The sequence below is a fragment of the Arachis stenosperma genome, chromosome 8 (genome assembly GCF_014773155.1).
Source record: "Arachis stenosperma cultivar V10309 chromosome 8, arast.V10309.gnm1.PFL2, whole genome shotgun sequence".
NCBI lineage: Eukaryota > Viridiplantae > Streptophyta > Magnoliopsida > Fabales > Fabaceae > Arachis > Arachis stenosperma.
Genome location: NC_080384.1, coordinates 35,896,250 through 35,968,338, shown reverse-complemented (window position 1 = coordinate 35,968,338; position 72,089 = coordinate 35,896,250). Strand labels below are relative to the sequence as shown.

Sequence of the window (72,089 nt, the reverse complement as noted above, 5' to 3'; positions counted from 1 at the left end):
TAAACTAAGAAATGAACCAAAATTACTTAAGAAATAAAAAATGTGGTCAATACTTATTAGCAGCATAAAGTGAACCTCAATTAACACACAAATGAACCAAAATCAGTTCAAATTTGAACAAACAGTCAAAAAGACTCAATCATCAACAAAAACACATCGAATTCATTTGTGGATCCAAATGAACCTCAATTAAATTAAGAAATAAACTGAAATTACTTAAGGAATAAAAAATTTGGTCAATACTTATCACAGCATCAAATGAACCTCAATTAACATACAAATGAATCGAAATCAGTTCATATTTGAACAAGCAGACAAAAAGACTCAATCATCAACAAAAATACATCGAATTTATTTCTGAATTCAAATGAACCTTAATTAAATTAAAAAATAAACTGAAATTATTTAAGAAATAAAAAATTTAGTCAATACTTATCTGCAGCATCAAGTGAACCTCAATTAATTGACAAATGAATCGAAATTAGTTCAGATTTAAACAAGCAGTCAAAAAGACTCAATCATCAACAAAAACACATCAAATTTATTTATGGATCCAAATGAACCTCAAATAAACTAAGAAATGAACAGAAGTTATTTAATGATGATACCAGAAAAAATCAGAACCAATAAAGATGTTAGCAAAATATTGGTATTGTTGGTGATGACGATAACGAAAGAGAAAGATAACAAAAAAGAAAGAACCTGCATGCGCAAATTTAAAAAAAGAAGAAGAAGCAACGGCAGTAAAACGTGCACGTGTGAATTTAAAATACTTAGTTAAACTTAGTTAAGATTATAACTTAGATGTAGAACTTTATTCTTTATAAAATACCATTTTTGCATCCATTTTAAAAATAAAAAGTGTCATATATGATCTAAATTTTTTAAATCAATTTTTTTATCATTCCAATATGCACATTATATGAAGATCTTCAAAATAATTAAATCTAATATTATTCAAAAGCAAAGTATTCAAGTGATTCCTATCTCTTTTAGGGTAAAAGAGCGATTTTCCTTTTTTGAAAGCTTGAATAGCATTCATTGAAGAAGGAATTAAAAAGTTGTCCTATAAACTACATAAGAGTAGTCCTCCTAACAATTAAAAAAAATGAAAGAAACAATTGAAAATAGTCAAAATATCAAGGTTCTGAAAATCAATTCGAACTAGTCAATCGGATTGAAAATCGATAAAAATTGTAGTTCAATCAAAAATTATAACTGCCAAATTTAAAAATTGTGATTGCATTGTTGAATCGGCCAAAAATTAGTCAGTCGAACTGAATTAAAATTGGGTTGGTTTTCACAGTTTAAAAGAAAATGATGCCATTTTGTTCATTACTTCATTAATTAAAAAAAAAGAGAGAAAAGAACAAATCGATCCCTGATTTTTTGGTCCGCGAATATTTAAGTCCCTGAGAATTTAAAAATACATTTAAGTTACTGACCTCTTTAAAATCTGGACACATCGATTCCTGAGTTTAATTTGTCGAATTTTAAAAACTCTCTCACTTGTGCATCCATACCAACCAGGTTAGTACAATGGGAGTCACGTTTGAATTTTCTGTTGATTCTAACAGACCCAAGTAAACATTAGGGATCGATATGTCCAGATTTTGAAAAGGTCAGAGACTTAAATGTATTTTCAAATTTTCAAAAACTTAAATGTTTTTAAATCGTCGCCGTTCTTCAACCAATCTAGCCACCACCGCCGGCCACGCTTCTCCAGCGTCGTTGCAATGCCACTGTCCAGCCTCTGTTCTGTCGCGCAGTACAGCCTCTATTCAGACGTCGTTCCACCGCTGCTCAACCTCATTTTCACCGCTACTCAAGCATTTGTTCAGCCATCTCTATCGAGTTATAAAACTTCACCTCCCTCTCCCTCCTCTGTTAATTTTCAGTTATTGTTTTAGTTATTAGGTTACTATTCCAGACTTCGAGTTTTTGTTTTGTTGTTGATTTGCTGTATTAACTTATTTTAATTATTAACTTGTGTTGTTATGTTTTAGTTTTGATTATTAATTTGTTTTGATATGTTCTTGATCTTATTAACTTGTTAACTTGATAACTTATTAGCCAGTCTTATAAATCTTAATTGGTGGATTGTTACTTTGAACGTAAATAAGATAGGGTTTAGAGTTTCCACTGACTTGTAACTGATTGTGTCTAAGGTATTGGCTGTTCTATCAAACAAGGATTAATACAGGTTATGTGAATGGTTGCCTCATATGTCAAATATGATCAACATGGATTACATGCTTTGTTTCAGTTCCTGGTGAATTGAAACCTTTGAATTTGTCACCAACTTACTGAATACATGATTTTATAGTCATGTATTGACTTGCTTTATGAAGCCTTTTTATTTTCATTTTGCAATACTCATGTGAATCGTGTATTAATGAGAATTAGAGAGTGAAGGTGCTTTAGAAGAGAGAGCATGAATCAAAAACGTAGAAGAATTGTATTGAAAATATGAATCAAGCTTAAATTCAACAATAACCTGACATGCCTTATATAAGAGAGATTAAATCACAAGACCCATGCAAAACTTAAACAAACTCTCCGAAACTAATCACTAACTAATTACAACTGGACCAACAAACCTATACATGCATAAGACTCTAACAAACTAAACCAAAGGCACTTTAACAAACTTACACGTTGATCAAGTTATTGCTTCATCTTGACTTTCTTTCAATTAGTTCAGTATCACACTTGTCCTCATGACACCCCCTCAAACACAGGGGAATTTTGAAAATTACCTTAAGTTTGGACTTAAATTTTTCAAAAGGATTAGCCTTCAACGGCTTAGTAAATATGTCAGCCACTTGATCAACAACACTTATATGCACCACCTTTTGTTGATTTCAGTTAACTTTTCCCTTAACAAAGTGTAAATTTATCTCAAAATGCTTGGTGTGACTTGAAATGCTTGATCAAATCTGTGAAAATATGAAAGAGTAATGTGACCATGTTTGCCACAAACTTGGCATTGAAGGCGTGAGTCTTGATTTGAATTTCATCCACCTCCGAAAAATCTTGATCCGCAACCTCTTCTTGGTTGTGAAATTCCACAAAAATTTTCTCTTCTCATGTACCAGAAGCAAGCCTTCTACCTCAATTAGTGAAATTACACTAGATCTTGTCATGATTGATGATATGTACATGGCATACTCTTCACTAACGCCATCGGTAATAACAGTGATATGCTCATCTAATGAAAGAAGATGTCCAATACCAGCGAGTGCATCAACTACCTTACGGATTCTTTAAAGATATTCTGTAGTAGTTAAACCATGCATCTTGATGTTCTTGAGCTGGGCCTTTAGTTGTTGAATCCTTATCTTCGAAATCTGGAAAAAATATTCATTGATTTTGTTCCAAACTTAAGCAAAGTGGAAATCAACATTCTCTTCTTGAATGAGGAATCTAAAAAGGTGAGTAACCATGTCATCAATTGATAATCCTTGAGTTTCCATGATTTATATTGCTCATATTCTGTACCAGCTTGTTTTAATTTTTATTTAATTTTTAATTTATATTTGAATAAGAACATTGTGATTAATATATATAATATTTAATTTAAATAATATTTAAAATTTATATTAAATTATAATTATATTTTAATATATTTATTTATATTTTATTTATTATTTTATTATAAAATAATTATTTTAATTAAATTATGATTGAATTAATTGAATTAATAAATCAATAAAACAATAATTAAAATAGTTTATGAGCGATTCGGTCTTCCGAACCTTGCAAAATACTCATTTACATTTCCTTCCCAAAAAAAGGGGGACTTTGGTCGACAATTATTATCCCATTAATGAATCCCTGCAATCCGTGCACGTGCACCGTCACTTTCGAAATAATTTTGTATGCCTTGAAACTTGAAAGAGAGACTGATTCTGACAGATCCTAAATCCTACACTCTTGTGGATTGTATACCATGAAATAGAAATAATGGTGACATTTTTTTGGATTTTTTATTTTAATAAATAAAATAAATGTAATATTTATGAAAATAAATATTTTTTAGAGAATTTATCGATTTAAATTTTTTTATCATATCTTATTTATAGTATAAATAAGATGATTTTTTACGTATTTTGTTTACAGTGTAAACGATATATGGCAAATCAGGCTGACACTATATATATATATATATATATATATATATATATATGAGACAAATATTTAGCGAGAAAATTTAGGGGGTCAGCAACTTTTGTGTTTTGTGGCCAGCACTTAATCATAAAAAAAAAATGAGTGATCTCCCACCATTGGATGTAATCTCACACCATTAAAAACTCTATTGATGGCTAATTGATGGTTACAAAACACAAAAATTGCTGGTCCCTAACACTCCTCATATTCAGCATCTATAAAAGGATGTGTAATCCTTGGTATTCTTCACACACATTTCATATCATTTCTCTGTCTCCTCTTTGTCTAAAAAACAAAACTGAATGGCCAGTAACAATCCATTCATAGTTGTGCTTCTTTATCCAAATTGTCGTATGAGAAATGGTGACAATGGGGTGATATTTGAGTGCCAGGATCCGATATTTTTTCGCACTCAGTGTGTGGAGACGTTGTCGGATTTGAAGAGTTTGATATTAAACAAGCTTGATGGGACAAAAGGGAGGAAAATCGGAAGGGTGGCGTATAGGTTGTTGGCACCCATGAAAAATGAAGTCTTCCGGTTTTGACTACTCCGACTTCACGGGAACGAGAATGTGTGACTGATGTTCGACATTCATGGGAGGATCATGTGTGAACAGATAATGGAGCTGTCCGCCGAGGTGGGTCATAGTGGTAGTGAGGGTTTGTGTGGCACAAGAAACCTATGTGTAGGACGACCGACCTCTCGCACCACCGCCCATTCATGTCGCGATTCCGGAGCATGAGGCAGATGAGGGTGAGGAGGAGTTGGACGAGGATTACGTGGCGGAAAGTAGAGACAGTGAGTCTTCCGATGGGGACGATGAGGATGAGTTTGTGCCGGAGACACCTGCAGAGGCTGTGCCGCGCCATGTGCTGCCTCTACCTCACCCGATTTCGGCGCTATCGGCTGTGCCAAGTCACTATCACAGTCTAGATCTGGACGCCAACGAAGGTGCACTAGATTGTTGGACTTGTCGGTCATCAGATACCCTCTGATCAATAACATGATATAACACCTGGCATACTGTCGGATGGTCTCAGAATCGTCTGTCTGGGGCATCTGGCGGACACGTTCCCGTAGCCATACAAGCTTCAACGTGAATGATTTCTTCCTTTCCGCCGCCTGCTATGCTGCCACGGGAGGCCTAGCACCGAGGAGCTGCTCCACCAACTCCCACGTCTCCGTATGGTTCCACCTACCAAAGTCACGGAGGCACCCCCGACGGGATTACCGTGTGCGCGTAGGCCTAGGTGGTACGCTACGTCCTGCAGGATAATAGTGACCTCACCCCACGGGAGATGATGTGCGTCTTTGGACGCCATCGCTCCACCAGTACTAAAATCAGGGAATTGTCAAAAGTAAAATTTCTGAGGGGCACGATGTCGCCGAATCCGGCCTCAGCCAGATACGGGACGATGGCGTCCGGTGGAGGTAAAGTATGGCTAACTCGTCGGGGCAGTAGGAGGCGAGGCCTTTGAATAACGACAAACGAAAATAATATTTAAATTATATAAAATCAATTATAACTTATAAATTATTTTTTAACATTTTAAAAAATTAATTTTACTTTTCATAATATTTATTTCTCAAAAGTTTCAAGATTAATTATTTTTATTATTACTTTTATTACAAATTAAATAATATAATGCAACAAAATAAAGTCTTAAATTTTTAATAAAATAAAAATATCAAAATTTATTAATGTAAATAGTGTTATACTATAATAACATTAAATTTATAAATACTAACAACATAACACAAGAATAACAGGGTTTCAAATTAATCATATTTATGTCATACCAACCTAGCACAAGCGGATAAAGTTTTAAATTAAGCCGACAGACCTAACTCCTAGCACATATACCAACGTTCCAGATCTTCATGACTACCCTAACAATGACAACATCATTAAATTTAACAACCATAACGAAACTAATTTCGAAGTCGGTCGTCCCAGCGTAATGTGTCATCTCGTTCAGCCTGTTTATGTCCCCGTCATTCCCCACTTGGCGCATCATCACCGCTTGGGTCAAAGGTATAGTCATAAAGGGTTAAAAGAGGGGAGAAAGATGTTGACAAAGTAAAACTAGGACCCGGAAATCAGCTATAAACGACTTCTATATATATGTGCATACGAGTCATATTTCGTTTAAACGAGATATAGATGTGTCATGCTGACGTGTCATATCTCGTTTACAGTGTAAACGAGATATGCGCAATGTCATTTCGTTTACACTGTAAATGAGATATGACAAAAGAATTTAAATCAGTAAATTTTTTAAAAAATATTTATTTTCGTAAATATTATATTTATTTTGTTTATTAAAATAAAAAATCCTATTTTTTTAAGTTATTTTAATGAAAACGAAAAGTAAATTCGTATAGATTTTTCTGTACTTTACTAAAACTGATTTTGAAAGGGCCATTAGGAATACAACCAAACAACATTAATACTCCAATTTTTCTTCATAATAAGGCAGTAAAGTGATTATTTGAAGGCAGAGTTACTGCTTGTTAGGCTGCCTGGCCAACTAGGTGTACGAAGCATGATTAGAGAATGGTACCTGTCATTACCTAAATATTGTTTAGTACTTTGTCCGTTTAAGGCAACGTGCATGGTGCTAAGGACAGATTATATATATATATATATATATATATATATATATATATATATATATAAAATAAATCTCTTATTTATCAATATGTCTAATTTCTAAAATATTTTCTAATTTAAATCCTGAAGCACATCTTGAATATATTAGGTACAAGATAAATATATATTTATCTCAATGCAATGATGATATGAAAAGAATTTTAATACTTTGATTTTAGATACACGGAATTTTGACTGACTCGTTTGACATATTAAGCACATCTCATATGTTTCTTGGGTTCTCTTAGAAGTAATTGCATCGTAGATATGAAAAAGTATAAAGTGATGAGTTATAACTTAAATAACATAGTTTTTTTATATTTATTTAAAAAATTATAGGTTTGAATTTTTTTATTTTTGGTAAAAATAATTAATAAATTATAATTCAAATGACATAATTTTTTTATACTCACTTGAAGATTGTGAGTTCGAGTCAATCTCTAATTTTTTTTAATTTTGAATTTAAGACAAATAAATATTTTTATTAAACTATTCATTTCTTTTTTAAAATAACTTTTTTTAAATATATTGAAAATTAATTTTTATGGACCAATTATACTATCAGCCAATTTGAACAACTTAAAAAAAAATAAGATTTTAAATTAAAAAAAAAAGATTATGAAAAATTAGGATTAGCGTTACAAAATTAAGATTACTACAACATCACCCTCCACTGAATATCATCGCGTAACCGCTTCGTCAATGTGAAAACTTTCTCATTGCGTCGTCGATCCCTCAAGCCCAACCGCTCGTCGTGTTGTCGAAGTGACCTTTATCGCAATCGTCTGTGCGTCACACCGAGCCAACCTGCATGGAATCCTCATTGTCATGAGTCACGCATTCGGATCCTTGACGTCGAGCTTTGCTTAGCATGAGTCCCCGCTGTCTGAGATCGTCGTAGAGTGTGTTGGGCCGCGTTGTCGTCCTCTCAACGTCGATTTCTCATCGTCGCGACATGCATCTCTCCATGCAACGTATCCTCGGCACAATCGGTTGCTCCTCGTGAAGTGCGTATTGCTACGCCGCCGATCTTCCTGCCAGCATCCCGTCGACGCTCCAGGTCGTCGCACGAACCAGTCGCTATTACAAAGATTTCATAGACAAAGTAACGCCGCTTGTGTGTATTTCTATTTTTTTTCTTTGACTATTTTTTCGGATATTTCTTTTATAGGTTTTTAAATGTTTCTTTTCGAACAAATGAATGATTCTGTTTTATATGGGTTATTAATTTTTGGGTAAAATATAATTTTTGTTCCAAAAATTTAGCAAAAGTTTAAAAAATATCTCTAAGTTTTATTTTATTCTTTTGTCCTAATTTTTTTTATTTGTATCAAATATATTCTCGATGGCTAAATTTTAAAAAAATTTAAGACCAATTTAACAACAATACATGAAAATTATGCTTGATTTGCTTGTGTTAAGGGTTGTTTTATGAAATTATTGTTGAATCGGTCTTAAATTTTTTGAAAAATTAATCGTCAGTGGTATATTAAATTGTGTTAAGGCTTTGACATGGAAATTTAAAGATTCTGAAATGTAAATTGGACATTGAAATTAAAGGATACTTGAATGATAAATTTGCTATGAAAATAAAGTTTACAGGAAGGTAAACTAAAAGAGTAAAACATGGAAGGAACTCTACAGAAAAGTAACTCAGTCGCAGACTCAGGAATTTACAGGGAATGTGGGTGTGCTCGAGTGTTTTCTGAGTTGAAATTCCAACTTTTATTCCCTAAAATTTTCTAATATTCATAGTCTACTTCTGTAACTGATAATTAATTACAAGATACAATCTTGTATACACACTCCCTGGTAACCGTTCCCACTCTTTTGGTTAATAAACGCCCATTCATATATTCCTCACGTGGTAAAAGCTTTCAACTCCTCCACTATCGTAACTACTCAATTCGCTTATTCGAATATCTTATTCGATTACTTGTTTGATTACTTATCTCGAATATCTGTCCAACTTGACCTGTCCGATTTGCTAGAGCATTTCAAAATCGAACCCGTGTCGAGTACCTCCAACTAATACCTGCACGTGCATCTTTTCGAAAATTACTTCTAATTAACTCACCGTAATCGAAAATATTTTTTCGATTAACAAATTGCCCCATTAAATTAATGTGTTTGCCTTCGATAATATTATTAGAAGATGAAAACACTTAATCCAAATTCAAATTTTAATCTTTAAATCAGTAATAATTACCATTTAACTTCCCATTAATACTGATCCACTCGACACGTTTCTCGAGATTTATACTTTCTCTTTCTACCACTTCACCTTCTTCGTAAAGTTACCTCTTTTTGCATTCTTTCTGTAATAACGGCTACAGTATTTTCTTTAAATTCAACATTTTCGCCCTTATTCAATTTTTTCGAACCATTGCTCTCTGAATTCCTCTTGTACCAATCTCTCTTACGTAACCCTTAACCTTTCAAAACTTCCTTTTTCTCTTGCAATGGCTGCTTCAGCATCTCATACCGCCGTTCAAGACAAAGGAAAAGGTCCCTCAGTAGAACCACCAACTTTACCAGCTCTCCATGTATTAAATCAAGTCAATGATAAAGTCATTGACAACCCAGAACTACAAACTGATGATACTAGAATCCTAATCCCTTTCAGAGTGGGTGGAGATGTCCATTGTTTCATTGGACCTATTAAAACCATGGAAAGAGCAAATAAGAAGTTACCCTTCTTCCCAGTGCTCACAAGGAAGATTTATTGATCAATCAAACCCTCGATATTTCTTTTTTCCATGTCAAAGCCTTTTGATTCGGTCGAAGACACTTTGTTACTTTCTTTAAATTTCAATGCAAACTTTCCGATTTTAGCACATTTTCTTTTCGAAAACTTTAATTTTTCATTTCTTTAATTGTTTTATAAATTTTAATTTATCTTTCATCTTAAAACTCGTCTAATCGAAGACACTTTGATACACTTTTAAAAAATTAGTACCTACAAAGGAGAGTAGGTTTCGCTCTCAGACCATTAGATATCGAATAACTATCGATTTACTAAAAATCGACAAAACAAAATCAATAAACATAAATTGCTGCAAATAATAATTCATTAGAAGGTGATTAATTAAAAACTTAAAACGTCGTCAAAGCTCCACTAGCATTAGTAGGACCCACACTTGGTTGCACTGCCACAAACAGCAACCCTTACTTTCTCACATTCATTAAAATGGGACGGACACGCATCTATTCTGAATGCTTGCCATGCTATTTCAGCAGACGAAGAACATTTCTTCCTTCAGCATCATAGAATTGTCCAAACTTTTGTTACCTTCATCTTCCATTTTTACCGTTCAGGCTACGTAACTTTTTTTCATGCTTCACAATTTGAGATTGATTTTTCATGCTTTATATATACAATCTTGCTTGGTAATCGATAAAAGGTAGTCAAATAAATTTTTAGAACGAACTATCAATTCGGTCTATATCTAATTGTCATTTCTCAGAATAACAACGTAATTTTCAAGATAAAAACGATTTAATTCGGTTCATTTCTTCTATTTCTGTGTCTCTATAGTGTTTTTCCGTCACTCTCAACGAAAAATACTGACGTATCAAGTGAGGTGCCTAATTGTTTCTAAATTTAAATGGATTAGGAGTTTATTTGTCCTAATTTTTGAAACAATATTTTTTCAAATTAGTTTTTTATTCATTATATTAATATTTTTTAATAAAGTGTTGAATATATGATGTAATAAGTACAAACTAATTAATAAATTATTAAAATTTAAAAATATTATTTATTATGAAACTAAATAAATAATTATCAAATATAATTTTTAAATATATAAATAATAAACATTAAAATATAACTAATACATTAATAATAATAACCTTATGATATGCTATTAGTATTATGATCTAGATAATTTTTATAATAAAATAAAAACTAATGAACACATTATTTGATATATAGTAAAATTTTTCTGAGTAATAACAAATTTAATTTTTTATCTCTTTAAACTAAATTAATAATTTTATTTGATATCATTGTATAATACACTATGAGTAGGCTACTAATACTAAATGAAATAATATATATATATATATATATATATATATATATATATATATATATATATATATATATATATATATTATATGATGGAGACTATTTATAAATTTAATAAACTCAAAGCATCAATAATATTATTAATCTATTGATAAATTGTCATAAGATTGTAAATTGATGAAGATTTTTCAATATAAGAATAATGTGGGTTAATTAAATAATATGTAAATTTAATTAATCTACATTATTCTTACATTGATAAATCTTTATCGATCTGTAACCTTTATGACAATATGTATTATTAATAAATTAATAATATTATTGATGTTTTGAGTTTATAAATAATTTTTATAATATATATATATATAATATTTTATTTTATTTAGTATTAGTAACCTATTTATAGTGTATTTTAATATAAAGATATCAAATATAATTATTAAATTAATTTAAAAAGATAAAAAATTAAATTTGTTATTATTCAAAATTTATTTACTATATATCAAATAATGTATTTACTAGTTTTTACTTTATTATAAAAATTATTTAGATCATAATATTAATAATATATTATAGAGTTATTATTATTAATGTGTTAACCATATTTTAATGCTTATTATTTATATATTTAAAAATTATTTATTTAGTTTTATAAAAAAATAATATTTTAAATAATTTATTAATTAATTTTTACTTATTATATTATATATTCATAAATTTATTAAAAAATATTAATATAATAATAAAAATAATTTAAAAAAAGATTTTTAAAAAAATAAAGATAAATAAATTTTTAATTAATATAAATTAAAAAATACTTATTTTTATTTTTAAACTTAATACGTTAACATTTTCTATTTAAAATTAATAAAAAAATATCTACAAAAATTACATTATGTCACAAAAATAAAAAATCAAAATTAAAATAAATTATTTCTATTTTAAAAAATCAGGTTGTCAACTTGTCATTCTAAAAATAAACACACGTAGTTAAATTTAAATTTTTTTAATTTTAAATTTTTATTTTAAAAAATAAAATATAATCTTTTATTTTTAAATAATTTTTTTATATTTTTTAATTTTATTTATAAAATAAATAATAAAAAATATATTTTATTTTTTAAAATAAAATTTAAAATTTAAAAAATTCAAATTTTATATGCTAATAGTTCACTTAAATTTTTATTGAGCTGCATCCCAAATTTCACTGCAATTAAAAAATCATGATACCCTAATTCACATTTTACTTTCTGCCATTTCACCTTTCCCTTCTTCACCACAACCGCGCGCCGTTCACTTTCTCCCTCTTTTCACCACAGCCACGTGGCTCATCCTCCTTCACACGCCGTCTCCGTCGTCGACAACGCATCTCAGCGCCGCCGCCGCCCCCCGAGAGCACGCCGTCCCGTCAACAGCGCATCTCAGCGCCGCTGCCGTTTCCGACGCACGTCAACGTCGCCGCGCCGACTCCTCCTCTTAAAAAACCCGCGACCTCACGCCGCCACCTCTATCCTTCTATCGAGCCGCGTTTCCTCCGCCTCTGCTTCCAAGTCGCGTCGTCGTGTCTCCTCCTCTTCGGTCGCGCACCGCTGCTCTTCATTTACCTCAGTGGTCTCTAAAAAGGTTAGTAGATGTTTATGGTTTACGGTTCAATGAATGTATCTTCTCTGTTCCATGGTCCTGATACTGGGTATAGTGGTTCATATAAGTTGTTTTTTTATTTTATTAAATTACTAGATGTTTCTTATAAGGAATTGTTTTTGGTGAAGAAAGTAGAAAGTGATTCTTAGAGTTTCAATATGGAATATCCCAAAATTGTGGCTCTCATTGCTGCCGTACGTAGGCTTTTTTTTTTCTGCCGTGTGCACCCAAAACTTTTCAAAATTCAGTTAGGTGCCCAAATAATTAAGTAAATGAACGAGGATGTGGCAGATGTTTACAGTGGCTTTGTTTGGATTTTTTTGTCTTGGGCTTAGCGCGAAAACCGTATCGGAACCCGCAACACCAACCCGCCTGAACCCAAACCCAAACCCGATACTAATCATCTCTCTCGATGTGTTGAACTTGAATCCCACATGACCAAAAAAAAAAAAAGGAACTTGAATCCCAGCACCGAGAACAAGCTCCATGGCTTCCATTATATGCCCTTAGTTAACTCCACTTCCGTTTGATCGTGAGTTCTAGATTCAAGTCTTGAATGAGGATGCTCTTGTTCATAAATTGGTTCTTGTTTGCCATTATTGCTCCATCGTAAAATATTATTAAAAATTGAAAGGTTTTTTTAGTTAGCATAAGGAGCTTCATGCCAAACCATTTGCATTTCATCATCGCCATACCTCATCTTGGTCACACATTTTCTCCAAGACATACACAAGTTATTAGTTCCTAGAACTAGATGTTAGTCTCGTTCATCAATATCAATAGCTTAGGTGCATTGACCACTTGAATAGATGGGAAGGTGTTACGATTTGTTGTCTAAGCGAAAAAGTGTGAATAAAAAATCAATTTTATATGAGGTCGAACATGACAGTGGCATCATCGACATCAACATCGAGCTCGAAGAGATGGAGTTGTGTGAAGAAGGAGGGTCAAGCAAAAAAACTAAGGTCGGAAGCATAGCGGCATCATGAACATAAAGTTTGATGGCCTGTAGTCTGTAGAGATGAAACGTACAAGGAAGAAGAAAGGCCTGGTAGAAGAAAGGTTTAACATAACTGAAGAGAAGGCAAAGATAATTTGTTGGTTAAATAAAACGATGTTGTAAAACAACTATAATTATCACCCTTTAAATTAATTAAAGGCTGAGATGGCTGAGATTTTGCACTGGAGGGTGTCAATTTTTATTGGCACGGGAGAGGACCCGCTCCCGCTAGCTTGGGCTCTCCATGGGCTTTGTTTGGATTTTGAATAGGTAGTTGAGCCATTGTTGGGTATGAATACATAATTTCAAAACAATCCTAAATTTTTCTACAATTCAAAAAGTATTCAGGTCCTTCAAGGACCAGAAAATACTTTCCCCACCATAGAAGCCTCATTCTTGTTCATGTTGGTAGAGGTTTTTTATGTGGTTTGTGAGTTTTGATAAAAAAAAGGTTAGTTATAAGTTAGTTTAATTTTGTTCAAATGAAGTTGGATTTGAATGTAGTCATTTAAAATTGTAGCATTAAGAGAGTTGGATCTTTTTGGTAACTCTATGATGGTTCTCTAGTTGGATTAATGGATGCTTCTTTCAGTATATATTGGATTTTTTTAGTAATACTATTGGTCATTTTCTATGAATATGTGAATTTTTTTTAATTAAATTGGATGTTTCTCTTGAAGTAAGTAGATCCTTCTATACGAATAAGAGGATTTTTTTTATAAGTGGATGTTTCTGTTTTGCTATAAGTGTATCTTTTGGTAACTCTCAGTTGATTCTCAAGATCGACTACTAAATGCTTTTGGGTCCTGGATGTTTCTTTTAGTGATACACTGTGTCTTTGGTTTCCGCCTTTCGATTTTTTTCTTAAATATAATGTGGTCTCTTACCATTATCGGATGTTTACAGATTATAACCGCACTTGTGTTGTGTTGCTGTAACTCCTAACAATATGGGCAAAAAGGTACTACATTTACTATGGTATGCTTGTATTCCATCATGATTGTGGTTGCTTCTTACTATCACTTCCAATGTTTACAGAAATTGTTAGAGTCAAGGTGCTCACCCTGTTATATTAATGATATGATGCGCCATCTAGAAAAGACCCATTCCGATGCGAAGTTAGCGGAAATAGAAGCTATAGGCTTCGGATTCTTGAGGCACATCCCAAAGTGGCCTGTGAAGCAGGACATCATGGTGGCGTTGGCAAGGTCCTACAACCTTGATAGAAATACATTGCAGCTGGATGCTGCCAACATTTCAATTAACGCCGATTTAATTGGGCGTGTTTTCGGACTCCCTTCTGGTGGTTAGTACCGATTTGCATATGTTATACAACATTACTTTACATTTTATATTAAGTAGACTTCTTTGGGCCAATTCGTTCAATTTCCATATTTCTATCTTATCGAAACTATATATATTTCGTCTATCAATTTTCATGTTTCTGAGCTGACAAATCTGCATGATGTAGGCGACGACTTCCCCTCTTTTAACGACAAGAATGCAGCTCATGTGGCAGTGAAAAATCAGTTCCATAGAAGAACACAGACCGAACTTCGCAAGTTCATATACGAATGCTCAATGGAAAGTGAAGCGGACAGGATGGAGTTTAGAAGACATTTCATATTAGTTGTCCTGAAAATGTTCTTGTGCCCCACAACCCAACCAGCAATCTCGGCATGGCACATTCCCCCAATTCTGGATGTTTCCAATCCAAGAAGATTCATTTGGCCAATGAAAATTTTCAACTGGTTGAAACAAGCAATAAAAAAGTACCAACTTAAAAAGAACAAGACATGCGAAGGTTGCATGTTCGCCTTGTTGGTATGTTATGTTATATATCAATTATTTAACTGTACCCAACTTTTACGTTGCAACCATAATTTGTGTTTGTCTCTCTCCAGGTATTGTACTTCCAACGGCTGAAACATGGCCAGTTAGAGCATTGTCAAGAACCGGAGCCATGGATTTCTGCATGGACTGCTGAGGAGCTCGAGAAGAAGGCAATAAATGTTCTTGACGAGGTAGTTACTTAAATGGGTGTTTCTTTTTATTGTACTTGGAACTTTCTTACTAAATTACTAGGATGCTTCTTCTTGTTTGGTGGATGTTTCTTTGATATTAGGCGGTGCACTGTGCGTTCTGTGAGAGAATGCGTTTAGGAATTTCCTTGACCTAATCCTAATTATTCAAAACCTAACTAATTCTAATTATTCAAATTCTGATTTTTTAAAAATTTTAAAATTAATTATTAAATAGTGGTTTAAGTTGGCTGGTTTAGGAGTTGGCCCCCTATAATTTTCCTTATATATATATATATATATATATATATCATGCATTATTTATTTTTTCATGCATTAGTTCTGTATGTACTATGAAGTTTGATAAAGACCATAAATAAATTTAAGTTTTTTGCATGCCATTTGTCTTTGGTTTCGGACCATATCATTGCTATAGAACTTTCTGTTTTTTTTTTTTTTTTTTTTTTTTCCGGTTTTTTGTCTGAGGGTTTTGCATGTAAACTGTCACTGGTCTGTGAAGTTCCCTATTGCAAGTTAAATAAGTGTCATTATGGTAGTGTTTGGCTTGTGTGTTTAGAGTGATTAAAATACAAATAGAGAGATAGAGTCATAAAAAATATGAAAAATGATACATCCGCATTTTTTCTTGTCTATGCTATTATAAGTTTATAAATTATAACTGAATATGATACAAAATACAATTTCGTTTTTGTTTTTGTCCTTTGTTACCTTACTTTGTATTTCTGCTCTGTATGTAGTTTCAAACACGGCCTAAGAGAGAGAGACTAAGCTTCTTTCAGATAAGGAAAAGGTCTCTAGGTGATTCAGATGATGATTATCCAGTGAGTTCTGGAATGGAAGAGTCTGATAGTAATGACAATATTCCTTTGTCATCACGCATAGCTCTGAATTCAAGTTTTGCAACATCCATCGGTAAAAATGATAGCTCTGTTCAAAAGGTTCTTCCTGAACCTCAGAAACGAAATATGCTCGATTGTGACCATGACGATGATATTCCCGTGAGTACTAAGATGCGTAGTTCCCAAAACTATGTGCAGCAGGCCAAGAAATTAAAGACGTCGGAAAATGCTTCAAAACATAACTTACTCCCTTCTTTGAAAGAGGAAGAGACTTCTATAACACATTTGAAAGGAAAAGAGATATTGTCGGGTCAGTATTCAGAGGAATGCCAAAAGAAGAGAGAAGCTGTAAATCAGAAATTTCACTTGCTAGAGAAAGATATTGAGGAGCTCTCGAAAAAGCTTGAATGCAAGAAGAAACAATTTGATTCTATTCACGGACAATTGAGTTCATATTCTTCAAATGTTGAAGTAAAAAAGAAAGAATATGAAAGGTTGCAAAGAGGCATCGAGGGACGGATAAAGGAGCTTGAGTCGAAAGAAAAGCGATTTTCTGCACGAATGGAAGACATCGAGTTGAAGGAGAGGCAAATTGACGAACGAATGATGAAACTCTATTCAAAAGAGAAGCAATTTGAAGGCCAATTGGAGGAAGTTGAATCAATCAGGAAGAAATATGAAAGCAAATTGAAGAAAATCCTATTCAAACAGAAGCAAGTTGAAGCTCAATCAAAGGAGCTTGAGGCTAAAATGATGCAGCATGAAGCATCTGTAAAATCATTCAAAGAGCAAAAACAAGAAGGTAAAATGTCTTTGTTTATAGTTTGTTTTGAACAGCGTTGCGAATGTCTTTCCAATGCAGAAAATCTTAGTATATTGTATCCTTGGTTAAGTATCTTAACATCACAGCACTACAGTTGCAAATTACACAGATAATCAATCTTCTACCGATAAAGGGAGTTTTCGACTTTTCTCAAGTGAACCAAATGATAGAGACATTTTAGATGTTCTCCGATCGTTCTCGGATCCAGCAAAAGTCACTTTGGATATAATAAAGGATCCTATTGATTCACATTGTAAGAAGGGAGATCAAGCTATGGCTATAGATGATAGCCACATCTTCCTTCTTGAGCAGCTGATGAAAATCTCACCAGATATTGCATCTCATGTTAGAGAGGAGGCAATGGAGCTTGCTCTTCATATGAAAGCTAATATGAGATTAAGTACTGACAATTCATTGGTGGTTCTAAGTTTCCTAATGATCTTGTCAATTTATAAACTAGTTTCCTCCTTTGATGAAGATGAAGTTTTAAAGCTTTTTGAAATTGTTGCTCACCACAAGCCAGCTATTGAGGTCTTCCAGATGATTGGTTTTGCAGATAAAATCTCTGGTATGTTGATTGAAAACTATTTTGTTCAGTTGCCAATATTAAGGGTAGCTATTCAAATGAAATTGAATTTTAGTCTAGTTAATACTTTTAGGAGTGAACTTTAGATCTCTTTTCATGTATACTTGCGTCTGCCATTTTTCTAATTGATCTGAGGTTAGTTTTGTACAGTTCCTTCTGCTTAGATATGGTAACTAGAACTGGTTTTCTCTCTATGATATTCTTTTATGACTTGAACTTTGCATGCACAATGCACTAGTATATCCTCTTTTGAAGTAATATAGGACTCCTCTGGTTATTTTTTATGAAATGTATTCTTCTTGCTTTCACGCAGATTTTGTTGAGAATCTTATCAAGAATGAGCAGTATATCGAAGCTGTCAGATTCATTTGTGCATATGACTTGGCAGAGAAGAATCTAGCGGCTGATCTCTTTCGAGAACATGTGAACAAGGCAAAATTGACATGTGAGAGCAGTTGCAAGGAAACTAAGTCTATTGAGGTTCGTTTTTTCTTTTATTTTCAAGTGTAACAAGATTGAAAATTAGAACGTAATATTGTGAAATATGTTTGTGTATTTTATATGTTGCATGAAGTTGTATTTCATTATTTTGTGTTACATGGTTGCATTGCATGCTAATTGCTAAGTGACATGTTGAACCTTGGCTCAGATCAGAGCTGCAAAACAAGAAATCGCAAGCCTCAAAACTGTTCTGCAGTGCATTTCGGAGAACAACCAAGAATGTGAAGATCTGGTTAAGGAGATTCAAGATCGCATTCTAGAGGTAGAAAAGCTTAAGAGAATGATTGTAATGACATCTATAAAAAATAATTTACAATACCTTTTGTAAGCTCAGCTTTTTTTTTTTTATAAAATATAGTAGCCGCAATTGGCCGAACTAATTAGCAATTTGATGGAAGGTCAGATTTGTAATTAGGTATGCCAATTGTTGTGGTTAGATAGAGAAGTCATTTTCGTTTTGCATGAACCTGTGAAGGATTTGTACCTTTTGTAAAGCTTAATAGATAACATTTTTAGAAATCATATATGGGGTTAAAAAATTTAATACGGAAGAATTATGAGTGTATATGGGAACATGCAATTCCTTGGAGACAAAATCTCTTTTTAGTGGAGGCGAAAAGCGTAAGTCAACAATAGTAACGAGTTTTTTGTTCCTAACGAAATTGGTAAAATCTTAGATAGTAAAAGCGACTGCAAGAAATAATAATTACATATTTTTCTAAATATGGCAAAGATATTAAATAGTTATAACTATTAAATATCTGCATGCTTTTCCCATCTTGGAGAGATGGACCTATTGGTGGCACGACAACGTCCATGCGCAACAACATTCTAGTGATGGTCATGGGCGCGAAGCGGGAGGCTTGGTCTCGACATCTTGTAAAGAGTGATGAAAGGTCATCTCCGGTGACAATGGCATATTGAACTGAAATTTGGATGGGGAGAAGAAAGGGGCTTTGACATTCTTGACTTGAAGCATTCAAATTCCAGGAAACTAAAGTTAGTGACTTGTTTATTAGTCTCTTCCCAGCTTGTGAAAACACCAGGATGATGATATCCTTTGATCATAGCGAAAAATAGAAAACACTTATGACTTTCGTCCATCTTGTTATGGACTTGTGCATCTCACTTAAAGTAACCACAAATACTCAGTGGAACTAAAAATGAGCTCCGAAAAACTATAAATACATGTTAAACCTAATGGATCTAGTTACTGAGATTATAGAGGATTGCTGAATTAGGCTTTTTTTTTTTCTTTTTAAATTTAAAATGGAACATTTGATATTTCAGCATATAGCCTTCTAAAAAAATTAATATATTATGGGCTGTCAATAATACAGGGTCCAATACCCTTTACCAAAAAAGAAAAAAAAAACCTTATTGCAAATTTTCTATATTTAACAATACAATAAAAGATAATTACAAAATAAATTCCAACGGTGTCAAAAATACAATTTTCTATAGAAACCTATACCGCTATTGTAGGATTAAAAATTTTGCCATGCGATCACATCTATCTATACGCGTCACAACTTGAAGATGATAATGACGGAAAGTATGAAGTGAAACATTTACTTGTTTCTGCTAAGTGGAGGTTAAAACCCACCATGACAAAAGAAGGTATAATAAGAATAAAAATGAATAATTTGAATAAAAAGATAAAAATTGATTATATCAATTTCAATTTCATAGTGACATTGTACCACACATTAAATTTACTAGTCACTCTAAGTTTCTATTGATTTAAATTGACTAAAGATCTGAGATTAGTTCCTTCTGCTTAGATATGGTAACTAGAACTGGTTTTCTGTTTATGTATTCTTTTATGACTTGAACTTTGCATGCACAATGCACTAGTATTTCCTCTTTTGAAGTAATATAGGACTTCCTCTGGTTATTTTCTATAAAACGATAGAAATGCACTAATTAGCAATTTGATAGAAGGTCAGATTCGTAATTAGGTATGCCAATTTTTTGTGGTTAGATAGAAAAGTTTTTTTTCTTTTTTGCATAAACCCATGAAGTATTTGCACCTTTTGTAAAGCTTAATAGATAACATTTGTAGAAATCATATATGGGCTAAAAGAATTTAATACGGAAGAATTATGATTGTATATACATGCAATTCCTTGGAGACAGAAAATCTCTTTTTAGTGGAGGTGAAAAGGGTAAGTCAACAATAGTAATGAGTTTTTTGTTCCTAACGAAATTGGTAAAATCGAAGATAGTAAAAGGGATCGCAAGAAATAATATTTATTTAAGAGTTTACAGAAAAGTTAAAAAAATAATTTTTTTATAATAATTTTTTTATTATATATTTTTTAAAATAAATACTTTTAAAATTAAAAAATTTAATATAAAATAATTTATTTATAAACTATTTTTAATATAAATATTTATTTTTTAAGTTATTTTTTTTAAAAAATTTAATTAAACTGTTTACTTAAAATTAAAGTTAAGTAATGGATGATATTTTATTTTTTAGTTAATATTTTTTCCTAAAAGTAATTTTAATAAAATGAAAAGTAATTCATATATATTTTATTTTTTTAAAACTGATTTTGAAAGGGCCATTAGGAATAAAATAAAACAGCATTAATACTCCAATATCTTTTATAATAAGACAGTAAAGTGAATTATTTGAAGGCAGAGTTATGGTATATTAGGTTGGCTAGGAGTGCGAGTATGGCAAGAAAATGGTAAATGTCATTACCTGAAGAGTGAAGAAATGGATAGGGCACAGTCTAGTACTTTGTCCATTTAAAGTAAGGTTCGTAGTGCTAACGACAAAGAAATTAATGTAGTACCTGTTAGAAAAAAACAAAAACTCAACGGCCACGCGGAGATGAAATTTTATTTTGAGTAAGTATAAATGTATAATTAGTGTTTATTGTTTGTACAAATACAAGGTTTTTCCATATTTAAAAAGGTGTAGGTAAGATATACACTTTAATTACTATGAATAAGATTTGCTTTTATTTTTAACATTTGTCAAATATTTCAAAATTATTCTATCTTTTAAATTGTCACCATCACAATTGTTGCTTTCTGCCGTTGCTGCAGCTTTCGACCCTACTATCGTTGTTGTTATTATTGTAGTCTACCTCTTCTTCTCCATCACACTTCAATACTCAATTTTGTTTCATTAGAATTTAGTTTCCTGAAACATATTTTTAGTACATTAAAAATTTTAAAATCATATTTATATATCAATCCTACTATATATATTTTATAATAAATATTATTTTGATATTAATAATTTTTTAACAATTAAATATGTATTTTTTATATTTTATTTATTAAAAAATTAAATATATAATTAATTAATAATAACTATATTTTTATACGAATGTTAAGAGTGTTTGGTATATAAATAATATTTTTATTTATATATATAATACAAAAATATAAATAAATTATAGTTAATAATTAAAGAGATAAATACTTTTTTTGTTTTCTGATATTTAGTCCTTCTGTCAATATTTTTTATCGATATTAACGGAATAAGCTTACCTGACATGTTAAACTGTTAATTTATCCATTAATAACTAACTAAGATTAACAAATTCTTTTTTGTTGAGAGTTTCGTTGTCATTTAATGATAATTATTGTTGAGTCTTCAGCAGAATTTGGACTTTTAATAGATACAAAGTAATATGAAATTAATCACTACCCACAATGATGCACTTGCTATATATTTTGTAAAGACAAAACTAATACGAAAGATTGATTATATTAACGCTCTAATATGATGTGAATACTACGCATTTTTATCTGAACAAAATATGCAATGTAATTTATAATGCTTGAAACAACTAAAGAAAGAACGGCTAACATTGTTTTCTAATTAAAGAATGTCTATGTGACATGAGAAATAAAACTCCACTATTTTTTTAAAATTTCTCATGGTTTTCCTAATCTTATTGAACACCTATTATTTTTACAATTCTCTACCTCAGTCACAATTTAATAAACTGACTCAAATTTTGAACGAACAAATTATAATAGTCGTATATGGTTAGATCATCTTGACAATGACTGTCTACGTACCCTTTACCAGGATCAAACCAAACGTAGTTCCTTTATTCGCCATGTAATGCCTAACAAGGAATAATGTTGAGCAAATCTAAGCAATGCTGAAATTTATTTTTCAATACTACTTTAGTCAACATGTTTGCTGGGTTTTCATTTGTGTGTACCTTCACAAGAGAAATGTCACATTTCTCTATAACATCACGCACAAAGTGATACCTAAGATCAATATGTTTGGTATGAGCATGATGAACCTAATTTTTAGCCAAATGAATCGCACTTTGGCTATCACAACTAAGATTCACACAACCTTGCCTCCTTCACCCCTTCTACTATTGCCATGTATTCAGCCTCTGTAATAGATAGTGCCATTATAGCTTGTAACATTGATCAACAACTAACCGAAGCACCATAGATTTTAGATATATAACTAGTTGTAGATCGTAGTATGTCTAGATCACCAGCATAATCAGAATCAATAAAATCGCTAATTTGACATGATGATTTACGACCAAAGCATAAACATGTGCCAATGGTACCCTTCAAGTACTTTAATATCCACTTGACTGCTTTCCAATGTGTCTTCTCCAGGTTTGTCATAAACCTGCTAACAACACTGACTGCTTGTGAAATGTCTGGGCATGTACATACCATAGCGTACATTAGGCTGCCTACAACACTTGCGTAAGGTACATTGTCCATGTAAGCCTTATCTTCTACTGTTGTAAGAGATTGTTTACCTAAAAGCCTAAAATGTGGAGCCAATAGAGTCACCATTGACTTAACATTTTTCATTCTAAACCTTTCGATAACCCGTTCAATGTAGCCTTTTTGGCTTAGGAACAAATTTTGACTTGATCTCTCTCTCTTCTAATCTCCATGCCTAAATTTTTTCTCGCAGTACCCAAGCGACAAACCTGGCCTTCTTTACACTCAAACTTAAAACCCTCAGGTTGATACATGTAAATTTCTTCCTCTAAATTACCATGTAAGAACATTGTCTTCACATCTAGTTGTTCTAACTCAAGATCACTATGAGCTACAAGACTTAAAAGCATCCGAATAAAAGTGTGTTTCACCACAGGAGAAAATATCTTATTATAATCAACTCCTTCTTTTTCTACGAATCTCTTGGCCACCAACCTAGTCTTGAATATTGTACCATCCGATTTAGGAGGATCTTCTTTTGTTTTATACACCCACTTACAACCAATAGCAGTCTTTTTCACGGGCAATGAGACCACCTCCCATGTCTTGCTCTTATGAAGAGACTACATATTTTCTTCCATAACAACCAACCATCTTTCACTATCCTTGTCCTTGATAGCTTATTTGAAGGTGACTGGCTCATCATCCTCCACCAAGAGTGCATACTCTACCAAATTTAATTTTCCATAATGCCTCAGAGGCTTGTCTGACCCAAGTTTCTGTATGAGTTTGTAATTTTTCTTTGGCCCAGTGGATGCCAAAGAATCCTGCTGTTGCTGTTATAATATATGTGTATTTTCTCGCTGAATCTCCTCATGATCAAGTTCATCGTCCTCTTCATCTTCGTGAATAGCATTAAGATGCTCCACCTGAATATGACTAGAGTCTATTGGTTAGTTTTTAGACTCTATCTCCACTATTTTAGTGTTTATAGTTTTTCCAACATTACCATCATTTGGCGTCATAACTTTAGACAAAGCTACCATAGATCTTTCATTAAAGGTCATATCCTTACTGATTACAAGCTTAGAATCACTTACGCTCCAAAGGTGATAGTCTTGAACCCCTCTTGGATACCCCAAAAAATTACCTTTTTAGCTCTTTCATCAAGTTTATTATCTTTGACATGATAGTAAACCGTGCATCCAAAGACTCTGAGTTTCTCGTAATTTGTATGTTCCTCTGACTACACCTTATAAGGTGTGTCTCCATCAAAAGAAGAATGTGGTGATCGATTCACTATATAGCACACTGTAGCAACTGACTCAACCCACCATTCTCTGCCTAACCCAGAATTAGAGCGCATACACTTTGCCTTCTCAAATAGTGTATGATTCAATCTCTCCGCGACTCTATTCTATTGTGGTATGTTTCTAACTGTCAGTGTCTCACAATGTCTTCTTGATCACAGAATTTCTTGAAAGCTTTATCCATATACTCTGTGTCATTATCAGATCGCAGAGTTTTTAGCTTTTTACCTGTTCTATTTTCAACCATTGTTCTCCACCGCTTAAAAGTATCAAATACCTCATTCTTATGCTTGAGGAAGTAAACACAAGCATACCTTGAATAATCATCGACAAACGTAATAAAGTACCTGGAACCACTCTTAGAAGTAACTTTAGCCGGACCCGAAACATCAGTATGCCCGTAGTTTAACATTCCTCTACTTTTGTGTTTGCTTGTAGAAAACTTTATCCTGTGTGCCTTTCCATATACACAGTGTTCACGAAACTCAATTTGTGGGTTCTTCATATTTTTCAACAAATTTTTTTCGCTAAGCAATGATAGACCATTTTCTAACATATGCCCAAGCCACATGTGCCAAATCCTCGTGCAGTTTGTTTGGTCTTTACTTCCACCGATTCCAACTGCTAGCTCACCTATAACAGTTGTCCCCAAAAGCGGATAAAGATTCATGATGAACCTCCTTCATCATTACTAAAGAACCACGAACAACTTTTAAAATCTCATTTTCAGCAACAATTTTGTAATTATTTTTCTCTGACAAACCTATAGAGATAAGATTTTTTCGCAAGTCAGGAATATGTTTCACATCCTTCAAGGTTTTTAAAACTCCATTATGCATCTTGATTCTTATAGTACCTACCTCTACAGTTTTGCAAGCATGATTGTTGCCCATCAAAACTGTGCTGTTATTAGTGCTTTGATAGGTAGTAAACCATTTTCTATTTGGACACAAATGGTGAGAGGCTCCAGAATCAAGCATCCACTTACCGGATATCTTGTAAGAATAATCTATTATATAGTAACAATTTTCATCATCATTTGAGACGTAACTTGCTTCTTATTTTTCTTTTGAGTTATCATTATTCTGTTTCTTGGAATTTATCTTTTTATTTGGACAATTTGCTTTAAAATGTCCAGACTCACCATATTTAAAGCATGTTCTCTCCACGTGAGGTTTAGATTTTAGTCTAGACTTTCCACGCTTACCTTTTCCTCTTTTATTACTCCTTCCTCTAGCTGTAAACAATTTTTGTGTTTGATCATTATGCTATCTTCCATTTGAAGACGACATTACACTCGTAGGCCGTAGCAACCTTACGTAGATTATCTTCTAAAAGTGATGCCATTGTCTCATCCATAGTCAGAGTCTCACCTACTAGTATCAAAGTATGCACCATATTTTTATAGGACTTCGGTAATGAAAGTAATAATATGAGTGCCTGATCTTCATCATCAATCTTCATATCTATATCCTTTAAGTTTGATATAATCTTATCAAACTTATTAATATATTCTCGGATTGAGGTGCCTTCCTCTATCTTACAGGTATACACTTTGGATTTTAAGTAGATCCTGTTAGTTAGAGCCTTTGTCATGAAGTTATTCTCTAACTTAACCAGACGCCTGCTGCAATTGCTTCTTCATACACCAAGAAAGCAACATTTTTTTCAAGACATAAGATTATCGCACCCCGCGCTTCAAGATCTAATTCTTCCCAATCCTCATCCTTTATATCTTCTGACTTTTTTTCTTTTTCCGGTAGTGCCTTGTGCAATTTCTATGATATAAGCAAATTTTTTTATCTGCATCCTCCAATAGAAAAAAAAATTATTTTTTCCATTAAATTTCTCGATTTTATATTTGCCTACTTTAACATTTTCACTAGTAGAAGCCGTTGTATTTAAACTTGAATTTTACCACTCATATAATGAATAATATAATATTGGCTCTATTACCAATTGTTGAGTCTGCAGCGGAATTTCGACTTCTAATAGAAACAAAATAATATGAAATTAATTACTACCCACAATAATGTATTTGCTATATATTTTGTAAAGACAAAACCAATATGAAAGATTGATTATATTAACTCTCTAATATGATGTGAATACTATATTTTTTCATCTGATACAAAATATGCAATATAATTTATAATATTTGAAACAACTAAAAAAAGAACAACTAACATTATTTTCTAATTAAAGAATAGTTTATGTGACATGAGAAATAAAACTTAACTTTTTTTCTTTAAATTTCTCATGTTTTTTCTAACCTTATCCAACACCTATTATTTCTATAATTATCAAAGCTGTTTAGTTTTTATTTTTATTTTTTATTTTTTATTTTTTTGTTTACCTTTTTCAAATACATAGCTAAATTTATTGTAAAAAATTAAGAAATATTTTTTATTTTTAAATTGTTTTTGCTTATGAAAATTAAATAGAAGATATTAGTGATTAACGTGTCACATGAGTATATTTTTAAGAGAAACCATTGATACAGAAACTAACCAGTCTCATAAAGTTAAATATCAATGGCTAAAAAAGATATTTTTTTATTTAAAAGTCTCGTAGTCTTTCGAATAAATTATCAAGAATCGAATTGAGTATGCATTCATTAAATTTCTAGTCACTCAAAGTTTCTATCGAGTTAAAATTAACTAAACATCTCTTATTAAACACAGCTTACATTAATAAAACATCGTTTGATTTGTTCAAACTTCAAAATGTCTGTAATAATCTTTAGCAAATGATCAAGCTTTCAAAAGACAGTGGACAGCTCAGAAATTTTCCGGATATAGTACTATGAATCCTTATTGAACAAGGCTAACCAAATGCTACTGTGTCTTTTACACACCCTTTCTCTTCTCCGTTCTAACCCTCTCAGCTTCCCTTGCTCTGTTTTCTGCTTCTATATCCTATAAAGTTTTCACCTTCCTCTTCTATTCTTGTCATTCAAGGTACCACCATCTATCTTACACTCTCCTCATCGTTTTTCATTTTTATCATTTGATTCATTTCTGTGTGTTTCGTTTTAAAGTTTTTTACTTGAACATCCATGCCTAGAGATATTATTCAGTTGATAGAACTCATTTCTTAGTGAAAAAACTTCTTTTTTTTTTGGTCTGCTTTTTCTCCCAGGATTTTAGTTGAGGTGAGGAATGAGCTTTCAGGATAAAAATGATAGCTTTGTTGAGAAGGGTATTTCAGAAGTTGAGGGAGGAAGCAAAGATTGTACTGGTAATGGCAAGAGATTACTAGAACAAGATAAGTTTGATTACTTGCAATCTTCGGTTAAGAAGTTGAAAGTCTCTTCTGAACAGGACTTGGTAGATAAAGAACCTACATTGGTTCAGTATTCTATTGAGGGATGCCAAACAAAGAGAGAAGTTGAAGGGAAGAGGTTGCAATTGCACTCCCTAGAGAAAGATATTGAGGAGCTGTGCAAAGAGCTTGAAAGTAAGAGAAAACAGGTTGGTTCTATTCAAGGAGAATTGAGTTCTTATTCCTGGGATCTTGCAATCAAAAGGAGAGAACATGGATCAATCCAAAGATGCATCGAACGGCGCCAGAAAGAGTTTGAAGCAAAGGGAGATCAGTTCAATCACATGCAGAAGCTGATAGGAGAATTTGGGAAGCATTTAAGGTTAAAGGAGCAACAATATGTCAGGGAACTTGAAGCAGTGGCAATGGTGATCAATGAACGCGATGAACTTCACAAGAAGATGTTGAGGGAACTTGAAGAGTATGATGAGCAAATTGAAGAAAAGGAATCACAGCTCCATTTGATGGAGGACTTGAGGAGAGAGTGTGAAGAGGAGCTCAAGGTAGAACAGGAAGAATTTCTTCTAGTGTTGGATAACATTGACAAGAAAAGGGAAATGAAGGAAGAGGAACTGAAGGATCTTTCAAAGAAAATTGCTAAGTGTACAAAGGAACTTAAGACCAAAGAGGGAGAGATTGGTGCAATGAAGAAACTGATTGATGCCGAAGCTGAGAAGTTGCAATTAGAAAATAGGAAGTTACTTAAGGTAATTTCATTAAATGGATATCATCATGTTCAGTTGAAGGAGCTTCAGTCCAAAGAAAAGCAATTTGCAGCACGGGTGGAAGAGCTTGAATCAAAAGAGAAGCAATATGAAGTACGAGTGAATGAACTCGAGTCAGAAAATAGGCGTATTGAAGGCAAAGTGAAAGAGATCCAGTTAAGAGAGGAGGAACATAAAAGGCAAGTGGAGGAGTTTGTTTTAAAGAAGGTGAATTTTGACTGCAAATTAAATGAGCTTGATTCGAAAGAGAAGCACTATGAAGAACGAGTGAAGAAGCTCAATTCAGTGAAGAGTGAAATTGAAGGCAAAGTGAAAGAGCTCCAATCAAGAGAGAAAGAACTTCAAAGCCAAGTGGAGGAGTTTGCCTTAAAAAAGGAACATTTTGATTGCAAGTTAAATGAGATTGAATCAAAAGAGAGGCAGTATGAAGAACAGGTGAGCAAACTCAATTCAGAAAAGAGTCTAATTGAAGGCAAAGCACAAGAGCTCGAAACAAGAGAGAAGGAGCTTAAAAGCCAAGTGGAGGAGTTTGCAAGAAACAAGGAGCATTTTGAATACAAATTGAAGGAACTTGAATCCAAAGAGAAGCAATATGAAGAACAAGTTAAGAAACTCAATTCAGAAAAGAACCAAATTAAAGACTGGATTAAGGAGCTTGACGCAAGAGAGAAGGAGCTCGAATGCCAAGTCGAGAAGTATGCATTAAACAAGGAGAATTTTGAAGGCCAGATGGAGAAGCTTAAGTCAAGAGAGAGTAAGATTGAAATACGAACAAAAAAACTCAAGTCAAAAGAGAAGCAATTTGAGAGACTAGAGAAGAAGCTCAGATTCAAAGAGAAAAGGTGTGAAAAGCACAAGGAGATGCTCAAGTCAACACAGAAGAAGTTTGAAGCACAAATGAAAATTTTTTATTCAAAAAAGAATCAATTTGAAGAGAAATGGAAGAAGCGTGGGCTTAGAATACTGCAGTCTGAACCGTCGAAAAAATCATTGAGAGAGGAAAATGTGCAGGGTAAATGTGCTTCTGCTGTTAGTTCGTTTAAACAATATTACTTCAACTCTTTCATTGATTCTGATATTTCTATTAACCTGGTCTAATGTATTTTACTAAAAATATCTTAATTCAGGATTTTGTTGTGTGTCTCTGGGTTTTAACATATGTATATATAGTGAAACTGAAGGAATTATATTGATCCCTCCCCAGTTTTCTTTTGTAAGCATTTGTCAAAGCTCTTAACTGGAAAAAGCCTCACATAGTAATTTCTTCCTAAGTTAAGTGGTTAACATTATTGCATTGCTAGAAATATATAGAATACTAATGTAGATTTTTGTTTCAAATTATTTTTCATGGTGGTAGGCTATCAGTTCAAACAGTTCATTATGGTGCCTTAATTTTTCTTGTAAATGGCTTTTCAACTGTCACCAATGTATCTTACCAGCTCAGATTTATATTCTATGGTGCCATAACACTTGATTTGTTATGGTTTTTTTTTGGTGGAGAGGGATTAAGTATCTGCTAGCTAATCATACTTACTGCTAACATGCAGATAATCAATTAAGTCGCGGCAGCGATGCAAGAAGTTTCGAGCTTTTCTCAAATGATGAGCAAACAGATTTTCACAATAACATTTTAGTTTATCTGCAGTGTCAATCAGATCCAGCAGAACTAATTTTGGAAATAATGAAGGATCCAATGCTTCCATTTTGTAGCCAGGGAGACCATAGCCACATCTTTCTGCTTGAACAGCTAATGAGAATCTCCCCAGTCATTAAACCTCATGTTAGAGAAGAGGCAATGAAGTTTGCACTTTATTTGAAAGCTAACACGAGAGCAAGTACTGAAAATTCTTTAGTAGTTCTTGGTTTCTTGATGATTTTGTCAATTTATGGATTAGTTTCCTCTTTTGATGAGGATGAGGTATTAAAGTTTCTCCAAATTTCTGCTCGGCACAAGGAAGCTGTAGAGCTGTTTCGGATTCTCGGTTTTGTGAATAAAATCTATGGTAAGTTTACTATCTTGCTTAGTAGAGCTTTTTTCATTTATTGATTCAAAGTATTTCTGATATGGCATATGATCATATATATCTATTACTTGTCAAAAAATGTAGGATATGCCTTGTTTCTGTTCCCCTAAAATTTTATGGATATAAGCATACTTGTTTCTTTAAAAATTACTAGTGGAAAATATTTTTTAAGAGATTGCACAACTCTTGTGTAAATTTGATCATATGAACAGTGGTAGGGAATTTTATGGACTCTACCTTCTTAGAATCTTCCATTCTGTGTATTTTTCTTAAAAGTCCTCTATTCACCTCTAAGAATTTTGAGTTGCACAAGTTAAGACTTCTGCTGCTAGATCTTGGTGTCATGGGATTTTTCTGCATCTAACAGATTTTGTTGAGAATCTCATCAAGAATCAGCAATATATTGAAGCTGTTAGATTCATTTGTGCATATGAGTTGGCTGAGAAGTATCAACCAGTTCATCAGTTGCAAGCACATGTGAACAAGGCAAAGTTGAATTGTGAGAACAATTACAAGGAAAACAAGTCCATTGAAACTAAGGTTTCTTTCTTTCTTTTTTCATGTCTTTTTTGTTGCTTTTTTCTTTTTTTGATTGTTCATTCTTTTTCCTTTTAGCATGGTAGTAACATGCTGAAATTGAACTTCAGGTTGAGTCCATAGATGAAGGAATTTCAAGCCTGAAAACTATTCTGCAGTTCATCAGAGAGAACAACATAGAATGTAAAGAACTGGTTGATGAGGTTGAAGATCACATTGTTAAGCTAAAAAGGCATATGGCAAATATTGTCAAGGCCAACATCCAGAGTGTTACAAGAAAAGGTGTTAGTTAAAATTTAAACTAGTTAGGGGGTGTGAATAATAAAAATATACATAAATACTAAAATTGTAAAGGTTGAGGTTTCAATGCTCTTAATTTTTAGATTTTTAGACGTGTCTAGAATGAAAAATTGACAAAACAAAAAGTAATGATGTAAAATATTCAGGGCAAATTCCATCTGCTGTTCAATTTTTTTCCTCTTATCTTTCCTTTTTTTTCTTAAAAAAAAAGAAAAATTAATTATTCTTCATTAGTCGAATTCAACGCAATAATGTTTTAACACACCAAAAATTCAGGATCTATTTGACACCTATCAAAATGAAAAAGTGAGGAAGATAATAAAATGAAATAAGAAGAGTAAAGTTGATGTCTAAATACATACCAAAATTTTTTGTAAAAACCTACAAATAGAATTACTGATAATTGTCGGATTTAGCGTCGATGGTTGTCGGTGGATTAACGGCAAATTTTGCGTCGGAAAAGTAGTTTAGATTTTTCAAAAATATTTACTGTCAAATTCTATATTTCAACACTAAATCTAACGTTGATTAGGAGCGTGAAATATGATTTTCTTAGCGCTACAGTTACCAGCGAATTATCGTCAGTTTTAGTCGACGGTAAATCAATTTAATGAAATACTGCATTTCACTAATTTACTGTCGGAGTAATCTAGCGGTAAATTTGACGGTAAACTGGTTTAAAATGCAAACGCAAACTCCTCCTCCCTCATTTGTCTGAGTTCTCTCTCTCTCTCTCTCTCTCCTCTGGCTTGCTCTCTCTCTCTCCTCTCGTGCTTCGATGTCGGAGGAGGTGCTGTCGGCGTCGCCATCACCTGCCAGAGCCTTTGGTGCCACCGCCGCTGGACGTTGTCGCTGCTGGAGTTGCCGGTCATCGTTGAGGAAGTTGGGAATGCCGCCCCTATTTTTGGTGGCCACTGCTGTCGGTATTGTCGTCACTACTAGTACCACCACTGGTCCAGTATCCTGTAGTCACTATCAAAGGTAAGTTTGGCATAATTTTTTAATTTTATTAAGATTTTTATGTGAATTTAGGATTTTTTATTAAATAGTTTATAAAATTATTGATTAAATTAGTGTAATGAAATTTGTGATTAGAATTTGGTATAGTTTTTTCTTTTATTATTTTTCATATTTTTTTTGCGACTAAGTATTTTACTAAATTGTTGACTAAATTATGGTAATAGAGTTTGTGGTAAAGTTTGGTTTGTGGTTTTTAGTTTTCTCAGATTTTGTTGTGAGTATGGAGTTTTGTTATTTACTTTATTATCAAATTATTGATCAAAATAGGATAATGCAGTTTATGCTTAGGATTTCTTATGTTAATTTAACATAAATAGAAATCATAATTAAATTAATATAGGTTAAGTAGATGAGATTAACAGTGTTTGATTTTGTGTAGTTTATTGAATTAATTAGTTTCATGTTGTGAGTTTAATAAGTTTTCTTTTTCATTAGAACGATGCTATTTTTCTGAGAATAATTGGATATCGCTTCTTTCGTATTCTGTGCATCCGTATTTCAGGTAGGTTTTCTATCTCTAACTATAATCAATTGTTTAAGTTTTATGTTCGAATTATGATAGAGGGGATTACGATGGTTTGGAAATTTAGCAAAATAATTTTTTCGTTGATAGCATAGTCCAAACCAACAAGTAACCTCTCCCACCATTAAAGTTTAAATTCAAATTAAAATAAGAATAAATGACAAATCTGTCACTGACCTTTTTTTTCACGGACATTTTCATTCCCAAGAATTGGAAAATACTTTAATGTCCCTGACTCTCCAAAAAAGTGGATATATTTACCCCTCCATTAGAGTCGCTCCGTTTGTCCTGACGAAAAACGGTGACATGGCTCCCGTGGCGCTAACCTGGCCGTTACGGGTTGCCACGTAGGATGGGCTTTTGAAAAGAGGACGTATTAGTCCCCAGGAACCAAAATGTCGCCGTTTCTCCCTCACCCCCAATCATCCTTGAGCGCTAATCCTTCGAATGCAGTGTGGAGAAAACGCAATCCTGTGACCTCAGAAAACATTGGTCTTTCACACACACTATAGTGACCTCAAAAAACAACATCATGATGAACAACTTAAGGCCAGTAAAGGAGCTAGCTGTGAAAGTGAAAGAGATAGAGAGATTGAGAGAGAGGATAACATTGACTACTCACCACACCACTCACCATCCAAGCTGTGCCAAAACCCATATCATTAACAAGAACAACACATGAATTCTTACAAATAATGCAACCAATAATGCAATCCCATTATCATTACAAAGCTTATTAGTCTCTCCAACTCTGAGAACCTTGCTTTCTTTTAATCACAACCAACATTATGAATTTCCAAGCAGCATTTGCACTTGCACGCAGCAAATACTGATGATCAAGGTCCTGAAAACCGCTTCCAGCCTCAATCTGCAGCAATTCATCATCATCATAATAAATAACTTAAAACAAACACTACCATCTTCCAAGTTCATATCTCAGCCACCAAAACCACTAGGAATTCAGCGAGGCTCATCGTCTCTCTGGCCCAGAGCCTCCCGACAAATAAGCCCGCAAATTCAGAAGTCCAAGAAGGTAATTTTCCAGCCTCGCCGCCGAAGCTTCTCCCACGGCTTATTGCTGCTGCTGATGCTGATGGTGAACGAACAAAGAAGCTTGCTGCTGCTGAGACACCGACATCGCCGCCGCCGACTGCAGAACCATCTCCGGCAGAGGAGCAACCGCTGCAAAACTCCAAATTTGACCAAAATCGGGCCTGGCCGGGAGGACCCAAAGCCCCGCGGGAGCTCCGAGGCCCACTGAGGACCCCATGGAGACACCGTCGTCCTTGGCGGAAGCGTCGTCGTTGGTGCGTATGTGCTTGCCGAGTATGAAGGGAGTGGGAGCGAGCAAGGGCTTGTGGTCGAGCGAAGACGCTGCGGAGGTTGAGAAAGGAGAAGAGAGAGAGCTAGCACCGCCGCGTACGGAGACCAAAACGGAAACGGAGGAGAAGCTAGCGGGAGTGGTTCCGGTTCCGGTGGCGGCGATGATTGAGGGCTCGGCCTGGCGGAGGAGCCACTCGATGGTCTGGGCGTCGGACTTATGGCCGAGCTCCGTCGGATGCCATGGGTCGGAATGCTCCCTTTCTTCCTTCACCCGTTTCAGCCTCACACTGCATTCGAAGGATTAGGGCTCAAGAATTTCATAGATTGAGGGTGGGGGAGAAACAGCAACGTTTTGATTCCAAGGACTAATACGTCCTCTTTTCAAAAGTCCATCCCACGCGGCAGCCTGTAACGGCCAGGTCAGCCCCACGGGAGCCACGTCACCGTTTTCCGCCAGGGCAAACGAAACGACTCTAACGAAGGGGTAAATATGTCCGCTTTTTGGGAGGGGGGGTTAGGGACATTAAAGTATTTTCCAATCCTCGGGGACGAAAATATCCGCGGGAAAAAGGGACAGAGACGGATTTGTCATTTACTCTATAAATAATAACCTAGAGTAATTAAACCTCGGGTCGTCTTTTCTAGGAACTAGTGACAACGAGCATACAATTTTGGCTGTGAAAATAAAGGAATTTTTCAATAAGGAAGCAAGCAATTAAAGGAATTAAAGAACAATTAAAATTACAATTAATAAACTAATAAAAGAATAAAAAAAACTATATATGTAATATAAACAAGTAAGACTCAAAATTGTGATTTAAAACATAAATGAAACATTAACTTGGGATGAGTTATGAAATTCCTTTCTTGTCATAATTACAACTATGATAATTATGATTGATTAATCTCACTTAGTCAACCCAAACATCAAAGAGTAAGTCAAGTAAGCATAATTATTATTAATCCACAAATCCTAACTAACTTACTAATTATCTTAATAAAAAATTAACGTCAGTAAAAACAATAACAACTAACAACCCAAAACATTCCTAAGGTTTATAGTGCTAAGGACAAAGAAATTAATGACCTAATATAGTACCCCTTAGAACGAAACAAAAACTCTACCCGGAGATAATATTTTGAGTAAGTATAAATGTATAGTTAGTGTGAATTGTTTGTAAAAATACAAGGTTTTTTCATATTTAAAAAAGTGTAGGTAAGATATACACTTTAATTAGTTTGGATAAAATTTGCTTTTATTTTTAACATTTGTCAAATATTTTAAAAGTACTCTATCTTTAATTTGCACTTTTTTTTTAAACTTTTTCTCAAACCTTCTCTGTATTCACTGCTATTACCACCATCACAATTGTTGCCCTCTATCGCCACTCTAGCTTCCACTACCACAATCGTTATTGTTATTATTGTAGTCTTTCTCTTCTTTTCCATCTCGCTCTTATACTTAATTTTATTTTATTAGAATTTAATTTCCTGAAGCACATTTTTATTGCATTAAAAATTTTAAAACAATATTTATATATCAATCTCATCGGATATATTTTTTATAAAAAATATTATTTTGATATTAATATTAATATTTTTTTAACAATTAAATATGTATTTTTCTATTTTATTTATTAAAAATAATTTAAATATATAATTAATTAATAATAACCTTGTTTTTATATGAATATTAAGAATATTTAATATATAAATAATATTTTTATTATATATATAATACAAAAACATAAAATAAATTATAGTTTAATAGTTAGAAGTTGTCTGAAATCAAATTTTATAATAAGAAAGTACATATTTGATTCTCTACTATATCCATTTTGGTAAATAAATAAAAAAAAGTTAAACATAACCGGTAGTGACAAAAGAAAGTATAATAAGAGCAAAAATTATTAATTTAAATAAAAGGATAAAATTTGATTATATCATTCTCAATTTCATAAAGTGACATTGTACCACACATTGCATTTACTAGTCACTCAAATTTCTGTTGACTTAAAATTGACTAAAGATCTCTTATTAAACACGGCTTACATTAATAAAACATCATTTGATTTTGCCCAACTTCAAAATGTCTGTCTAATGATCTTTCACTACAAATATGATCAAGTTTTCAAAAGACAGTGGACAGCTAAAAAATTTTCGGATATAGTACTATGAATCCTTATTGAACAAGGCATACCAATTGCTACTCTTAGTCCTTCAATAAATTATCAAAGATCGAGTTGAATATTCACGGGAGTGGATCCTCTCCAGTGAATAAAAAACTGGATGGTGTGCAGTGTTTAATCTAACCATTCACCACATTCTCTCTCTTATTTATTTCTGGTCTCACTATTAAAATCAAAGATAAGAGATTGCACTATATTTTGTCTAAGTGTTGAAAAAACTGGAGAGGATCCATTTCCGAATATTCACTCCATTAAATTTAGTAGTCACTCAAAGTTTCTATTGAGTTAAAATTAACTAATGATCTCTTATTAAACACGGCTTACATTAATAAAACATCATTTGATTTGTTCAAACTTCAAAATGTCTGTATAATAATCTTTAGCAAATGATCAAGCTTTCAAAAGCCAGTGGACAGCTCAGAAATTTCCCGATATAGTACTATGAATCCTTATTGAACAAGGCGAACCAATTGCAACTCTGTCTTTTACACACCCTTTCTCTTCTTCGTTCTAACCCTCTCAGCTTCCCTTGCTCTGTTTTCTGCTTCTATATCCTATAAAGTTTTCACCTTCCTCTTCTATTCTTGTCATTCAAGGTACCACCATCTATCTTACACTCTCCTCATCGTTTTTCATTTTTACCATTTGATTCATTTCTGTGTGTTTCATTTTAAAGTTTGTTCCTTTTACTTGAACATCCATGCCTAGAGATATTATTCAGTTAATAGAACTGATTTCTTAGTGAAAAATCTTCTTTTTTTTTTGGTCCGCTTTTTCTCCCAGGATTTTAGTTGAGGTGAGTAATGAGCTTTCGGGATAAAAATGATAGCTTTGTTGAGAAGGGTATTTCAGAAGTTGAGGGAGGAAGCAAAGATTGTATTGGTAATGGCAAGAGATTACTAGAACAAGATAAGTTTGATTACTTGCAATCTTCGGTTAAGAAGTTGAAAGTCTCTTCTGAACAGGACTTGGTAGATAAAGAACCTGCATTGGTTCAATATTCTATTGAGGAATGCCAAACAAAGAGAGAATTTGAAGAGAAGAGGTTGCAATTGCACTCCCTAGAGAAAGATATTGAGGAGCTGTGCAAAGAGCTTGAAAGTAAGAGAAAACAGGTTGGTTCTATTCAAGGAGAATTGAGTTCTTATTCCTGGGATCTTACAATCAAAAGGAGAGAACATGGATCAATCCAAAGATGCATTGAACGGCGCCACAAAGAGTTTGAAGCAAAGGGAGATCAGTTCAATCACATGCAGAAGCTGATAGGAACAGTTGGGAAGCATTTAAGGTTAAAGGAGCAGCAATATGTCAGGGAACTTGAAGCAGTGGCAATGGTGATCAATGAACGCGATGAACTTCACAAGAAGATGTTGAGGGAACTTGAAGAGTATGATGAGCAAATTGAAGAAAAGGAATCACAGCTCCATTTGATGGAGGACTTGAGGAGAGAGTGTGAAGAGGAGCTCAAGGTAGAACAGGAAGAATTTCTTCTAGTGCTGGATAACTTTGACAAGAAAAGGGAAATGAAGGAAGAGGAACTGAAGGATCTTTCAAAGAAAATTGCTAAGTGTACAAAGGAACTTAAGACCAAAGAGGGAGAGATTGATGCAATGAAGAAACTGATTGATGCCGAAGCTGAGAAGTTGCAATTAGAAAATAGGAAGTTACTTAAGGTAATTTCATTAAATGGATATCATCATGTTCAGTTGAAGGAGCTTCAGTCCAAAGAAAAGGAATTTGCAGCACGGGTGGAAGAGCTTGAATCAAAAGAGAAGCAATATGAAGAACGAGTGAATGAACTCGAGTCAGAAAATAAGCAAATTGAAGGCAAAGTGAAAGAGATCCAGTTAAGAGAGGAGGAACATAAAAAGCAAGTGGAGGAGTTTGTTTTAATGAAGATGAATTTTGACTGCAAATTAAATGAGCTTGATTCGAAAGAGAAGCACTATGAAGAACGAGTGAAGAAGCTCAATTCAGTGAAGAGTGAAATTGAAGGCAAAGTGAAAGAGCTCCAATCAAGAGAGAAAGAACTTCAAAGCCAAGTGGAGGAGTTTGCCTTAAAAAAGGAACATTTTGATTGCAAGTTAAATGAGATTGAATCAAAAGAGAAGCAGTATGAAGAACAGGTGAGCAAACTCACTTCAAAAAACAGTCAAATTGAAGGCGAATCGAAAGAGCTCGAAACAAGAGAGAAGGAGCTTAAAAGCCAAGTGGAGGAGTTTGCACGAAACAAGGAGAATTTTGAATACAAATTGAAGGAGCTTGAATCCAAAGAGAAGCAATATGAAGAACAAGTTAAGAAACTCAATTCAGAAAAGAACCAAATTAAAGGCTGGATTAAGGAGCTTGACGCAAGAGAGAAGGAGCTCGAATGCCAAGTCGAGAAGTATGCATTAAACAAGGAGAATTTTGAGTTCCAATTGAAGGAGCTCCAATTAAAAGAGAAGAATTTTGAAGGCCAGATGGAAAAGCTTAGGTCAAGAGAGAGTAAGATTGAAGTACGAACAAAAAAACTCAAGTCAAAAGAGAAGCAATTCGAGAGACTAGAGAAGAAGCTCAGCTTCAAAGAGAAAAAGTATGCAAAGCACAAGGAGATGCTCAAGTCAACACAGAAGCAGTTTGAAGCAGAAATGAAAATTTTTGAGTCAAAAAAGAATCAATTTGAAGAGAAATGGAAGAATCTTCGGCTTAAAATACTGCAGTCTGAACCGTCGAAAAATTCATTGAGAGAGGAAAATGAGCAGGGTAAATGTGCTTCTGCTGTTAGTTTGTTTAAACAATATTACTTCAACTCTTTCATTGATTCTGATATTTCTATTAACCTGGTCTAATGTATTTTACTAAAAATATCTTAATTCAGGATTTTGTTGTGTGTCTCTGGGTTTTAACATATGTATATATAGTGAAACTGAAGGAATTATATTGATCCCTCCCCAGTTTTCTTTTGTAAGCATTTGTTAAAGCTCTTAACTGCTAAAGGCCTTACATAGTAATTGCTTCCTAAGTTAAGTGGTTAACATTATTGCATTGCTATTTGCTAGAAAGATATAGAATACTAATGTAGATTTTTGTTTCTAAATATATTGTTCATTGTGCTAGGCTTCTGAGTTACAACATCAGTTCAAACAGTTCATTATGGTGCCTTAATAATTTTTCTTGTAAATGGCTTTTCAACTGTCACCAATGTATCTTACCAGCTCAGATTTATATTCTATGGTGCCATAACACTGGATTTGTTATGCTTTTTTTGGTTAATAGGGATTAAGTATCTGCTAGCTAATCATACTTACTGCTAACATGCAGATAATCAATTAAGTCGCGGCAGCGATGTAAGAAGTTTCGAGCTTTTCTCAAATGATGAGCAAACAGATTTTCACAAAAACATTTTAGTTTATCTGCAGTGTCAATCAGATCCAGCAGAACTAATTTTGGAAATAATGAAAGATCCAATGCTTCCATTTTGTAGCCAGGGAGACCATAGCCACATATTTCTGCTTGAACAGCTAATGAGAATCTCCCCAGTCATTAAACCTCATGTTAGAGAAGAGGCAATGAAGTTTGCACTTTATTTGAAAGCTAACATGAGACCAAGTACTGAAAATTCTTTAGTAGTTCTTGGTTTCTTGATGATTTTGTCAACTTATGGATTAGTTTCCTCTTTTGATGAGGATGAGATATTAAAGTTTCTCCAAATTGCTGCTCGGCACAAGGAAGCTGTAGAGCTGTTTCGGATTCTCGGTTTTGTGAATAAAATCTATGGTAAGTTAATTTAAAACTGTCTTGCTTAGTAGAGCTTTTGTCATTTATTGATTCAAAGTATTTCTGATATGGCATATAAGCATACTTGTTTCTGTTCCCCTAAAATTTTATGGATATAAGCATACTTGTTTCTTTAAAAATTACTAGTGGAAAATACTTTTGAAGAGATTGCACAACTCTTGGCTGAATTTGATAATATGAAACAGTTGTAGGGAATTTTATGGACTCTACCTTCTTAGTATCTTCTATTGTATGTGTTTTCTTAAAAGTTCTCTATTCACCTCTAAGAATATTTAATTGCATTAGTTAAGACTTCTTCTGCTAAATATTGGTGTCATGGGATTTTTCTGCATCTAACAGGTTTTGTTGAGAATCTCATCAAGAATCAGCAGTATATTGAAGCTGTCAGATTCATTTGGGCATATGGGTTGGCTGAGAAGTATCAATCAATTCATCTGTTGCAAGCACATGTGAACAAAGCAAAGTTGAATTGTGAGAACAATTACAAGGAAAACAAGTCCACTGAAACTAAGGTTTCTTTCTTTCTTTTTTCATGTCTTTTTTGTTGCCTTTTTTTTTTATTGTTTATTCTTTTTCTTCTTAGCATGGTAGTGACATGCTGAAACTGAACTTCAGGTTGAGTCCATAGATGAAGGAATTTCAAGCCTGAAAACTGTTCTGCAGTTCATCAGAGAGAACAACATAGAATGTAAAGAACTGGTTGAGGAGGTTGAAGATCACATTGTTAAGCTAAAATGGCATATGGTAAATATTGTCAAGGCCAACATCCAAAGTGTTACAAGAAAAGGTGCTAGTTAGGGGGTGTAAATAATAAATATACATAAATACTAAAAATGTAAAGGTTGAGTTTTCAATGCTCTTAATTTTTAGATTTTTAGACGTGTCTAGAATGAAAAATTGACAAAACAAAAGGTAATGATATAAATTTTTCAGGGTAAATTTCATCTGTTCAATTTTTCTACTTATCTTTCCTTTTTTTTTCTTTTAAGAAAAAAAAAAGAAAATTTAACTATTCTTTTGCATGTTGGTTTATGGAAAAGTTTGTGATGGCCTAATAGCCTGCTTCATTCGTCTAATTCAATGCAATAATGTTTTTGGGGAAATTTATTTATTTAAATTTTTTGGAGAAAAACGTTATTAAATTACAATTTTTTAAAGCATCAAATGCAAATGCAACTTTTTCAATTATATATAAATACCTGTATATTTTTGTCGGATTATATGACAAATGTTTCATATTTTACGAAAGATGATACAATCGCAATCGGAATTTTATAAACAATTTTTTCATTCACTTTGTCCCATACACAATTAATTTTTACAATATACTGATTTTTAGATCTACAATAAAACACTCAATGATTTTATTGATAAACTTTACACTGTGACTTTCACTCAGTAGTTCTGTTACTAGGTATATATAGGCATTTTTCAAGCAGTCAGAAGAAACCGCTATAAAATATCGCGGTTTCTTCATTGACACCATTTTTATAAAAACCACTATAGAGTCTAGCGAATTCTGTTTGCACAATTCAACGTAAATCGCTACAATATAGTCGTTTACGTTCAAACCTTAAACCGTGGTATCCTATTGTGATTTACATATAGTTACAAAAGTTATATTTATGTCTGGATCTTTGAAAATTGTAATCGGTCTCTAAAAATTTTAAATTAGTAAAATGTTTTTAACATTCTAAAAATTCAGTATCTATTGACACCTATCAAAATGGAAAAGTGAGAATGATGATAAAATAAAATAAGAAGGGTAAAGTTGATATCTAAATACATACCAAATTTTTGTGTAAAAACCTACAAATAGAATTACAAAACTACAATACATAATAAATTTTTTAATATTATTATACTAAAGTTTGGTAATAAAGTTTTTCAAAAATGTGTTTGATAAATTAAATTGATATATATTTAAAATGTTTAGGATGCTTTTTAAAGTATTTATGTGAGTATTTTTTAAAATTAGTTTGTATTTATTAAAATTAAAAAATCTAATATAAACATATATTTTAATAAATATTTAGATTTATCTTAAATTATTGATGTCAAATTTTATTTACTATCAAATATTTCTTTCTAGTTATATCTATTATGATCATTTTAAATTTTAAAAGATATTTTATTAAATACAATTATTATTGTATAACTTTACTAAACATTTATCAAAATACTTTACTTTATGTTCTATCTGTTTAACATATTTGTCCCAAAACAAAGAATTGCTATTTCAATGCAATATTAAACAACACCCTTAATTTATTATGATAATTAAATAATACTTATATATTTAAGAAAATTTTATCTATTCAATTTCTGTTTTGTACGTAGATTATTTTCATTTCTAAACAAGAGTTATTTTCAAACTATGCATGAAATGGTTTCACTATGATATAGTAAATATTTAGAGTAAATTACTAAAAAAAATACTTAAAAGTTTACATCCGACAAAAATAATTCGAAAAGATGCTAACAATAAATAAATTATCGAAAGATTTAAAAATGTGACAAAAAAAGATATGAAATATATTTTTTAAAAAAGATTTTAGAGATCATATTTTGATACAAAATTTTACAAGTATTATTAAAAAAATAAAAAATTTTTATTCTTAAATTTTGGTAATTTTATCTCAAGTGAACTTTTTAAAAAAAATTATGAATGACCATATTTTTTTTTTGAAAAATAAAAGAAAAATTTACAGATTAAATTTTGCTCTGATTTTTTTTATATTTTTTAAATATTTATTCAAATATTACCATAAATTTTTGGATCAAATACATAAGTCGTTTATTAAATATAAAATTTTTTTGTTATTTATTAAAAAAATAATATTTATTAATTATTTTTATCATATTTTCAAATTATTCAATGATCATTTTGTTAATAACATTTTTTAAATGCCTTTTTGTCAATACTTAAATTTTTTGAATACTAAATTAGTAATTAACTCCAAATACTTAAGAGGAATGATATTGATACTAATTAATAGCATTTTTAAATAATATTATTTGGTTCTTTGTTATTTGTAGTTTTTGTTAGAAGACGAAATATTTTTTAATAGAATTGTTTTGTTCTTCGAAAAAATAAAAAGAGACCGATTGAGTGTTTATACGTTTTATTCCAAAACATTTTTTTCTTTCTCTTTTAAATGAAAAATTTATTATAGATTATAAAAAGGTCAAAGATAATTTAAATATTCACTGTATTCATTAATTAAGAGTTATTGAAAAAATATTACCCATTTCTTAAAAAATACATACTTTATATTTATAAAAAGATAAAAGATTATGTAATATTATATAAATATATATTTATTTTCATGATTACTAAAAACTAATAAAAAAATTTAAAATAAGTAATTATATTTGCTCATATTTTTAGGGTATGCTAATCCAGCTTACTTTTTGTAATAAAAAATAAACGTATATTATGCTTTGATGGGATGGATTCGATATGCCAAAGGTGTTTGGCATGAATTGCTAAAAAGTGATTTAGCTAACCCGTGAGCATTTTTAACAAAAAACTATTAGATTATTGTATGTTTTTTAATATAACATATAGATCTTTCTAAATTTAATTTCACATAATTGACTAGTTAATATTTTATATAATTTTTGTGTTAGTAGGGTAATTTTATAAATATTAATTTTATGATGATTATTGTTGTTAAATTTAAAATATTTTATGGTATTATATCAAAAAATTAAAAATTAAAAATTTAAATTAATTTAAAATTAATGAAATTTTAATTGAATAAGATTTTTTTGTTATATTATTTTGTACATAATTGCCGGAGTGGGGACATCAAGCCAAAGTGAAAGAGGATGGGACTTCACCTCCGATGATAGCACAGCGTGTGGGCAGGATAGCTTCTTGGTCAATATCCTTGCTGCCAACCCGATGACGGCATTCCCAACACCCGCAACCAACAATACTTCAGGTGTGCAGCAACGCCTCGACAGCAACTATGGCGCAGATGCGCCGACGTGAAGGATTACAATATGGTAGGGATCAGATTAGGAGGGAGATGCTGTCGCGTGTACATAGGGCAGATGTCTTCTTCCTCTTCGTCGTTCTCTTAACTTCCTCCTCTTTCTCCGCTGTTGCAAGCTCACTGCGTCTTCCACTATCTTTACCGCCGACGACGACTCCAAACCTCCCCACTGTATCTGTTACTCACTTTTTCCTCGCGCCATCAACTCCTTCTCCTCTCCAATTGGCCATGGTGGTTTTGGTACTGTCTTCTCGGTGAAGCTCTAGACCCACAACAACCTTACAGCAAGGAGAGCGTGAGTTTTACAATAAGATCTTCCTTTTAATTTGTTGGATTATTACAATTTACGATTTTTAATTTTTTGTTAAACAAAAGAGCAAAAAAATGAGGTTGGTTAGATTTATCTATTAGTCATTATTTGTTGGAGTTTTGAGAAGGATGAAACATTTTTTAAAAAGAAAAAATAAATAATAAATGAATTATATATTTTAAATTAATTCTACATTCAAGTCACCAAAAAAAATTAATTCTATATTCTAAACCAATTATTATGAGTTAAATAATTCAGTTCAATCTTTTAAGATATTCTAAAAATTAATAATATTTGAAATAATTTAATTAATTATAATAATATATTGAAAAGTAGTGATTTTGATACGTTAATTTTATTAATTATAGTTAAATAATATTAAAAATAATTTTATTAATTATAATAAGATGTCATGTGAAATTAATAATTTTTTAGAATAAATTTATGAATTATAGTAATATAATTTAGAAAATTAATTCTTCTTTAATAGTTTTATAAATTATAGTAATATGATCTGAAAAATTAGTAAATTTTTAAAGTAATTTTATTAATCATATTAATATGATATAAAAAATTAATAATTATGTTAAATTAATTTTATCAACTACAGTAATATGTTATGAAAAATTATTAATTATATAGAGGATTAATTACAGTAAGATACTGTAAATGCTAGTATAGATAGAGAGTATATGAGGCTACGTTTGTTTTTAGAGACAAGACAGAACATGATACTAAGATGGAGACAATAGAACGGAGATATTAAAAATTATTTTTTGTGTATTGTGTTTGGATACGATAGACAAGACACTAATGTAATGTCCTGTATTATATTTGGATAGACATGACAAAACTCAGATATTATGCGAAATGACTAAAATAGCCATGTCATTCCAAATTTTTTACAACAAGTACAAATTACTTTAATAAAAAATAAGATTACGTAGGAGTACAAAAAATTACAAGAAGAATTGGTCTATGAACCAATAAGATAAAAATAGTATTAAAATAATAAAATTAAGAATAAATAAAGTAACATAAAGTAGAAAAGTGAATTAAGTCTCCATTAATACAACATGCCATAGAGAAGAGAATGAACGATAAAAAGGAATAAATTAATTATCCAGTCAAGTAAGAAATTCTACCCAAAAAAAAGAGACTATCTGAAAAAAAGAACGTAGAGAAAGAAGAACTACAATGTAAAAAAGAAGCTAAAATTAGGAAAAATAACAACAGATAATAGTAGAATAATAAAAATATATATGGATAGAAAAGAAAAAATTTTTGATAAAAAGTCCGAGTCCACCTCTTTAAATCTCGTGTCCATCATAGTCCTTCGTAGAAGAGTGGACACAAAAATAAAAAATAGTGTCCTAGAGACAATGTGTTCCGTGTCCATATCTCTGCCTCCAAACATGTTCTAAATGTTAATTGTCCATGTCTCTCTTGTCTCCGAAAAAAATGCTACCTGAGAGAACAGAGAGTACACACAAAAAAAACTCAAGAAGATAACATGAATAAGAAGTCTCATATTACACAAATAAAAATCTCATAAATCGTGAATCCTAAACTCTAAATTAGTAATTTTTAGAGTAATTTAATTAATTATATATATATATATATATATATATATATATATAAGAAATTAGTAATTTTGTTATATTAATTTTATTAACTATAGTTATATAATATGGAGAATAATTTTATTAATTATAGTAAGATGTCATGTGAAATTAATAATTTTTTAGAGCAATTTTATAGATTTCAGTAATATAATTTAGAAAATGAGTTATTTTTATAGTAATTTTATTAATTGTAGTAATATAATCTTAGAAATTAAAAGTCTTTTTAAAATAATCTTATTAATTATACTAATATAATATGAGAAATTAATTATTATGTTAAATTAATTTTATAATCTTAGAGTATGAATTATAATAAGATGCTATAAAAATTAGTAATTCTTTAAAGTAATTTTATAGGTTTTGCTAATATAATTTAAAAAATTAGTTATTTTTTAATAATTTTATTAATTATAGTAATATAATCTAAGAAATTAAATTTTTTTTAAAATAATCTTATTAATTAGGTTAATATGATATGAGAAATTAATTATTATGTTAAATTAAATTTATTAATTATAGTAATATGGCATAAAAATTTACTAATTATTTAAGATATTAATTATAGTGAGATGCTATGAAAAATTAGTAATTTTTAGATTAATTTTATTAAATTAATAAGGGTCATCGTTGATTTGGAAAATAAATTAAAAATAGAAAAAAATATATGTAGTAAGTTTTAAAGTTCAAATGAAAGGGTGGACCTATATTAAGGATAAGAATAAGAAGAAAAAAATTCTAAAATCTTAAACTTTAAATCCTAAATTTTATACCAAACTCTGAACCTGTACCATAAATTCTAAATTCTAAACCATAAATTCTAAATTAGTAATTTTTAGAATAACTTAATTAATTATAGTAATATATATATTAAAAATTAGTGATTTTGTTATATTAATTTTATTACTTATAGTTAAATGATGTAGAAAATAATTTTATTAATTATATAGTAAGATGTTACATGAAATTAGTAACTTTTTAGAGTAACTTTATAGGTTATAGTAATATAATTTAGAAAATTTGTTATTTTATTAATTATAATAATATAATTTGAGAAATTAGTAAATTTATAAAGTAATTTTATTAATTATTAGTAACATGTTATAAAAAATTATTAATTATTTAGAGTATTAATTATAGTAAGATGCTATGAAAAATTAGTATTTTTTAGATTAATTTTATTAAATTGATAGAGTTGACTTGGGGAATAAATAAAAAAGAAAAAAAACATGCGTAGTAAGTTCTAAGGTTCAAACGAAAGGATGGACGTATATTAAGAAGAAGAAGAAAAAAAATCTTAAAATCCTAAAACCTAAGTCCTACGTCCTAAATCCTAGATTCTACACCATAAATCCTAAACACTAAATGCTAAATTATAAATTAGTCTTTTTTAGAGTAACTTGATTAATTATTCTTCGAATGAACTTTGGCTATTTCTAATTTAGAGAATACTTATATTTTATTTGGTTTATTAAAACAAAAAAGATAAGAAAAAGAGAAGAGTGAATGAGTTAATGTTTTTCTCCAAAAATAAAAATTATTGTAAATTTAATTGTAAAAAAAGAACAATTAATTTATAAAAAGATATTATTATGTTTGTGTAAATGATAATGTGTTTTAAAATTAAAAAATTAAATTTTAATTAAATTTATGCACTTTAAAATTTCTATTAAAATGCATATATATATATATATATTTTTTAAATTTTTATTTTTTATTTAATTAATATATGGTCGGATCTACGGGTTGATTCGGGTTCCATGACCGTTACCCAAACTAACTACTAGAGAGAGTCATTGGTTTAGTTTGGGTTGGACCTGATTACCCATTTATTTCAAAACTAATTTAACCAGTTCGGTTCGGTTCGGATAGATAATCAGATACCCGCGATACGTGCTCAGCCCTACCAAACCTCCAACTTCAACCCCCAGTCTCTAGCTTTCAAATTCCAAATTCTAAACCTTAAACTCTCGTAACTAGTGTTTTATTTTTTTTTTAAAATAAGATAAATATATTTTGTTATATTCAAACTAACATTTGAAAATTTTTATAAATATTCATATAATATTTTAATTTTATCAATTAAAATATTTTTAATATTTAAAATTTTTTTTTACAAAATCTAATAAAAAAGACAAAAAAAAATTAACAGTGATATTTGTATATATAATATAAGAGTAATATTTAGATATATAAAACATATCTTTTTTTTCAAAGTAAGATGTTCTAAAAAATTAACAATATTTTGAGTAACTTCATTAATTATAGTAATAATATATATATATATATTAAAAATTAGTGATTTTGTTACGTTAATTTTATTAATTATAGTTAAATGATATCGAAAATAATTTTATTAATTATAGCAAAATGTCATGTGAAATTAATATTTTTTAGAATAATTTTATGGACTATAGTAATATAATTTAAGAAATTAGTTATTTTTAGTAATTTTATTAATTAAAGTAATATAATTCGAAAAATTAGTAAATTTTTAAAGTAATTTTACTAATTATATTAATATGATATGAGAAATTAATAATTATGTTAAATTAATTTTATTAACCACAGTAATATGTTATGGAAAATTATTAATTATAGTAAGATATTATAAAAATAAGTACAGATAAAGAGTATAAAGAGTACATAAAAAAAATATAAGAAAATAACATAAAAAAGAAGTCTCATATTATATCAATAAAGACCTCATAAACTTATAAACCTTATAACCTAGACTATAAATTAGTAATATTTAGAGTAATTTAATTAATTATATATATTAAAAATTAGTAATTTTATTATATTAATTTTATTAATTATAGTTAAATGATATGAAAAATAATTTTATTAATTATAATAAGATGTTACGTGAAATTAATAATTTTTTAGAATAAATTTATAGGCTTTAGTAATATGATTTAAATAATATTAAAAAAATTATTCATTTTAACCCTAATTTAAAAAATAAATAAATATATTTTATTATAATCAAACTAATATTTAAAAATTTTCATAAATATTTATATAATTTTTTAATTTTATCCATTAATTTTTTTTTAATATTTTCTAAGAATTGTTTTGTTTTTTTTACAAAATCTAATAAAACAAAGACAAAAAGAAAAAATAAGAGTGATATTTGTATATATAAAACATATCTTTGTATATAAATTAATACAAAATAAGAGATTAATTTTAAAATATTCAAATGTACTTACAATATTTTGATATTTATGTCTACGTATATTTTAATATGATATCAGTATTTTTTAAAGATAATATATAATACAAATTTTAATTTTTAATTTTTAATTTTTAATTTTAAATCATTTTAGTTACTATAAAAGTTAAAAATAATACTCAAAATTAATCTCATTAAATTGTTCAATAATTCCTTTATAAAAAGATATAATTATATTTGTGTGAATGATAATTCATGGTTCAAAAGATATAATTCACAGTTCAAAAAGCCAATCTCATTTTAGACTTTGACGGAATATTCCAAAAGAGAGTAATAGGAGCAGTGTGGCCATGGCGGATCAGTAGAATTATTTGCCAAAAAGAACAACGTTGTAGAACATTTTAGAATAAAAAAACTCTCAAATAGGTCTTTGTTGGTGGCAAAGGTGGCGTTGGCAAAACCACATGTTCTCATAATCTCCACCGATCCAATTCACAATCCCAGCGATGCTTTTCAACACCGATTCACAAAGACTCCAACTTTGGTCAATAGCTCACCAATTTCTATGTTATAGAAGTAGATCTCATTGTTGGACATGAGGATGTGGGCACTTCTGAAGAGATGGAGTCGTTGAAATTTTCGGTGAAGTGACGGCAGTGAATTTCAGTCGAGAATAAAATGCTGTCGAAACTACCATAGCTAAGTGGGGGAAGAAAAGGAGTTGCTAGCGCGACAGAAGAGCGAATAGGAGAGATGGTGGGAAGGTTTCAGTCGTTATCGGTGCTGGAGACAATGGAAGGGGCAGTGCGCTATGGCAGAGGAAGGGAGGGAGAAAACCTGAAAGAGGATGTTAGGGACGGTAATAATGAACTAAATACCGAGTGTTTAACTAATTTTAATAATTAAATTAAATGTATTCATTTAAAAACTAAAATAAAAAAATGACCCTCTATTTTATATATAATTGTAGAAAAGATGCTAAGAAAATAAATATTTTTATTTTGATGCTCTCTGGTGTTTTGGTGTGCCAAACAGTTTTTTAGCGTTTTGATATGTAAACATGTGCGGCATTACCGTACTATATCCGTACCCTACTTTGATATTGATGTATGTGGAGTGTGTTACGGTCATGTAACGGCTATTTTTTTAAATTAAGAGTAGAGAAATTGAAAAGTCTAATTTTTTTATTGTAAAAAATAGATACAAATCAAATCGTCTAAATTGTTGGCGAAGAAATGTTCGCATTTGAAGAACTCAATTCCGTAGGTGTGATGTGCGCTTTCAATTTTTTTGTTTTGACATGATGTATTTCTAAAAAAATTAAAAATGTATAATTTTAAATTGAACCGTCCGAACTGTGTGTGTAATATACACAGCTTCCCTTTGCGAAATGTGAGGATTACAAATCGAACCGTCCAATTTGATGGGATGCATGTGTATTTTAACTAGACCGTTCGATTACTCTTCCTACCAACACGAACAGTCAGATTTGTGTTACTATTTCTCTATAACAGCGTTAAACACGCAACACTCTAATAAATAATAACATTACATTATCCTATTCTCATCTCCATTTCAAAATTAAAAAACGACGTTAATCCTTTTTAAACACGTCTCAACTTTAGGCAACTCTATCTAACAATATTTATTGAGATATTTACCCAAAATAAAATAATAATAATAATAATAATAATGAAAAAATAAAATAAAAAACAAAATATAACAGGAGACTAGGAGAATAAGAAAGTAGTAATATAACAATAATTAATTAATAAGTTTTAAAAATATTTCATTTTCATCAACACATAATTAATATAACTATAATAACTTAACTTATTAAATACTCAAAATATATTCAATTTGGGTATGTGTAAAACGAGCACAACAATTACGTGTTTATTGGATGCGACACATTTATATAGACCATTAGATTTGATTAGATGAAAATCAAAGGCTAATATGAAAAAAGAGTATTGATGGACTTTAATAAATACAGAATATCCTAGTACATAAATAAATGGTTTAAATAAATGAGAATACTTTAATACACAATACTTTAAATAGTAACAAAATCCTTTATTCTTAAATAATTAAATATAAAACATATAAATACAAAAATATGAGTATTCTTTATTCAATAAGATTAATTATTATGTAAAAAAATTTTATGATATTAAAAAATCATATTAAAATAAAATTTTAAACTGTAACATAAAAATATAAAATAATTAAAATTTTATTTTATATTACTTGATAAATAATCATATTATTATATTTAAAATTTATTAACTAACTAATTTTATTAAAAATATTATTATATAATATAATTTATTTAAAATATTATATATAATACATGAAAATATTAATCTTTTTATTTTTTTCAATTTTTTATTTTAAATAATGGAATAAATAATATAATTCTAAAAAAATGTCTATCATATTACATATTTATTTATATTAATAAGACCTAAACTAATCAAGTTTACATAATTAAAAATATAAAACATATAAATACAAAAAAATTAAAAGTATTTTGGAAATATTATGACATTTGTACACTAATTTTATATATATATATATATATATTTGGTCGAATTAGAAAATAAAAAATTTAACTAAAATAATAAAAAATACTTGAAAATAATAAAAATAAAAAATAATCTTATTATAAATATATAATTTTATATATTATATATATGAAACTTTAAATGTTAATTTTAATAAATAAAAAATATTTATTTTTTTATTTATATGTTTTATATTTTTAATTACGTAATTTTGATTAGTTTAGGTCTTACTAATATAAGTAAATATATAATGTGATAGGCATATATTTAGAATTATATTATTTTTATTTTGTTTTTCTAAAAAAATTAAAAAAATTAAAAAGGTTAATATTTTCATATATTATATATAATATTTTAAATAAATTATATTTTCGAAATATTTTGATGAAAATTTATTTTATATAATAATATATTTAACAAAATTAGTTAATTAATAAATTTTAAATATAATAATCTAATTATTTGTCAAGTAATATAAAATAAAATTTTAATTATTTTATATTTTAATGTTACGATTTAAAATTTTATTTTAATATGATTTTTTAATATCATAAAAATTTCTTGCTTAATAATTAATCTTATTGAATAAAGAATACTCATATTTTTATATTTATATATTTTATATTTAATTATTTAACAATAAAAGATTCTGTTACCATTTAAAGTATTGTGTATTAAAGTATTGTCATTTAAAACATTTATTTATGTACTAAGATATTTTGTATTTATTAGAGTCCATCAATGCTCTTTTTTCATATTAGCCTTTGATTTTCATCTAATCAAATCTAATAGTCTATATAGATGTGGCGCATCCAATAAGCACATAATTATTGTGCTCGTTTTAGACATACCCAATTTGATTTCAGAAAAATCCCATAATTATATCTTGAGCATTGTTCCTTTTTTTGTTTAATTACTCTATTGGTTTCTATAATTTCACAAAATTTTCAATTAGGCCCTATATTTTTTTTCCTTTTAATTGGGTCCCTGCACCAATTTTTTTTTCAATTAGGTCCCTCTTGGTAGTAATTGGCTTAATTGTATAGGGACCTAACTAAAAAAAATTGGTGCAGAAACTCAAATAAAAGGAAAAATAGTATAGGGACTCAATTGAAAAAAAATTGGTGTAGGAACCCAATTAAAAGGAAAAAAAGAATAGGGACCTAAATAGAAAATTTCGCGAAACTATAAAGACCAACAAAGTAATTAAACCTTTTTTTTTTCACCGGCCGGAGTTTCAGCAGAAAGAACCAAAGAAGTTAACGAAGGTAGAGAGAAATTTTTTGTTAATGTGAATGTGTGAAGAAAAAAGTAAAGTGTGTTAGTGTGTGAGAGTAAAACTAAAACCGCTAGTAAAAGAGAGAGTGGGAGGTAATTTGATGGGTTGCATGTGCAACAGGTGGCATGATACATAAATCGGACGATCCGATTTGTGTACCCTAACTAGACCATCCGATTATTCCTCTTGCCACCGTCCGATTTGTGTTCTGATTTCTCTATAACAATGTTAAATACGCAACACCTTAATAAGTAATAACATTACATTATCCTACTCTCATCTCCATTTTAAAATAAAAAAGCGACGTTAATCTTTTTCAAATGCGTCTCAACTTTAGACAATTTTATCTAACATTATTTCTTGAGATATTTACCCAAAATAGATACATAAACATACTAATAATAATGAAAAAATAAAAAAATGTAACAGGAGACTAGAAAAAGAAAGAGAGTGGTAATATAACAATAAATAATTAATTAATTAATTTTAAAAATATCTTATTTTCATCACATAACTAATATAACTATAATAACAATTAATTTATTAACTACTCAAAATATATAAAATTTATTTCAGAAAAATCTCATAATTATATCTTGAGCATTGTTTCTTTTTTCACCAGACAGAATTTTAGCAGGAAGATCCTAAGAAGTTAATGAAGGGCGAGAAGAATTTTTTGTTAATGTGAATGTGTGAAGAAAAAAGTAAAGTGTGTTAGAGTGCAAAAGTAAAATCCATGATTCTGAAAACTGGATTGGACCGACTGGTCGAACCGATATAACTGAGAACCAACAATAAAATCGGTTCGATCCACTGCTTATAACCATTTTTTTTTTGCAAACCACTAAAAACTGTTAAACCGATTGAGAACTGGTCAGTTGGACCGATCGGAAAGCAGCCAATTTTGAATAAACAACACCATTTTATGTTTTTTTTTAAGAGAAAAAAAAAACCTGTCAGCACCCTCTTCCCCTAACACCCCTCATTTGTGAACTCACCCCACCTCTGAAGTAAAGCAAATTAGTACCAATTCAAAACCCTAGCCCTAGGTTCTTCTTTAACAGTTCTGCCGCAGTGTCGCTGTCATCCGTATTGTCGATGCCTCTGCTTCTTCCTCTTCCCCCTGTCTAGAACCCAGGCCCTCTCTTCCTCTGCTTTTCTGTTCGAGGCTTGGAGCAGATTGCCATCGGGTCTCCACTCGCCGTTGTCTCGCTGCTCGCTGTCTGCCTCTCCGTCAAAGGTTAGTGGCCCTGCTTTCATCACTTTGGTTTTTCTTCCTTTTAAGCTCTATTTACTGATGGCTGAATGTGAAATTGTGAATGGATATTTTGAAATCAAGTAATTGATTTAGTGCTGCTACTCTTTTTTAGTTTTTTTAATTTCTAAAATTTTTGTTGAAACTTTTTTGTAATGATTTGTAATGTTTGTTGCTCTTTTGTAATTGCTGGTTGTTGTTTTGTCTATGACATGTGTGCTTGGGATTTGTTAGCTATAGGCATTGCCTTGTCAGAGAGGAAAGCTCGTTATTCTTATGCTTCTCTCTGGGTTCTATTGTCAAGTCTTGCATTTGTTGTTGTTTGCATTCTTGCTTTTAGGCCTATGGTGTTATGGATGATACATAAAACCCCAGAGGAACAACCCTTCAGTGAAACACAGATATGCATTGTGCCTACTGGTGTTATGATATCTGCTTTTATCACTAATGCACTTAGGACACATGCTGTGTTTGGTGTATTTGTCTATGGTTTGGTTATTCCAAATGGACCACTTGCTGCTGCTATCATTGAGAAGCTTGAGGACTTTGTTTGTGGCCTTCTGCTACCTCTCTTCTTTGCTATCAATGGCCTCAAGACTAATCTCACCTTGATCAAGGAGCCACTAGATGGGGATTTGTGATCTTGATGGTTCTTCTTACTTGTATTAGCAAGGTCCTTGGTACTCTTGTTGTTTCTCTCCTATTCCAAATCCCTTTCATGGAAGGTGTAATTTTTGGTTTGCTTATGAATACTAAAGGCTTCATTAAAATTATAGTGCTCAACATTGGCTGGGAACAAAAGGTATATTTATATGATGCATGTTTTAACTTTTTATAAATTAATTCACGTATACCCATCATGCATATTATTGATTCAATTCATTATGTATGTATGTAGGTATTGAGAGATGAAGTATTTTCAATCATGGTTCTTGTAACAATTCTGATGACAACAATCATCTCACACACAGTGGCATTGATCCACAAGCCAAAAAAAAAAAAGCACATATCATACAAGAATAGAACAATGCAAATTACAGGAACAAATATTTTATGTATTGCTTTAAATTTAGAAGATATTTTAAGATATTTATTTATAATTTATTTATTATTTTATTTTAAAATAGTTTTTTTGGTTGAACCACCGGTTGGACCAATAAATCAGTCATTATAGCGGTTTGATGATCGGTCTAATTTTTAAAACCTTGGTAAAATACCCCAATAACAGAGGCTGGAGAGAGTGGAAGGTAATTTGATGGGCTGCATGCGCAACAAAAGGTATGATGCACAAATCGGACGGTTCAATTTGTATACCTTAACTAGATCGTTCGATTACTCCTCCTGCCAACATGGACCGTCCAATTTGTATTTCGATTTTTCCATAACAGTGTTAAACACACAACACTCAAATAAGTAATAACATTACATTATCCTACTCTCATCTTCATTTCAAAATTAAAAAACAACGTTAATTCTTCTTAAATACTTTTCAACTTTAGGCAACTCTATCTAACATTATTTCTTGAGATATTTATACAAAATACATAAATAAAAATACTAATAATAATGGATAAAGAAAATAAAAAATATAACAAGAGACTTGAAAAATGGAGAGAGTGGTAATATAACAATAATTAATTAATTAATAAAATTTAAAAATACCTCATTTTCATGAAAACATAACTAATATAACTATAATAACAATTAACTTAATAACTACTCAAAACATATTAAATTTATTTAGAATAATTCCATAATTATATCTTTAGTGTTGTTTTTTTTCTTTTTCACCGGTCAGAATTTTTTGTTAATGTGAATGTGTAAAGAAAAAAAATAAAGAGTGTTAGTGTGCGAGAGTAAAACCGCTAGCAATTAAGAGGCCGAAGTGATAACATTACATTATCCTACTCTCATCTCCTTTTCAAAATTAAAAAACGACGTTAATCTTTTCCAAATGCATCTCAACCTTAGACAATTCTATCTAACATTATTTCTTGAGATATTTACCCAAAATAGATAAATAAATATACTAATAATAATAGAATTTTTTTAAAAAAAATTACAACCGAAAACTAGGAGAATGGAGAGAGTTATAATATAACAATAATTAATTAATTAATTTTAAAAATAACTCATTTTCATTAACATATAAATAATGTAACTATAATAATATTTAATTTATTAACTACTCAAAATATATTAAATTTATTTCGAAAAAATTTCATAATTATATCTTGAGCATTGATCTTTTTTTTCAACGGTCGGAGTATCAATAAGAAGAACTGAAGAAGTTAAAGAAGAGAGAAAGGAATTTTTTGTTAATGTGCACGTGTAAAGAAAAAAGTAGATTGTATTAGAATGTGAGAGTAAAAAGAAAGTAAAAGAGAACGGATAGAATGGAAAGTAATTTGATGGGCTGCATGCGTAATAGGTGGCATGATGCACAAATTGAATGGCCTGATTTGTGTACCTTAACTTGACCGTCCGATTACTCATCCTGCCAACACAGACCGTTCGATTTGTGTCCGATTTCTCCATAACAGCGTTAAAAACGCAACACTCTAATAAATAATAACATTACATTATCCTACTCTCATCTCCATTTCAAAATTAAAAAACAACATTAATCATTCCCAAATATATCTCAATTTTAGGCAACTCTATCTAATATTATTTCTTGAAATATTTACCCAAAATAAATAAAAAATACTAATAATAATGAAAAAAATTTTAAAAAGAAAATATAATAGGAGAATTAGAAAATGGAGAGAGTTGTAATATAAAAATAATTAATTCATAAATAAATTTTAAAAATATCTCATTTTCATCGACACATAACTAATACAACTATAATAACAATTAACTTATTAATTACTCAAAACATATTAAATTTATTTAAAAAAAATTTTATAATTATATCTTGAGCATTGTTATTTTTTTTTCACCGGCCAGAGTATCAACAGGAAGAACTGAAGAATTTAATGAAGAGAGATATTTTTTTTAACGTGAATGTGTGATAAAAAAATAAAGTGTGTTCGTGTGCGAGGGTAAAATCGCTAGCAAAAGAGACCGGAGAGAGTAGGATGCAATTTAATGGGCTGCATGCGCAATAGGTGGCATGATGCACAAATTGGACGGTCCGATTTGTGTACCCTAGGTAGGCTGTCCGATTACTCCTCCTGCCAACATGGACCGTCCGATTTGTGTTTTGATTTTTCCTTAACAACGCTAAACACGCAACACTCTAATAAGTTATAACATTACATTATCCTATTCTCGTCTCCATTTCAAAATTAAAAATCAACGTGAATCCTTCCTAAATACGTCGTAACTTTGGGTAACTCTATCTAACATTATTTCTTAATTAAAATATTTACTCAAAATAAATAAACAAAAAAACTAATAATAATAAAAAAAATTAAAAAAAATATATAATAGGAGACTTGGAGAATAGAGAGATTAGTAATATAATAATAATTAATTAATTAACAAATTTTAGAAATATCTCATTTTTATCAATAGATAATCAATATAACTATAATATCAATTAATTTATTTACTACTAAAAACATATTAAATTTATTTCAGAAAAATCCTATAATTATATCTTGATTATTGTTTTTTTTTTCATCGGCCGGAGTATCAGCAAGAAGAACGGAAGAAGTTAATGAAGAGAGAAAGAATTTTTTTGTTAATGTGAATGTTTGATAAAAAAAAAAGTAAATGCGAGAGTAAAACCGTTATAAAAAAATACCGGAGAGAGTGGGAGGCAATTTGATGGGCTGCATGCGCAACAGGTGGCAATATGCACAAATCAGACGGTTCGATTTGTGTATCCTAGGTAGGCCGTCCAATTACTCCTCCTGCCAACACGGACTGTCCGATTTGTGTTCTGATTCTCCATAACAATGTTAAACACGCAACACTCTAATAAGTTATAACATTACATTATCATACTCTCATCTCCTTTTCAAAATTAAAAAGCGACGTTAATTCTTTCCAAATGCGACTCAACTTTTAGAAACTCTATTTAACATTATTTCTTAAGATATTTACCCAAATTAAAATAGATAAATAAACATACTAATAATAATGAAAAAATTAAAAAAATATATAATAGGAGACTAGGAGAATGAAGAGAGTGGTAATATAACAATAATTAATTAATTAATTTTAAAAATATCTCATTTTTATTAACACATAACAAATATAATCATAATAACAATTAATTTATTTATTAACTACTCAAAATATATTAAATTTATTTTTGAAAAATTTCATAATTATATTTTGAACATTATTTTTTTTTCACCAGCCAGAGTTTCTATAAAAAGAACCAAAGAAGTTAATGAAGGGAGAGAGAAATTTTTTGTTAAAGGAACGTGTGAAGAAAATAGTAAAGTGTGTTAGAGTGCGAGAGTAAAACTGCTAGTAAAAGAGGCTGGAGAGAGTGGGAGGCAATTTGATGAGCTGCATGCGCAACAAGTGGCATGATGCACAAATCGGATGGTCTGATTTATGTACTTTAACTAGATCGTTCAATTACTCCTCCTGCCAACACGGACTGTCCAACTTGTGTTTCGATTTCATCACAACAATGTTAAACACGCAATACTCATTTTCATTTCAAAATTAAAAAACGACGTTAATCCTTCTCAAATACTTTTTAACTTTAGGCAATTCTATCTAACATTACTTCTTGAGATATTTATACAAAATAAATAAATAAAAATACTAATAATAATGAAGAAAGAAAATTAAAAAAATATAACATGAGACTTGGAGAATGGAGAGAGTGATAATATAATAATAATTAATTAATTAATAAGTTTTAAAAATACCTCATTTTCATCAACACATAACTAAAATAACTATAATAACAATTAACTTATTAACTACTCAAAACATATTAAATTTATTTAGAAAAATTCTATAATTATATCTTGAGCATTGTTCTTTTTTTTTTTTACCGGTCAGAATTTTTGCACGAAGGACTGAAGATGTCAATGAAGAGAGAGAAAATTTTTTTTGTTAATGTGAATGTGTAAAGAAAAAAGTAAAGAGTGTTATTGTGCGAGAGTAAAACTGTTAGCAATTAAGAGACCGGAGAGAGTGCAAGGCAATTTGATAGGTTGCATGCGTAACAAGTGGCATGATGCATAAATTGAACGGTCTGATTTGTATATCCTAGATAAACTGTTCAATTACTGTTCTTGCCAACATGGACTGTCCGATTTATATTCTAATTTCTCTATAACAGCGTTAAATATACAATACTCTAATAAGTAATAACATTACATTATCCTACTCTCATCTCCATTTTAAAATTAAAAAGCGACGTTAATCTTTTTCAAATGCGTCTCAACCTTAGACAATTCTATCTAATATTATTTCTTGAGATATTTACCCAAAATAGATAAATTGTTTACTAATAATAATAGAAAAAAATTTTAAAAAATTATAATAGAAAACTAGAAGAATGGAGATAGTGGTAATATAATAATTAATTAATTTTAAAAATATCTAATTTTCATTCACACATAACTAATATAACTATAATAATATTTAATTTTTTAACTACTCAAAATATATTAAATTAAATTCAAAAAAATTTCATAATTATATCTTGAGCATTGTTCTTTTTTTTGTTAACGGTCGGAGTATCAGCAGAAAGAACTGAAGAAGTTAATGAAGGGAGAGAGAAATTTTTTGTTAATGTGAACATATGAAGAAAAAAGTAAATTTTTTTAGAGTGCGAGAGTAAAATTGCCAGTAAAAGAGATCGGATAGAGTGTGAGGCAATTTGATGGGCTGCATGCGCAACAAGTGGCATGTTGCACAAGTCAAACGGCCCGATTTGTGTACTATAACTAGATAGTTCGATTACTTCTCTTGCCAACACGGACCGTCCGATTTGTGTTCCAATTTTTCCATAATAGCGATAAAAATGTAACACTCTAATAAGTAATAACATTACATCATCCTACTATCATCTCCATTTCAAAATTAAAAAACAATGTTAATCATTTTCAAATACGTCTCAACTTTAGGCAACTTTATCTAACATTATTTCTTAAAATATTTATCAAAAATAAATAAATAAAAATACTAATAATAATGGAAAAAGAAAATTAAAAAATATAATTAAAAAATTTGAGAATAGAGAGAGTGGAAATATAACAATAATTAATAAATAAATAAAATTTAAAAATATCTCATTTTCATCAACACATAACCAATATAACTATAATAACAATGAACTTATTATCTACTCAAAACATATTAAATTTATTTAAGAAAAATTCTATAATTATATCTTGAGCATTGTTATTTTTTTTTTCACCGGCTAGAGTATCAGCAGGAAGAATTGAAGAAGTTAATGAAGAGAGACAGATTTTTTTAATTTAAATATGTGATGAAAAAAGTAAAGTGTGTTAGTGTGCAAGAGTAAAACCGTTAGCAAAAGAGGCCGGAAAGAATGGAATGCAATTTGATAGGCTGCATGCGTAACAGGTGGCATGATACACAAATCGGACGGTCCGATTTGTGTACCCTGGGTAAGTTGTCCGATTACTCATCCTGCCAACACGGACTGTTCGATTTGTGTTCTGATTTCTCCTTAACAACGCAACACGCAACACTCTAATAAGTTATCACATTACATTATCTTAGTCTCATCTCTATTTCAACATTAAAAAACAATGTTAATCTTTTGCAAATAAGTCTTAACTTTAAAAACCGCTACCTAACCTTATTTCTTAAAATATTTACCCAAAATAAATAAATAAAAATACTAAAAATAATGAAAAAAATTAAAAAAGATATAATAGGAGACTTGAAAAATAAAAAGAGTGGTAATATAACAATAATTAATTAATTAACAAATTTGATAAATATCTCATTTTCATCAACACAACCAATATGACTATAATAACAATTAACTTATTATCTAACCAAAACATATTAAATTTAATTCAGAAAAATCCTATAATTATATCTTAAGCATTGTTCTTTTTTTTTTTTTTGACCGGCCGGAGTATCAGCAGGAAGAACTGAAAAAGTTAATGAAGAGAGAGAGAATTTTTTTGTTAATGTGAATACATGATGAAAAAAGTAAAAGGTGTTAGTGTCCGAGAGTAAAACCGTTAGCAAAAGATGCAAGGAGAATGGGAAGCAATTTAATAGGCTGCATGCGTAACAGGTGGCATGATGCACAAATCGGACGGTCCGATTTGTGTATCCTAGGTAGGTCGTCCGATTACTCCTCCTTCCAACACGGACTGTCCGATTTGTGTTCTGATTCTCCATAACAACGTTAAACACGCAACACTCTAATAAGTTATAACATTACATTATCCTACCCTCATCTCCTTTTTAAAATTAAAAGCGACGTTAATCCTTCCTAAATGCGATTCAACTTTAGACAACTCTATTTAACATTATTTCTTGAGATATTTACCCAAATTAAAATAGATAAAAAAATATACCAATAATAATGAAAAAATTAAAAAATATATAATAGGAAAATGAAGAGAGTGGTAATATAACAAAAATTAATTAATTAATTTTAAAAAGATCTCATTTTCATTAACACATAACTAATATAACTATAATAACAATTACTTTATTAACTACTCAAAACATATTAAATTTATTTCAAAAAAATTTATAATTATATTTTGAGTATTGTTCTTTTTTTTTTCACTGGACGGAGTCAGCAAAAAGAACCGAAGAAGTTAATGAAGAGAGAGAACAAATTTGTTAATGTGAACATGGGAAGAAAAAAGAAAAGTGTGTTAGAGTGCGAGAGCAAAACCAACTCTAAAAGAGGCTGGAGAGATTGAGAGGCAATTTGATGGGCTGCAAGCGCAACAAATGGCATGATGCACAAATCGAACGGTCTGATTTATGTATCCTAACTAGATCGTTCGATTACACCTCCTGCCAACACGGACCATCCAATTTGTGTTCTGATTTCTCCATAACAGCGTTAAATACGCAATACTCAAATAGATAATAACATTACATTATCCTACTATCATCTCTATTTCAAAATTAAAAAACGACGTTAATCCTTTTCAAATACCTTTTAACTTTAGACAACTCTATCTAATATTATTTTTTTGAGATATTTATACAAAATAAATAAATAAAAATACTAATAATAATGGAAAAATAAAATTAAAAAAATATAACAAGACACTTGGAGAATGGAGAGAGTGGTAATATAACAATAATTAATTAATTAATAAATTTTAAAAATACCTCATTTTCATCAACACATAACTAATATAAGTATATAACTATAATAATAATTAATTTATTAACTACTCAAAACATATTAAATTTATTAAGAAAAACTCTGTAATTATATCTTGAGCATTGTTCTTTATTTTTTTTTGCACCGGCCAAAATTTTCGTGCGAAGGACCGAAAAAGTTGATGAAGAGAGAGAGAAATTTTTTGTTAACGTGAATGTGTAAAAAAAAAGTAAAGAATGTTAGTGTGCGAAAGTAAAACCGCTAGTAATTAAGAGGCCAAAGAGAGTGTAAGGCAATTTGATGGGCTTCATGCGCAACAAGTGGCATGATGCACAAATCGGATCCGATTTGTGTATTCTAGGTAAACTGTTCGATTATTTCTCCTGCCAACACGCACCGTCTGATTTGTATTCTGATTTCTCTATAACAGTGTTAAATATGCAACACTTTAATAAGTAATAACATTACATTAACCTACTCTCATCTCCAATTCAAAATTAAAAAACGATGTTAATCTTTTCCAAATGCGTCTCAACCTTAGACAATTCTATCTAACATTATTTCTAGAGATTTTTACCTAAAATAGATAAATAAACATACTAATAATAATAAAAAAAAAATTTAAAAAATATAACGGAAAACTAAGAGAATGGAGAGAGTGGTAATATAACATTAATTAATTAATTAATTTTAAAAATATCTCTTTTTCATTAATACATAACTATTGTAACTATAATAATATTTAATTTATTAACTACTCAAAATATATTAAATTTATTTTAAAAAAATTCCATAATTATATCTAGTGCATTATTTTTTTTTTGAACAGCCGGAGTATCTGTAGGAAGAACTGATGAAGTTAATGAAGGGAGAGAGGAATTTTTTGTTAATGTAAACGTGTGAAGAAAAAAGTGAATTGTGTTAGAGTGCGAGAGTAAAATCACCAGTAAAAGAGACAGGACAGAATGAGAGACAATTTGATGGGCTACTTGCGCAACAGGTGGCATGATGCACAAATTGAACGGCCCGATTTGTGTACCCTAACTAGACCGTCCGACTACTTCTCCTGCCAACACGGACCGTCTAATTTATGTTCCAATTTTTCCATAACAATGTCAAAAACGCAACACTCTAAGTAATAACATTACATTATCCTACTCTCATCTCTATTTCAAAATTAAAAAAATAATGTTAATCTTTCCCAAATACGTCTCAGATTTAGATAACTCTATCTAACATTATTTTTTAAAATATTTACTCAAAATAAATAAATAAAAATACTAATAATAATGAAAAAAATAAAAAAATATAATAAGAGAATTGGAGAACGGAGAGAGTGGTAATATAACAATAATTAGTTAATAAATAAATTTTAAAAAATTTTATTTTCATCAACACATAACAAATATAACTATAATAAAAATTAACTTATCAACTATTCAAAACATATTAAATTTATTTAAGAAAAATCCTATAATTATATCTTTATCATTGTTATTTTTTTTTCACCGGCCGGACTATCAACAGAAAGAACTGAAGAATTTAATGAAGAGAGAGAAAAAATTTTTAATTTGAATGTGTGATGAAAAAAGTAAAGTGTGTTAGTGTGCGAGAGTAAAATCGCTAACAAAAGAGGCCGGGGATGCAATTTGATGGGTTGCATGTGCAACAGGTGGCATGATGCACAAATCGGATGGTTCGATTTGTGTATCCTAGGTAGGCCATCTGATTACTCCTCATGCCAACACAGACCGTCCGATTTGTGTTCTGATTTCTCCTTAACAACGTTAAACACACAACACTATAATAAATTATAACATTACATTATCCTACTCTCATCTTCATTTCAAAATTAAAAAGCAACGTTAATCCTTCCCAAATACGTATCAACTTTGGGCAACTCTATCTAACATTATTTCTTAAAACATTTATCCAAAATAAATAAATAAAAATACCAATAATAATGAAAAAAGAAAATTAAAAAAATATAATAGGAGACTTGGAGAATGAAAATAGTGGTAATATAACAATAATTAATTAATTAACATATTTTAGAAATATCTCATTTTCATCAACACATAACTAATATAACTATAATAACAATTAACTTATTAACTACTGAAAACATACTAAATTTAATTCAGAAAAATTCTATAATTATATTTTGAATATTGTTCTTTTTTTTTCACTGACCGGAGTATCAGTAGGAAGAACTGAAGAAGCTAATGAAGAGAGAGAGAAATTTTTTGTTAATATGAATGTGTGATGAAAAAAGTAAAGGGTACTAATGTGCGAGAGTAAAACCGCTAGCAAAAGATGCCGGAGAGAGTGGGAGGCAATTTAATGGACTGCATGTGCGCAACATGTGGTATGATGCAGAAATCAGACGGTTCGATTTGTGTATCCTAGGTAGATCGTCCGATTACTCCTCCTACCAACACGGACTGTCCAATTTGTGTTCTGATTCTCTACAACGTTAAACACGTAACACTCTAATAAGGTATAACATTACATTATCCTACTCTCATCTCGTTTTCAAAATTAGAAAGTGACGTTAATCCTTTCCAAATGCGACTCAACTTTAGGCAACTCTATTTAACATTATTTCTTGAGATATTTACCCAAATTAAAATAGATAAATAAACATACTAATAATAATGAAAAAATTAAAAAAGAAAATATAATAGGAGACTAGAAGAATGAAGAGAGTGGTAATATAACAATAATTAATTAATTAATTTTAAAAATATCTCATTTTCATTAACACATAACTAATATAACTGTAATAACAATTAATTTATTAACGACTAAAAGCATATTAAATATATTTCAGAAAAATTTCATAATTATATTTTGAGCATTATTTTTTTTCACCGACCGGAATTTCAGCAAAAAGAACCGAAGAAGTTAATGAGAGAAGAGAGAAATTTTTTGTTAATGTGAACATGTGAAAAAAAAAGTAAAGTGTGTTAGATTGCGAGAGTAAAACCGCCAGTAAAAGAGGTCGGAGAGAGTGGGAGGCAATTTGATGGGCTGCATGCGCAACAAGTGGCATGTTGCACAAATCAGACGGTCGATTTGTGTGTCCTAACTATACCGTCCGATTTGTGTTCTGATTTCTCCATAACAGCATTAAAAACGCAACACTCTAATAAGTAATAACATTACATTATCCTACTTTCATCTCCATTTCAAAATTAAAAAGCGACGTTAATTCTTCCCAAATACGTCTCAACTTTAGACAACTCTATCTAACATTATTTTTTAAAATATTTACCCAAAATAAATAAATAAAAATACCAAAAATATTAGAAAAAGAAAATTAAAAAAATTATAATAGGAGACTTAGAGAATGAAAAGAATGGTAATATAACAATAATTAATTAATTAATAAAATTTAAAAAAATCACATTTTCATCAACACAAAACTAATATATCTTTAATAACAATTAACTTATTAACTACTTAAAACATATTAAATTTATTTCAAAAAATTCCTACAATTATATCTTCGGCGTTGCTCTTTTTGTTTTTCAACCGCCAGAATTTCAGTAGGAAGAACCGAAAAAGTTAATGAAGAGAGAGAAAATTTTTTGTTAGTTTGAATGTGTGATGAAAAAAGTAAAATGTGTTAGTGTGCGAGAGTAAAACCGCTAGCAAAAGAGGCCAGAGAGAGTGGGTTGCAATTTGATGGGCTGCATGCGCAACAGGTGGGATGATGCACAAATCGGACGGTCCGATTTGTGTACCCTAGGTAGGCCGTCCGATTATTCCTCCTACCAACACGGATCATCTGATTTGTGTTATGATTTCCCATAACAACGTTAAACACGCAACACTCTAATAAGTAATAATATTACATGATTCTACTCTCATCTCCATCTCAAAATTAGAAAGTGACATTAATCCATCCCAAATGCATCTTAACTTTAAGCAGCTCTATCTAACATTATTTGTTGGGATATTTACCCAAAATAGATAAATAAAGATACTAATAATAACGAAAAAATTAAAATAAAATATAACAGGAGACTAGAAGAATGGAGAGAGTGCTAATATAACAATAATTAATTAATTAATTAATTTTAAAAATATCTCATTTTCATTAACACATAACTAATATAACTATAATAACAATTAATTTATTAACTACTCAAAATATATTAAATTTGTTTCAAAAAATTTAATAATTATATCTTGAGTATTGTTTTTTTTTTTCAACAGCCGGAATTTAAGCAGAAGGAACCGCAGAAGTTAATGAAGTGAGAGAGAATTTTTTTGTTAATATGAACGTGTGAAAAAAAAAGTAAAGTGTTTTAGAGTGAGAGAGTGAAACCACCAGAAAAAGAGGTCAATCTGATTTGTATACTCTAACCAGACTGTTCAATTACTCCTCCTACTAACACAGACTGTCCGATTTGTGTTTCGATTTTTTCATAACAGCATTAAAAACGTAACATTCTAATAAGTAATAACATTACATTAACCTACGCTCATTTCTATTTTAAAATTAAAAAACGACGTTAATCCCTTCCAAATACGTTTCAAATTTAGACAACTCTATCTAACATTATTTCTTGAAATATTTATCCAAAATAAATAAATAAAAATATTAATAATAATAAAAAAAATTTTAAAAATATATTAAGAGACTAGGAGAATGGTGAGAGTGATAATATAACAATAATTAATTAATAAATAAATTTTAAAAATAACTCATTTTCATTAACACATAACTAATATAACTATAATAAAAATTAATTTATTAACTACTCAAAATATAATAAATTTATTTCATAAATTTTCATAATTATATTTTGAGCATTTTTTCTCATCGACTGGAATTTCAGTAGGAAAAACCAAAGAAGTTAATGAAGAGAGAGAGAAATTTTTTGTCAATGTAAATGTGTAAAGGATAAAGTAAAGTGTGTTAGTGTGCGAGAGTAAAACCACATGTAAAAGAGACCGAAAAAAGTTGCAGGCAATTTCAAGAGCTACATGTGTAACAAGTGACATGATGCACAAATCGGACGGTTCGATTTGTGTACCCTAACTAAACCATCTGATTACACCTTTTATCAACACGGACCGTCCGATTTGTGTTCTGATTTTTCCATATCAGAGTTAAACACGCATCACTCTAATAAGTAATAAAATTACATTATTCTAGTCTCATTTCCATTTTAAAGTTAAAAACAAGGTTGATCCTTTCCAAATGTGTCTCAACTTTAGGCAACTCTATCTAACATTATTTTTTAAAATATTTACCCAAAATAAATAAATAAAAATATTAATAATAATGAAAAAATAAAATTAAAAAAAATAACAGGAGTTTAGAAGAATGAAAAGAATGGTAATATAACATAAACTAATTAGTTAACAAATTTTAAAAATATCTCATTTTCATTAATACATTACTAAAAAAATTATAATAACAATTAATTTATTAACTACTCAAAATATATTAAATTTATTTCAAAAAATTCCATAATTATATCTTGGGTTTTGTTTTTTTTTACCGACCGTAGTATCAGTGGAAAGAACAGAAGAAGTTAATGAAGAGAGAGAGAATTTTTTTGTTAATATTAATATGTAAAAAAAAGTGTATTAGAGTGCGAGAATAAAATCGCTAGTAAAAGAGGCGAAAAAGAATTGAAGACAATTTAATGGGCTGTATACGCAACAGGTGGCGTGATGCACAATTCGAATGGTCTGATTTGTGTATCCTAATTAGACCGTTCGATCACTTCACCTACCAACACAGATCGTTTGATTTATGTTCTGATTTTTTCATAACAGCGTTAAACACGCAACACTCTAATAAGTAATAACATTACATTATCCTATTATCATTTCCATTTCAAAATTAAAAAGCGTCATTAATCTTTCTCAAGTGCATTTTAACTTTAAGCAACTCTATCTAACATTATTTCTTGAGATATTTATGATGGTTTTAGTGGCTAAGAGAAGGGGGGGTTGAATCTTAGCCCCCTTTTTAAAGACTGGCACTTGCTGATCTTCACAAGAGACTTTTCTGTTTTTGCTCGTCACTGGACACGAGCAACTCAGTTTTGTCTCGTCCCTTGTCACGAGACTTTTTGTTTTGTCTCGTCACTTGACACGAGAAAATTCTGGCTTTTGCTCCTGGATAATAGAAAACAGAAATGGAGTAGAAGGAGAAGAAGATTGCACCAAGATATATCCTGGTTCGGCTGCTAAGTGCAGTGCAGCCTACATCCAGTCTCCATCACAAACATGATGGAATTTCACTATAATCAATCTGTTACAACTTGTAAAGTGCTAACCCAACTTACAAGGGGATTCCCACAGAATCATGATACACAACAAAGATGTACAAAGGAACTCTAAGACATCAATGGCTTTTCTTTTAATTTTGCACTCTCTGCCTTTTTCCGCTCTATGGCTTTTTCATTACAAACCTCACTGTTTGCCTTTTTACCATGAGACTCAAGACATGACAAAATTAAACAGAAAAATACTAAACAGAATACATTGAAGGAGAAGAGAAATCTGTTAGCTCAGGTAGCTTTGAGAACTCTGTGCCTTGCACTCTCAAATTTTCTCCTTGCCTCAAACAGTGGTTGTTCCCCCTTTTTAAACAAGAAGAAAGCCTCCACACTTGAAGCCAAAACCGAACCAACTTTCTTCCTCCTTCAACAAACATAGAACCGGTTCGGCCACTCAGAGAGAGAAGAGATAACCATGCATTAACCAACATGCAATTACCTCTAGTCCTTTCTTGATCATCAACCTTCATCAATCCGGGCTCTCCATCCTTGGCTTCCTCTCCAAGATGGATTTCTGGCCCTTGATGCCTCATGATGATGATGACTTCATCTGCTTCAAACTCTGCCTTCAACCATCACTTCGCCACTCTAGCTACTCCCTGTGGTGGTTGAGCAGAATCAAAGACAAGCCATGCTTCAAGAATCTCCTCTAGCTGGCCGAATCTTATTCTTCCATTTTTGAGCATGAAAGGCTCAAGATAGCTTCACCAAATCTAACCACATTTGGTAAGCATCTTAGCCACAGCTCATCTTTCTTTTGGTATGTTTTCTTGCCATCATTAGCTTGATGGTCTTAGGCGCATGCAACATCTTCCTTTCGGTGTTGAAGAATATTTCTTCCATTGTTTCCTGGACAAGAACCGAATAGAGAAGAAGAAAGAGATGAGAGAGAAATAAAGAATCTGAAAGAAAAGCAATACAAAGTGGTTGATCAAATTAATTAGGCATAGCTTGCTTTCACTTCCCTAACATAGAGTGGTGTGTAAGTCATAATAACCATCAATCACTTCAGCTGAATTTTTCTCTCTCATGTTCCCCATGCATTAATTAACAATGTAATAGATTTTGAAATCCATCACATGGTTAACACCTTGGTTCCGTTGGAAGCACTTGGCTTTCATTTTTGTTTTTGTTTCGGGCCAAGAATGGAACCTTTCTCTTTAGTATAATTTGGGCTTGTGACAATATGATCAAAGCTGGCCTATTTAGTAAGCATTTGCTTTCCTGATAAGTTGTGTAACGGATCAAGCATAGGAAGCAAACAAGAAAGCATTTGTTTGGGCTTGCAACATTAACATTTATTCTGGCCCAATTATAAAATTTCAGCCTCATAGTATAAAGCATGCAACAAAGCTGCTTATTGGGCTTAAGTCAGAAATATATTTCCCGGCCCAACATAAAATCTGCATAACAAAATTATTAATTAGGCAAATATGAATTAAGCTCAAAATTAATAATTTTGTAATTTAATATTTTAATAATGTTTGTTCATCATCAAAATTAGATAAGAGTTTTCCAAACTCATCAATTTATCTAAAATAAATAAATAAAAATACTAATAATAATAGAAAAAATAAAAAATATATAATAGGAGACTAGAGAAATGGAGAGAGTGGTATAACAATAATTAATTAATAAATTTTAAAAATATCCATTTTTATTAACACAAAACTAATGTAACTATAATAACAATTAATTTATTAACTACTCAAAATATATTAAATTTATTTCAGAAAAATTTCATAATTATATCTTGAGTATTGTTTTTTTTTTGTCATCGGCCGTAATTTTAGCAGGAGAACCAAAGAAGTTAATGAAGAGAGAGAAAACTCTTTTGTTAATGTGAATGTATGAAGAAAAAAGTAAAGTGTGTTAGTGTACTTGAGTAAAACCACTAATAAAAGAGATCGGAGAGAGTGAAAGGCAATTTGATAGGCTGCATGCGCAACAGGTGGCATGATGCACAAATCAGACGGTTCAGTTTGTATACCCTAGCTAGACTGTCTGATTACTCTTTCTACCAACATAGACCGTCTGATTTGTGCTCTGATTTCTCCATAATAGCATTAAACACGTAACACTCTAATAAATAATAAAATTATATTATCCTACTCTCATCTCCATTTCAAAATTAAAAAGCGACATTAATCATTTCCAAATACGTCTCAACTTTAGGCAACTCTATTTAATATTATTTTTTGAGATATTTATCCAAAATAGATAAATAATAATACTAATAATAATAATAAAAGAAAATTAAAATAAAAATATAATAGGAGACTAGGAGAATGAAGTGAGTAGTAATATAACAATAATTAATTAATTTTTTAACTACCTAAAATATATTAAATTTATTTTAAAAAATTTCATAATAATATCTTAATTATTGTTTTTTTTCTTTTACATGCCGAAATTTCAACAAGAAGAACCGAAAAAATTAATGAAGAAAGAGAAAAATTTTTTATTGGATTTGAAATCTTTAAATTTTAAAACTCATTTTAGAAGATAAAGTTAAATCTATCATCATTTATGTCATAAATGAGACCAAGAGAAAATATGAGAGATAAAATATTTAATGGTGAGAGATTTAACTTTATCCTCTAAAATAAAAATAAAAAATTTAGAATATCCAAATCTTTTTTTATTAATGTGAATGTGTGAAAAAAAAGTAAAATATGTATTAATATAGGAGAATAAAACTGCCATTAAAAGAGGCCAAAGAAAGGGAGAGACAATTTGATGGAAGGTACACGTAACAGGTGGCATGATGTACAAATTGAATTGTCCAATTTATATACGGAAAAGCTCTGCATACAAGCCATTAGGGCTTGTATGCTTTACAAGTTTATTAAATCATAAATTTAAAATACTCGCTCCTCCAGCTACGTTGATTACACGCGCTATATAATATGCCGCGTATATCTAACTTCCAAATTTAAAATATTTGTTTCCTTCTTCGTTTTCGTTATTTTGAGATTTGGTTGTTCTTCTTCTCGCGCGTTTTCCTCATTCTTCTCCATCGATCTTTTCCTCTTCTTTTCTCACTGGTATGTTCTTCGTTTACGTTCTCTTTTTCTCTCTCTGCAACTCGAGCTTCGTTTTCTCTCTTGATTTGTTGTTTTCTGAAATCAAAGTTCGAACTCGTTTTGAAGTTAATGGATCCTTCAAGCTCAGATTCTGCGCTGAATCCAGGCGATGTGGATTATGAATTTGAATCTAACGAAGTTCCTGAGGTTTGATTTACAGTAATTTGTATAGCATTGTGTAGTTTAAAAATTGCTG

At 30.4% G+C, this 72,089-nt stretch overlaps 4 protein-coding genes and 1 pseudogene across 5 annotated transcripts; 4 read left to right on the top strand and 1 right to left on the bottom strand.

Moving 5' to 3' along the window:
• Positions 1-12,159: 12,159 nt before the first annotated feature.
• On the top strand, positions 12,160-18,766 carry LOC130946540 (uncharacterized). Of its 2 annotated transcripts, none has more exons than XM_057875315.1 (9): positions 12,160-12,480; positions 14,405-14,459; positions 14,537-14,804; positions 14,970-15,322; positions 15,403-15,522; positions 16,278-17,181; positions 17,312-17,770; positions 18,102-18,268; positions 18,438-18,766. In XM_057875315.1, exons 2-9 carry the CDS (start codon positions 14,448-14,450, stop codon positions 18,615-18,617), a joined length of 2,463 nt encoding a protein of 820 aa, XP_057731298.1. In that variant the 5' UTR covers positions 12,160-12,480; positions 14,405-14,447; the 3' UTR covers positions 18,618-18,766. The 2 variants fall into 2 exon arrangements, with proteins under 2 accessions (XP_057731298.1, XP_057731296.1); XM_057875313.1 differs by having other exon boundaries at positions 17,297-17,770.
• An 8,674-nt stretch (positions 18,767-27,440) lies between these two features.
• Positions 27,441-31,182, top strand: LOC130945892 (intracellular protein transport protein USO1-like). Its single transcript, XM_057874585.1, has 4 exons — positions 27,441-29,340; positions 29,876-30,331; positions 30,720-30,892; positions 31,000-31,182. Exons 1-4 carry the CDS (start codon positions 27,441-27,443, stop codon positions 31,180-31,182), a joined length of 2,712 nt encoding a protein of 903 aa, XP_057730568.1.
• A 2,520-nt stretch (positions 31,183-33,702) lies between these two features.
• LOC130945891 (transcription factor TCP7-like) lies at positions 33,703-35,504 on the bottom strand (annotated as a pseudogene).
• Positions 35,505-37,047: 1,543 nt separating this feature from the next.
• LOC130945890 (uncharacterized) lies at positions 37,048-40,822 on the top strand. The gene is made up of 5 exons (XM_057874584.1): positions 37,048-37,359; positions 37,666-38,989; positions 39,548-40,003; positions 40,364-40,536; positions 40,640-40,822. The coding sequence occupies exons 1-5, from the start codon at positions 37,048-37,050 to the stop codon at positions 40,820-40,822; spliced, it is 2,448 nt and encodes an 815-aa protein (XP_057730567.1).
• Positions 40,823-44,001: 3,179 nt separating this feature from the next.
• On the top strand, positions 44,002-54,880 carry LOC130945889 (cation/H(+) antiporter 17-like). The gene is made up of 3 exons (XM_057874583.1): positions 44,002-44,268; positions 54,116-54,224; positions 54,474-54,880. The coding sequence occupies exons 1-3, from the start codon at positions 44,002-44,004 to the stop codon at positions 54,878-54,880; spliced, it is 783 nt and encodes a 260-aa protein (XP_057730566.1).
• The last annotated feature ends 17,209 nt before the right edge of the window (positions 54,881-72,089 follow it).

Coding starts and splice junctions, on each gene's coding strand:
- LOC130946540 (XM_057875313.1), top strand. Junction 15,323..15,402: donor GTTGCATGTTCGCCTTGTTG/GTATGTTATGTT, acceptor GTCTCTCTCCAG/GTATTGTACTTCCAACGGCT. Junction 17,771..18,101: donor TTTTGCAGATAAAATCTCTG/GTATGTTGATTG, acceptor GCTTTCACGCAG/ATTTTGTTGAGAATCTTATC.
- LOC130945892 (XM_057874585.1), top strand. CDS start 27,441: ATGAGCTTTCAGGATAAAAATGATAGCTTTGTTGAGAAGGGTATTTCA. Junction 29,341..29,875: donor GAGAGAGGAAAATGTGCAGG/GTAAATGTGCTT, acceptor GCTAACATGCAG/ATAATCAATTAAGTCGCGGC. Junction 30,332..30,719: donor TTTTGTGAATAAAATCTATG/GTAAGTTTACTA, acceptor TGCATCTAACAG/ATTTTGTTGAGAATCTCATC.
- LOC130945890 (XM_057874584.1), top strand. CDS start 37,048: ATGAGCTTTCGGGATAAAAATGATAGCTTTGTTGAGAAGGGTATTTCA. Junction 37,360..37,665: donor TTGAAAGTAAGAGAAAACAG/GTTGGTTCTATT, acceptor AAGGAATCACAG/CTCCATTTGATGGAGGACTT. Junction 40,537..40,639: donor ACAAGTCCACTGAAACTAAG/GTTTCTTTCTTT, acceptor ACTGAACTTCAG/GTTGAGTCCATAGATGAAGG.
- LOC130945889 (XM_057874583.1), top strand. CDS start 44,002: ATGGCGCAGATGCGCCGACGTGAAGGATTACAATATGGTAGGGATCAG. Junction 44,269..54,115: donor AATTGGCCATGGTGGTTTTG/GTACTGTCTTCT, acceptor CCCCCTGTCTAG/AACCCAGGCCCTCTCTTCCT. Junction 54,225..54,473: donor TGTCTGCCTCTCCGTCAAAG/GTTAGTGGCCCT, acceptor GGGATTTGTTAG/CTATAGGCATTGCCTTGTCA.